This window comes from Lissotriton helveticus (assembly GCF_964261635.1).
Source record: "Lissotriton helveticus chromosome 3_1 unlocalized genomic scaffold, aLisHel1.1 SUPER_3_unloc_1, whole genome shotgun sequence".
Classification (NCBI taxonomy): Eukaryota; Metazoa; Chordata; class Amphibia; order Caudata; family Salamandridae; genus Lissotriton; species Lissotriton helveticus.
The window spans coordinates 69,309-141,397 of NW_027611740.1; the positions used below are offsets into that span (position 1 = coordinate 69,309).

The 72,089-nt window shown below is 43.2% G+C and overlaps 1 protein-coding gene across 1 annotated transcript; it reads left to right on the forward strand.

The window, feature by feature from the left end:
• The first annotated feature begins 11,970 nt into the window (after nt 1-11,970).
• LOC144806641 (homeobox protein PKNOX2-like) lies at nt 11,971-56,735 on the forward strand. Its single transcript, XM_078672960.1, has 2 exons — nt 11,971-12,118; nt 54,789-56,735. Exons 1-2 carry the CDS (start codon nt 11,974-11,976, stop codon nt 55,022-55,024), a joined length of 381 nt encoding a protein of 126 aa, XP_078529086.1. The 5' UTR covers nt 11,971-11,973; the 3' UTR covers nt 55,025-56,735.
• Nucleotides 56,736-72,089: the final 15,354 nt, after the last annotated feature.

The window sequence follows — 72,089 nt, forward strand, 5'->3', positions numbered from 1 at the left end:
TGATTTATGCGTAATGTGCAATGCCTTTATGCCTGTGATACCTCTAAATGTGTTTTCATGCTTAGGAGGTTGTTTTGCCTAGTATAGTTTATACTAGTGAGTTGATGTGTTGCTGCGTGATCTATGCCTATGGTGATTAGTATTGTATAGTGTGTACCTACCTTTTACCAGTGGTTACTGGTTGTGTTCTATAATTGTTATTTGGTGCTACAGTTACTCTAAGTGCTAATTCTACTAACTGCTGATCCTGACAGTGGGCCACGTGGCCCTGTCCTGTGTAAATAATCCCTTGTGAATATTGCCCGTGCCAGTTGGCACAATGTATATTTTGTGATTACTATCAGATGTGTTTTAACCGCATGCGTGCGGGCGGAATTCCGCCCGTACGCTGAGATTTTCTAAAGCGCATGTTACGTGACGAGCTGGGCTTACACCATTACTTACGACCCTCTCCTCCGGTCACCTATTGCAGAACCTGAGTTCCCATTTTCTTTAGAGCATGGGGATATACAAGAAGTGTGGGGGGTTCCGGCCTCCTTCATTACCATATTGAGTGGAGGGGCAAGGAGGTGGAGGAGGGTTGTTTCTTTTCTATACTTCCTATTGGATCAGCTTGATCACTTAAACCTGGGTAGAGGTTGGACAGAGTATCGGTAAGTAATTGTTGGACTTGGCCCTTTTGGCAGGTTCACCCCGAAACATTTTGCATTTGCCTAGCCTGTTTCTGTAACATGGTGTTGGTAATTCTAGGCCTCTGCGCACTTTTTCACTGGTGTCCAGTGTAAAGTGCGTGTGCTTTCTGTGTAGGTGTGGTGAGAGTGGCCTGCCCTCCCATAGGAATGCATGGGGAATATGTGTGACCATGATAGTTCCTGATGTGTCGGGATTGCAGGGTCGAGTTTGGTATGTGCGAACTCGTTAGATTAAATGCTGCGCGATTATGTGCACGGATTTATTGTGTCTAGTGTGGAAGTGCCTCTTATAGAAGTTGGCATGTCTTTGCAGTAAATGTGAATTGACGGTCTGGCTTGTGATTGGCTGGAGCTGGCTGGTGTGTCTGGCTCCAGGAGTCAGGATGGGTCTGCCCCGGTGGTGAATGGAGAGATCTGCATGTTGATGTAAGGGAGGAGTACACCTGGGACCTGAATAGGGCTGGGCCTTCCCTCCACAATGCTGGCTCCACCCCCTGTGGTATGTCTGATGTCCCTGACCCATCCTGTGAATAGGCAGAGGGGCTGAGCAAGAACCAGTTGCATCTTGTTCGCCCCTTGCCTGCACCTTTTACAACAAAGGATTTCAGTGTATAAAAGAGGGGCTGTGACCCCAAGTAAATGTTCTTGTTTTCCAAACTTGAAACTACCAGGGGCGTGCTGCTGCTGAGGCCCAGGGTAAGGCTTGCCTCCCTGGGCCCTGCCCAGCCCCATGATGCCTTGAGAACCTTGTGGCTGGGACCCTATTTTCTTCACCTTGTTGCTGGATCCTAACAGGTGGGGGCTGGCTGCTGGTGGGGCCCAGGAGGGACCGCCAGGGGGCTGTCTCCTTGCTGGAGTGCCCTGTGTGCTGGCTCCTGGGCCCTACATTGCCCCTCCTGATGTCCAGGACCTTGTTGGACCTTTTTATTCCTCCTTTGCCTTGGCCCCAGTGCTGTGGCTGCCTCTAGCACCTGGAAGCGCTATCTTTTACTTGCCCAACAGAGGAGGAGTGCGTGGGCCCCTGCAGCGCGGTGCTGTGTGTCCGGTGGGAAAGAATCCCGGAGTGAGGGATTCCCCCATGAGGCCTTCAATATTACAATGACGGCGGGTGCCCAGCCCGCTTATTGGAGTCCTAGCTGGTGCCCACCCCGCGCGCTAATTTTATTTTGGATTTCGAGGGAGCCTACCCCTTGTTATTGCCCCCGAGACTTGACCGCCGCAGCCTGAGCAGATGATGGCTGCCGACCCGGAAGCCAGGCAAAGTTCGCCTGCTTCTGGGCGGGGCCGGCGGCAGGGGCAGGAAGCATTGCAGGCAAAAGGGGAGGAGAGGAGCCTACCCCGCCTCCCCTAGCATGGCGGGGGAAGAAGGGAGAAGCGTCTTCTTCAGCAGGGCTCCCGTGTGCCGTTGTGAGCCCTGTGTGTGCCCGCGGTAACGGAGCCGCCTGGGAAGCCGCCCGGAAGTGAGGAGTGTGGCCATGATCCTCCAGGGCTCCCAGTGCGAGGAGGGAGCCCCGCGCGCCGATCCTATTAGCAGGCGAGGCTCTCGTAAGGAGGAGAGAGCCCCGCAGATCCCCCTCCCGATGAAGGAAGCAGCCGGAGCCTCGCCGGCTCCCCAGTGAAGTCCCGGTCCCAGAAGAGGGACCGGACGAAGAGGAGTCTCCCCAGGCACCACGCCAATGCCTTTGTCAGAGCAGCACCACTTAGCAGAGGGCTGCTCCATCGAAACCAGCCACATCAGAGCGGCCCCGGAAGGCAGCAGGCCATTCCAACATGGGGAGCATTTGTTGTATTTGGAGCCCACGAGGCTCCCAGGGGCATTGTTGCTTTTAGAGCCCCCAGAGGCTCCACCATGGGGGCATGTTTTCTTCCCGGAGCCAGTGTGCTCCATGGGGGCAAGTTGATTTTTATCCCCAGTGCTCGCCCTTGGGGCAGAATTGTTTTCCAGAGCCTGTGCGTGGCTCCAACGTTTGGGGCCATATTTGATTATTTAAGGAGCCAATGGGCTCCTGGGGCACAGTTGATTTTAGAGCCAGAAGGCTCCACCACTCCACAGTTTGGCCCTACAATTCCGGAGCCAGATGGCGCCACCGTGAGGCGCAATTCATGAGAGAGCCCTTGAGAGGGCCAGAGATGGCACAGAGGTGCCAGGCCTGCCACAGCTGCGCAGCACTTAGTGCCAGCTGCAGCGTTTAGGCCTGTGCCTGTTCTCAGCTGCCCAGCAAGTAGTGGGCAGCTGCAACGTTTAGGTTTGCACACATGGCGCACCCCTGACTGGCGCTGCATTGTCAGCACGCTCAGACATTCTGGACACAGGGCATTTGAGCCCCTTCTTGATGGCCAGTTGGCCAGGGGGACTGGTAGAGGTGTAGGGCGCAAAGCCCTAATGTGATTGATATGTGCTTTACATGTGGTGCCAGGAAATGTAATGCATCTAGTATGTTTACACACCCTGTGTTGATACCTCTAGAGATGGTTTTACCTATGGAGGTATGTGTTACTGAGATTTTATATCACTGTGATTTACGCCCCTAAATGTGAGTTATACTTAGGAGGTAGGGTCTAATGTGTTAAGATTAGTGAGGAGATTGCCTACTGTATTTATACTGGTTAGCCCTAATGTGATTTATGCGTAATGTGCAATGCCTTTATGCCTGTGATACCTCTAAATGTGTTTTCATGCTTAGGAGGTTGTTTTGCCTAGTATAGTTTATACTAGTGAGTTGATGTGTTGCTGCGTGATCTATGCCTATGGTGATTAGTATTGTATAGTGTGTACCTACCTTTTACCAGTGGTTACTGGTTGTGTTCTATAATTGTTATTTGGTGCTACAGTTACTCTAAGTGCTAATTCTACTAACTGCTGATCCTGACAGTGGGCCACGTGGCCCTGTCCTGTGTAAATAATCCCTTGTGAATATTGCCCGTGCCAGTTGGCACAATGTATATTTTGTGATTACTATCAGATGTGTTTTAACCGCATGCGTGCGGGCGGAATTCCGCCCGTACGCTGAGATTTTCTAAAGCGCATGTTACGTGACGAGCTGGGCTCGTCATCAGCGTGCGAGGAGGCTACGCCATGACGAGCCCAGCTCGTCATCAGCGTAGAAGGGGTTAAGAATGCAAAAGTTATTTTTATATAACCTTGTTTGGAGTTCCTTTTGTGGTGTGCCTGGGATGTTGTTGCTGTGTGCGTGCGCAAATGCTTTACACATTGCCTCCGGGATAAGCCTGTCTGCTCGTGCCAAGCTACCAAGGGGGTGAGCAGGGATTATCTTTGGCGTGTAACTCCCTTGCCCTGACTAGAGTGGTGGTTTCTGCCTGGCTTTGGCGCAAGCCTTAGCCAGCCAGAAATCCCAGTTCTAACAGTAATTGAATCATTCAATTGCTTTTATGTTTATAATGTTGTTTGTTAGATGAAAAGCCCATAAAAAATTGCCAATTTAGATGTTATTACCAACACAGTAAAAATCTTAAATAAAAAAATATGCACTATAACTAATAGACACATTGCAGAATTATAAGCAATCAGAAAGTGTTGCAAAGCAACAACAACCACATGGTTTGCCACCTTTAACAGCAGATTTAAACCATCTTGCCTGGTGCAAATTTAAAAGAGTAACCCTGGCCGCAAAAATGTAATTCTTTGGTCATGAAACAAACAAGTTAATACCATATTCCCCCCATTAAATTGAGCAATCAGCCAAAACATGCATTTACCACTAGTCCCCTTAACGGCTACCATTAACCCCTTCCACTTCCATCCATGTTATAATCTAGCAAAAATGCTTCAATATTTGAACGTTCCATTTCGAGTTAAGGAAGTAAACCACATTTTTGAAAGTAATGAACTTGCTCAACACATCTTTGTACATGTGGATGATCAGCTGTATGCCAATAAGCCATTTCTTATACAAACCATGAATTCGTAGGAAATGGTCTGGGAAGAATCATCCCCAAATATCTGTAGAAATATATTCCCCATGTTAGTATCAACTTAGAATTTACGTATTAAGCAGGTACCTCCGACAGGTGCGTCCAAGGCTCCTGCCTCGCCCCTTCTGCTTCGTCTTTGACTTGTACCTACGCCCTCTCTCTCTCTCACCCTTGTTCCATCTCTATTTCAGATGTGTTTCTTCTTTTTCTTACAGCTTTTCTTGTTTTATTTCAATTGCTCTCCAGTTTCAGCTTGCTCTTCTCTGCTTTGTTTTATTTTTGCCACTCTCACTCATTTCAGGGTATTTTTCTGTTTCACACTCGCCGATTCTGCTTGCTGCGTTCACTCATTTCTGCTACTTTCTCTTTGTCACTTTCATTCATTTCTGCATGCCACTCTCGCTCATTTTCTGCTTATCACTCTTGCTCGTTTGTGCTAGTTTTCTCTTTCCCACTCTCGCTCATTTATCCTTCTCTTCTCTTTGGCAGTTTTTCTTTTCACTGTTTTTTTATGTTTGTTGCCAGTTTTGCTCCTTTCTTGCTCATGTTCTGTTCACCCCTCTTCATTGCCCTTTTCCCACTCTTTTGGCTCCCTGCACACACCTTACCTGTTTTTCCCTCCCGCAGTCTCCCTCTTCCCACCTCCAGTGCCTCATCCCAACCATACTCACTTCCCTCTGCTCTCCTCCTCTCTCCCAGGACCTAATTAATGGCAGCCACAGAGCAAAGGCACAATGAGTTGCTGCTGGGACTCCAACAATCCAAAGCTCCAAAGACTTTCTGGACCTGATTTCACCACCTTCAACAACATCTCTGGTGATAAACCCACAACAATCACCTTGACCGCCTACATTCTCATAAAGCTCACCATTTCTATCTAACACCAACACAGAAAAAGTACCACCAGGTAAGCCGCCCAAACCTGGGACAACCTCTCAAAGGAACACTGAACAACAGTATTCACTGAACACCAGCCCGAGGACAGCAGCAGACTACCCAAATCCAACACAAACGTCAGCAACTGGATCACCTTCTGCTACAATGCCCTGGCTTTACCTTAAAACCAACAAAGTCACAAGATACAGACCATAAGCCAGTTGATGGATGGAGGAACTCAGGATGACAAAGATTGACTAAAACAACTTGAACAAAGATTGAGAATAAGCTAAGACCACACAGACATGAAAATCTTCATAACTGTCCATAGATGCTGCCATTAGAAGAACAGGAACACCAAAGGCTCCACGCTTGCAGACCGCATTGACACAAACACCCACAAAAGAAAAGAAATCTCTGCCATAGTGAAAGATTTCACCTCCTCAAAGGCCACCTCCAACAGCTTCACTGCTTCACATCACCTCTGCAAAATACTCCCACATTTCTTCTGCAGCAAGATAATCTCCATACACGACAAAACCGACCCTCACCCAGATCTGACAGTCATTAAATGACTCCCCATCTTGTCCAAAGAAACCACTACAACCATATGGCCCACCATCTCCATGGACAAAACCGAATCCACAATTTAAAGCTTCCACTCTGGGGCCCTATCTAACCTGTGCCCCCATCACACCTTTGCCAAAGGACTACAACTCCTCAGAACAGAGCTCAACCTGATACTAAACTACTTCATGTCTTCTGCCACCTTCCTAGACCCAAGGATGCATGCCCCAGTACTCCTCCTGCTCAAGAAGACTTCTGCAAATCCAGCAATGCTCACCAACTACACACTCATCTCCCTGCTACTGTTGCTGGCCAAAGTCCTAGAGAAATGTATCAACATACGCCTCACCAACCATCTCAACAACCCCCTACTCCTCGATGTCACACAATTTGACTTCAGACCCAACCCCAGCTTAGAAATAGCCTTCATTGCTGCTACAAACATCTATATGATCCTGCATAGGGGAGACACAGCAGCAATCATCCTTCTGGATCTCTCTGTAGCATTAGACACAGTGCTACACTCCATCATCATCTGAAGCCCCACTCTCTACTGGATATTCTACTTCCTGACCAGAAGGACAAAGCCAGTCAGCCTGGCACCCTTCTGTTTGAACTCCCACAACCTCATCTGTAGAGTTCCACAAGGATCCTCACTGATCCCGACCCTCTTCAAATCTTACATGATCCCACTAGCAAGCATTATCCGCACCCACAACATTGACATTCTATCCTATGCCTATGACACACAGCTGATACTATCCTTCTTGGACAAGACTCCCAACACATCTGAGTGTTGCCCCCTGCATGTCTGGATAAAGACCAACTGCCTCAAAAGCAACACTGACAAGACAGGAGTTGTGATCTTAGGGAAGAACCCATCTCTGTGGGATACCACTTGGTGACTGGCTGAACTCAGTGCTATATTGCCTTCACCACTCACGCCAAGAACCTCTGGCTTGTCATTGACAGCCAACTCAACATGAACACTTAAGGTAATGCTGTCGCAGCTTTCTGCTTCCACACCATGAAGATGTTGAGAAAACTTTTCACATGGCTCCCAACCTCCACTAGCAAAACCATCACAGACTCCCTCGACACAAGCGAGCTTCTACTAACTACGAGAACACCTCTATGCTGGGATCAGCAAGCAACTCAGCACACATCGTTAAACCATCCAGAAAGCAGGTTGCAGAATTACACTAAACCTACTACCCTGCATGTACATCACACACTCTTGAGAACACCCCACCGGCTTTCTATTCACAAAGGAGCCCATTTCATACTACTCACATACACCTTCAAATCCCTCCCCAATAAGTGTCCTGCCCACCTCAATAGCCAAATCTCATTTTGCAACTCAACCTGGATTCCTACTCACACACATCCCATGCGTACAAAAACATATATAGAACCTGAACCTGTGGTCGAGCCTGCTGCTACATGACCCCTAAAGCCTGGACTGTCCTGCTATTACACATCAGAGCAGCTTCTTCAATTCTTGAGTTCCACAAGAAGCTGAAGACCTGGTTCTTTGAATAGACCCACTTGCCAGCCCTAGGGCAGGGTAGTCCTGTACCGGCAGCAGTGCCAGGATACCTTCCTTTGTAATAGTGTGCTTTACAAATGCACATAACATAACCAAACTAAGAAGTTTATTTTGCTTTGGAAAACAAGTGAATGTGTGACCTAAAATTGCAAAATCATTATAAAAAAAGCAGCGTTTCATCGTAGTGGCCAATATAGTGGATTCCAACCTTAGGTTGAAAACATTTTGCTATAGTAAAGGTGGTGGGTGAACATTCAAATTTAAGCTGAAGCACACACTGCTTTATGTTATTTTTTTATGTCAGCAAGATTCGTGAGATGGTCCATTCAGCCAATTCTAAGAAACAAAAGCGATCCAACCTAGAATTGGTATTTAACCGTGTTTTCCCAGACTAAGTGTGTCTCATACAATGGTGAAAAGCACACAGCTTTGTTTAAATACCCCTCACACACCAAAAGGACCCATGGTGTCATGCTTCATCATAGGGGTCTTCCCGCCCCGCTGCGGGACGGGGTGTGCTGCAACCTACAACTGCGCGGGAAACTAATTTTGCGAAAAAAATAAAACTATGTGTAGTGGAGGAATGTGGGTGGAAGGGTCAGGAGTGAGTGAAGGAGTGAATATTAGTTAAAAAATACCTGGCTCTTTGGAAAACAAACTTTAATATTCCATTGAGCTGATATTATTAAAAGTGGGGAATGAGTTGGAGATACAATGCTATAATGAGCTGTTTCTCCTATGTAAACATGTTTCAAAGCCCTCCCTTGGCTTCTTCATCAGGACCGAAAGGATCCCTCCTACACTCAAATGTGTAATACAAAGAAAAGTTAAAAAAGGGTATATACATTAGGCCTGGTTGGTAACTTATTTACCCAAATTCCGCAAATTTCACGAGTGGAACGGAATTTATCGCCCAGGCCTAATGTATATACACTTTTTGTTCTTTTCTTTTTATTACAAATTGAGTGTAGTAGGGATCCTTTTGGTCCTGATGAAGAAGCCAGGGGAGGGCTTCGAAACATGTTGACATAGGAGAAACGGCTCATTATAGCATTGTATCTCCAACTCATTCCCCACTTTTAATAATACCAGCTCAATGGAATATTAAAGTTTTTTTTCCAAAGAGCAAGGAATTTTTTAACGTGTATACACTCTTTCACTCACGCCTGAACCTTCCACTCACATTCCTACACTACACATAGTTTTTTTTCTCTCCAAAATTAGTACTCCCGCGCAGTTGTAGGTTGCAGCAGGCTCGTCCTGCTGTGGGAAGACCCCTATGATAAAGCATGAAACCAAGGGCCCTTTTGGTGTGTGAGGGTTATTTAAACAAGGCTGTGTGCTTTCCACCATTTTGGGATACACACTTAGTCTGGGAGAACACTGTTATATATCAATTCTAGGATGGATCCCTTTTGTTTCTCATATATTGACTAGAGGGGGAGGTATCCACCTCTTTTGTTCTCAGAGCACTACCTCTTCACTCCCTATTTTGATTATTTACATTCAGCCAATTAGACTTGCATCATATTATTTTGATGCAGACATGTGAAAGGCAAACACTGAGTCTTGTTTCGCAGAATCCCCTAATTGACACAATCAAATAAAACACAAAAGTTCTCTAATTACAGCACAATCATGCGACCCTTTCAACCAGGCACCACAAGACAAAAGCATGATCACTGGTGCTGAAGTCTGTATTAACTATGTCTATTCTCACATAATTTGTTGATTTTCTGACTGGCATTTGTTAACATGTTCATGACAACCAAAGAAGACATTTTGGGGAAAATGCTCACTTTTGGAGTAATAGAGAAAGACCATTCTTTTTTTAACAAATTGGACTTCCCCAACTACCTCATCACAAACATTTAAACTATCTTTGATACAGTACTGTGATCCTAATATGTATACGTAATCACCTGCACTGACACATTTCTATTCATCAGCATCTGCACTGGTGTCACTTAACTTAGGAAATACTATTGTATTGCTGTGTGTGGGGTTCTCGCTGTCTCACCCCTAGTACCGTGAGTAAACCTCAATGTGTTAGAAAAGGGGGTCTCAAGTTGGCAGTGATATGCACCTTGTCCAAGTAGGGACCCTTCCTTCTAGTCAGGTTAAGGGAGTTACACACCCAAGATAACCCTGCTCACCTCCTTGGTAGTTTGTCATGAGCAGTCAGGCCTAACTCAGAGGCAATACGTAAAGTATTGTACATAAAACACAGAATACCACAGTGAAAACAGAACAAGTGGACACCACACCAGTTTAGAAAATCAGTGATGCTGCAGATAAAGTCTTTGATGGCCCTGAGACGTCTAACAGGAATCAAGCATACATAAGTCCTCTGAGAAACTTGGAAAAGCAGGATACAAGAAAGCAAAGTCCAGTTATCTCTCTGCCCTCAGACAGAAGCAACAACTGCAGGTCACCCAGCAAAGCATTACACAGCAAAGGGGGCAGTATTTACTCTGACAGCTCACCAACTCTTCTTCTTGACAGAGTCCTTAGTCCAGTATTCTAAAAATATGGGGTTAAAGGTCCAATACTTATACCACCTTCTGCCTTTGAATTAGGCATACTTCAAAGGATAGTCTTTGTAGTGCACAGATCCTGCCTTGCATTGACATGGCTCCAAACATATTACAGGGGTGGAGACAGCTTTGTGTTAGGACAGGCACAGCCCTGTTCAGGTGTCAGTGACAACTTCTACCACCTCTCTAAATCAGGAAGGCCCATCAGCCTGGAGATAGGCCATCGGGATATGCAAGGCACACCTCAGCTTCCTTTGTGTGACTGTCTAGAGTGAATGCACAAACAACCCAGCTGCCAATCTAAACCAGACATTGATTCCACAGGCAGGCAGAGGCACAGGATGGTAAATCAAGAAAATACACACTTTCTAAAAGTGACATTTTCAAGCATACAATTTAAAAGCCACCTTCACTAAAATATGTATTTTTAAATCCTGAGTTCATGGAGCCCAAATTCCAACGCTCTACCTCTTCCCAATTGAATGTTACACTTGTAAGATGTTACAAGGCAGCTCCAATGATAACCTATGGGAGAGATAGTACTTACAGTAGTGAAAAATGAAATTGGCAGTATTTCTCTATCAGGATATGTAAAAAACATCAGCACGTGTTCTACCTTTCACATACAGTGCACTCTGCCCATGGGGCTACCTTGGGTCTTCCTTATGGGTTTCTGATGTGCAAGAAAAGAAAGGGAAGGTTTGGACCAGGCAAGTAAGTGAACTTGCCAGTTTGGCATGGCAGTTTATAACTGCACTCATGGGCACTGCAGTGGCAGGCCTGAGATATGTTTGCAGGGTTACTCATGTGGGTGGCGCAATCAGTGCTGCAAGCCCACTAGTAGCATTTGATTTACAGTCGTCCTGGGCACACAGTGCACTTTACTAGGGATGTTTTGAAAAAATATATAAGATAAAATAAAGATATATTTTGGACAATAAACATGTGTGGTGCATATCAAAGCCAGTAATATTGTTGTGATACAATTGTAGCATAAAATTAACAGTAGCACCGCAACCCAGTGCTTGTTCTCCTTTTCCCACTTTAATTCAGGTATGCCAATCATGGATTACCAATTGCAATCACAATTTATGCAGGGAGCACTTGCACTTTAGCACAGATTAGCAGTGGCAAAGTGCCTAGAGTACACAAACCAGCAAAAACGAAGTCCAGCATAGTCAAAAATACAAGTGGTAGAGACAAAAAGACAGGAGAAACCATACTAAGGAGGTCCGGTCTAATTAAATGTTATGCTTTTTTGTCCCTTGCAAGCCATATTGTGTTGAACTTATTTTACCAGGTTTTCTAGGACATCAGTCTGAAGGGACAGTCACTGCAGTATGTGAGGATATATTGACACAGTTATCTAAGTCACATGCTTTTTTGGCCACGTCTACTTCCATTGAGGCATTTTTTGAATTCACTGCTTTTCACATGAGGCTCAATGGGGCTTGCTCTTTGCAAGTTTTGACCCTTAGCCTCCTTTATATGTGTGAAGTATTCTTGAGCCATATCATGGGCGCATGTAACAGCCAGAAATGTTTCTCTATCATAAGCAACATTACTACACAATAGCACATAACAATGTTGCCAAGTTGCAGGCACAAAGCTGTAACTTACCCGTTCAAAGATAGTGTTGAGAATTGGCCCCTACATGCTGCAGTAATATTGTGATCCCTAGGCTAACATCAAAGAGATGACGATTAGAGACTCTATGGAAAGGTTGGATTTGGAGACTTTACTTACTGTGTTTTTTTCTCTATTTATGTTTTCTTTTCTGGAAAGGTTTATCAATGCCAGACGACGCATCCTGCAGCCAATGCTAGATGCCAGCAACCCAGACCCTGCCCCAAAAGCTAAAAAGATCAAATCTCAGCACAGGCCCACTCAGAGGTTTTGGCCCAACTCCCTTGCCGCAGGAGTTTTACAGCAGCAAGGTGTCCTCTCTGGATCTAACCCAGATGGTAAGTGTCTGGTGAAGGCTGCAGCATCTAAGAGAATGCAGAGTTGTGTGTTCACAGTGCAATATTGAGGTTTTAATGCAAAGGAATGGAAAAGGGTTTAAACATAGGCGCATGCTTATTAGATTATCATAGACCAGTGTTCGCTGTTGGCACCATCAGAGGGATTTTGGGGTCTTAAATAGGCTAGACTAGGGTATCCTATGACCACAATTACATAAATTCGACACGTCTCTCGTTCAGGCAGAGGTTGCTTAATAACTGATGTCGTTGTGATATTTCTCTGTAAGAAAATGTTTTTGTGCATTTTCGATTAGTGTTTTTTAGATTGTTTAAATGTTATAGAACTGCTATTTTGTATCACAAACACTGCATAGAAACAGGAAGTTAAAAAATAAACCAAATGCACAACCTGGTCTCACGCCCAGAAAGATCTAATGCCAGACCAATGTGGCACCGAAGCTGAAATTAAAGCTCAAAGGCACTTTCTCAGTGTTGCTGGTCTAGTGTTATGGGGGTTTAGATTCTCGCAGAGCATTTACCTCTGTTTGACTGACAATGTATTTTGGGTTACTGTGTTACGGAGGTTGTGTTGTCTATCTGCAATGTACTGTGTACTATAAAGAGGCAGTGTCCTCACATCTGCCTAACAGATTTGCTGAAATAAGGTATATTCTAGTCTAGCAGTGCCTTTTAACCTGTGCACAACCTCACAGTTAAACTTGTGAACTATAAAACGAAGACTTGTTTCCAATCATAGTCTACGAAGAATGAACTGCGAACACACATGTAAGCGTTCCGTCAAAAACACACCTAGAGCTGATCTGATTCAGTTTAATATACACGTTACCATTTCATAGATACACATTTCAACAGTGATTCTCACATTAGCTGCAGACATCAAGATTCCAAATGACCTCCCCATAGGCTCGCCTACGTTGTTTCGTGAAAAGGTGACTTAGATTTTTTGAATGAGTTTGACACTGGCTCCATTCATAAAATCAAGATTTTAATTAATCTAGGCGTATGACAGTGTATAAAAAGTGGAAGAATGCAGTGGGGTAGGGTCCAAGAACGCTCAAGTTCAATAGTTATTAAAAGTAGAATAATTCAAAGCGCACCCAGTAGTGCAGTAGTTTTGGCGGAACACTGTCAATGAGGTTTTGGTTGAATTCTCCGTATGACATGCTGGAGTGTGCCTGCTCAGTCCCACTGTGGACATGGGAGAGAGATGCTCAAGCATTCACTTGAAGAACCCCCAAAAAGTCTCAAGAAGAAAGCCTACGAGCTCCAGCTGCCTCGTAGACAATCAGCTAAACCGGGGCTGAACAAGTTGCACTGGTTACCTGTACGAGAGAGAATAACCTTCAAGGCGATGTGCATCTCCCACCAGGCTTTTTGGTGCACAGGTCCAGCAATTGGTCGCCAACTTATATCTCAGTACCATCCCACCAGAAATCTTAGATCAAGTCACTCTTTTCTGGCCTTAGTGCCGAGAATAAAAAGAGCAAGAGCTGGTGGTAGGATGTTCTCCCTTAATGCTGCCAAACAATGGAACTCCCTTCCCCTCAAACTCAGGTCCAACCCCGATCTCCTTTCGTTCCGGAAACAGCTGAAAACTCTTCTGTTTAATGTCCACCATTAATCCTCCTGGTCAAACCTCTTTTGTTCAGCAAACATACCTTTTTACCAGCGCTTGGACGCCCTTGGGCAGCCACCGCGCTTTATAAATACTCATTTCATTTAATTTCATTTCATTTCACGAGCGATATGTGCTCTTATGAATCACCCACAGCTAATTATTCGTTGACATGAAAGGTGAGACAAAAAAATGCAGGAATCAGTTACAACTCTTGGGGCCCGAATCACAAAGAACATCCAAACTCATGGCCGAGGAGGCCCTTTGTGAAACAGGTCCTAGGTGTGCAATTGATTTTTGAGACAAAACAGACAGGTGTCTGTTGTACTTCGTGCAGTGGACACCCAAGTCCAAACAGTTGGCCAAAACCAGGAATATTGTCCTGTTCATGGTTACAGGAGGGAACACATGTTTTGTGAAGTAAGGAGTATGGTGCTTTGTAGAGCATGTCCGGTGCAATGTTAAAGCACAACATTATGGGCATTGCCCAACTGGAACCCTCCCAAAGAGAGCTTTGAGGTCTTTTCCCAAAGAAACACACATTATTGGTGGAGTTTTTGGGCAATTAGCATTTTATCTAATCTCTGGGAAAATGCAGAACACTGTATGCCAAATTCATTGCAAAATGTGAGACATTAACACCCTGTGAAAACCACTAGTCATTCATCTTAACGTCACTCACCAATGTCTGGACTTGCGGGGGCCACAGACAGGCCTTACTTGAGAAAATACCCTTTCATATGTGTTGATATTCTCAAAACCTCGTTCAGAGAGCCACAAGGCACGCTGGGATACAGGGCCCAACTGTGGTGGTTGAGGACTTTTACTCATGAAGTGTTGGGACAAAACCCACTATGGATTCTGAGCAACTGGGCACAGATCCCACCTCCGTACTTAGCTCTCAGTGGTAGATGTGGACAAGCTGTGACAGGCTCCCCCAGGGAAAAGTGTAGATATACTCATACACTTCTCTTAACTCTAAGTGCACACAGTGTTGTCAATAAATCAAGGCCCAGTCAAAACCTTGCTTTTATAAGAAAAAAGTACTTTCTTTATTAATCTACACATTTAAAGGAATAACAACATTAATTAGAAACAGCACAAATACCCTGAGGTTGAGGCTCTGTTTTTTTTCAGGGAAATCCCAATTCCACCCGCTTCCTTGTAACATAGTTGGGGTTATTCCTCATTTACTAGTGGCCACATCCAGGGAATATTTACTACTAGGCCATACTCAAGAGTTCGCTCCTGTTTGTCTTCTTATGAATTTAGTCAAAAGCATCTATGGTGCAGCAGCACTGTCAGCAGCAAGTCCTCCAGCGCCCAACAGGCCCAGTTCAAGCCTTACATGCTCCTGCATCATGGAAGCATTCAGCACTATGGTGAGGACTGGCACCCCCTGTTAGCATATGGGGTTGCAGAGATTGTTTACACCTCAAGCGCTGACTGTTTTGGTGCAATCGTCTCCACTTTGCTGGTTATGAGTCTTAGCACTTTAGCCGCAGTGTCTTCAGTGGTGGCCCCCTCAAGCATACCGGGTCACTTCAACATGGTGGTATGGGTTTGGCAAGTCCTGTACGACGTGTAGCACATGGATCAGTCCTCAGAGGCCCGCTTCTGACATATGGGGGGTGCTGAGTCAATACTGCACATGGGTAATGACCCTATTGGGGCACAGCTGTTCCCTTACATCTCTCTGGTAGCCCTCTTGGTAGGGTTCCACACTGGACCTTGCTCCCTCCAACGCTCTCCTCTTTCTCACAGAACATGCTGGTCTTGGAAAGCAGGCAGGTGCTGGTGCTCCAGGATCCAGGAGAAGTGATCTTGGGATTCCCTGGGCGATGTCTCTTCACCCAACAGAGAGACTAGCAGGACTTTGTCCCAAGTACTGGTCACAGGCTGAAGTCTTAAAGAGCTTCCCCTTCTCATACAGCTGGTCTGGCTTATGGCAGATGACACATTTTTGTGGTCTCCACTTCACCTTCTTATAGTCATTTTCCAGATGCCAAATGTGATTTAGGGTCTGAGTCTTTAAAATGTTATGGTGGGCTTCTGCTTCTTTTGAAGCGTACATTTTTCTTTTTCTTCGTTCCTGCCACAGCAGGCAAGACTCTGAAGCTGATTGTTCCACAACACAGTCCCTGTGAGTGTCCAGGGTTCACATCTGGATGTCAGCCACAGTGATATGTGCATTAAAAGGTTAACCCTGGGCTCCCAGCCCTACTTTTTATGATTACCTTTTCAGCTTCATCCCCTTCCTGAGATGTGTGCAGGCCCCTTCCTTGTGATCTATCACTGAAGCAAAGAGCAACCTATGGAAATATAAAGCGGGAGTATCTTCCTCTTTTCCCCAGTGTGTATCCTACCTAGCTCACAGGATTGCAGCAATACATACATCTGTAGAAGGGGATTCTTCTGATCCTCATGCCTTCACCAGGCAGGCGTGGGTTTCCCAAAATAACCAACCTAGGGTCCTCCATGCAGTGCACCATTGCAGACACACTTGCATCCAGTGTATATTCACATCACATTTATTGTCCAGCACTCTTACCTGCCATTAGAGATACACATACATTCAGCCCATAAATTCAGTATACGCACAGTAGTGAGTTCTTTAGCTTTTCTACATTGTACCTAGTGTGCTCTGCACAATCTGTCACCTTTCATGTATTGCACTTCACACATTCACCCATACAATCAGCACATGCTTGCATTGTGCACGTACTGTACACTACTACATCTCTCATGTAATGTATGTACAGGCACTCAGTACATTCACTAACGACACATATACTCACATGTCTTTCTCCATCCCTGTACTGTACCCTTCCCAGGCACATGGACATCAACCACAGAGCCACTACTCTTGCGATGCGCTGCCCAGCACTCCACACTACCTAATATAGGCCAAAGGTGAGTTAATCACACAGCAGATACACTTTTTAAAAAGGTGAGTGAGCCTGTAGGTCTCACTCCAGTGACATAAGGCAAAAATGACCTGTTCACTACTGCTTATCATTTCACAATATGCTGCCACTACTACACATGTGCTGATTAACTCTTGGCAAAGGCGGTTGCCTTCCACAGCTATAAGTGCGGTGCTTTTTGTGCCTCTCCTGGTCAGACACAACCAGAATTCATGAGGCAGGCCTACATCATAGTGCACACGCATGATCCTTGTACTGCTATGACAGAAAAACAGCATAAGGGATCCTGACAACAGTACAGTTGGGCACTCAGTTCAGGGATGCTAGTTTCTTGCAATGCAGAAGACTTTTCCTCCCAATTGATATATAGTATTTTGTTAACACATTGAAAGTTCTCAAAGTGCGCCTGTTTGTAATTATAAACACTCCTACAACAATTCCTCATATGCCATCAGCCTACTATCAATAAAGGTAGGCTGATGGACCATCAGAACTTTGTAGTGCTAACTCGACTTATTGTCAAATCTAAGGTGCTTGTTACCAGCACCAAAATGTCTAAATCCAAAAATTGCTGTATTTTAACAACGTACATTTTTTTACTATATTTTACTATTTTAGTGAGAAATGCTGATTTCTAGGTATTATAGATAAATCAGTACAGCGGCCACTGGACTTTAGACACACAAAAATGTGTATGTGTAACTTACACATGCAAATTGTACATTCACCATTGCAGAATACTCCTAAATAGGAGTTGACAAAATCTTCTCTTTGTTGAAGCTTTGGGATTTAAATCAAAGACTCCATGCTGCGACTCAATGGTTTCAATGGTTTGGTGGAAAATCCACCAAAAAGTTTTGAAATTTCTAAACATCTACTCTTTCTGTCCACCTCATTTATATGCAGGGAAAATTTATAGTTTCTAATGGCAGAGCATCAGCCAGCTACATCATTGGAACATCCTGTCTGCTGACCAACTACTATAGATCCATAAGGACAACTCAAGTTAGCACAGGCCTTCCAATGAATTTACAATTTTTATCTTGACTGTCATGAATGGCATGCAATGGGAAAATACACACTGCCATTTCCCACATTTGGAGTAAATTTGCAGCACGTTAGAACCTTATTTTTTCAGAAACAAATCCTTGCAGAGGTGGTTCACGTGACACTGCAATTTTACAAAAAGATCTCCCTGTCTCTTTGGTGTGGAAATGCAAATAGATTTGGCCAACCAAACGAGCAGAGGCTTAGGGTTTAGAAGATGGCCTTTCAAGGCCTAATAGCTCCTTTGTTGTCCACATATTAATTTAAGTAACATTTTCATCCATCTTTTCATTAGAATAAAAAGAACTAATCGACCTTTAGTACTCCCGAACTAAAACATGCAAATGATCACAAAGTCTGTGGTTCCATAGTAACTTCGTTCTGTGATTGTACTGAATACATATCCATTCAGTGATGTGACTGTAAAGGCTGAACTACATCAACTGTAGTAAAACGTTATGTTGCCAATACTAGCCAAATGCTGCAATAGAACTAAGGGCCTCATTTCGATGTCGGTTGTAAACCAAACCGACTGACTCCTTGTCGTAATCGGTTCGGACCGACTCGTGTTCAGTGAGGCCGACCGACCGATTACAATGCTTCTGAACACAGTTCGTAAAGTCTCCCGTTGACTTCAATAGGAGCCTGTGTTTCGTCTGAATACACAGGGTCCCATTGAAAAAAGGGGTGGTTGCGGAAAACCTTGCACCCTGTGACGGTCACCTCATGGTACCTGCCACACTGTGCATAGTTTAAAAAGGGGGTCCCTTGGTTACCCCCAAGGCCCCCAACCGGAGGCCTCAGGATGAAGGGGATTCTGCTAGGGGCCCCCAAAGCAGTTTCTGATGGCCCTGTTGTGTCAGACACACCGAGTCGGAAAGGCTGTCAGAATCCGACATTGTAATTTGCCGGTTAGAAACCCAGTCCCTAGAGTTGTACGATTCGGCTTGAATCAACTCGAAGTTCCAGAATGCCAGTCAGGACTGAATCGGAATGACTAAGCGGTTTGCTTTCCGACCAAGAACATCGTAATTGGTCGGTCAGAAATGTTTCTGACCGAGTCAGAAACATAGGTTCTGACACGGTTTAGGGGAATTCGACTGCCGTTCGGAGCCTTTCTGTCCGACGTCGTAATCAGCCCCTATATGTTGAATTTCACCTGCTGCAGTAGATAGTTTTAATTAATTTAAAGGACATAATGGCCAGTGATATTAGAATGCTGTTCTTGTGGTCCCTCAGTCAGTAAATATCCAATTTCTTAAAATAATTGGGTCAAAATCTTCCTTCCAAATATTCATGTGCTGGTAAAAATGTATCCTAATCAAAGAAATAATATTCACTGCCAAAAGAACCTGAATAAAGGTCCATACTGCATTGAGATGAAGGTATCATTGCAAGATATCAGAAGCCAGAAGTAAGTACATATAACATAAACTCAACCCTTTGAGGTCTGGGGTAATAATACAGTTATCCTGTGGGGTTTATTTATAAGGCTGCATCTATAGATTGTGCCTTTTGAGTCAATCTCTTGTATTGTGTATGCATGCTCACTTCCATCACAACAAATGAATCAATGAATTGTGTACAACAACTCTTTTTTCAATATATACTTTCTTGTATACAATGCATCACATTATTGGATCAACCAGTAAACAAATGTGCTGACGTGCTGTGCTGAAACAGATGGGTGTATTTACAAGCAGACTTTAAACACACATAATGTGACTGAGGACAGTAGTGCCAGTGGTGTAACGAAACTTGAGGGGGCCCCCCTGCAAAACACAGGGAGGGACTCCCCCCAGTGGCCCGGCCCGTCCCACCACCTACCACTTTGCCCCACCGCCCAAAATCTGGCATATTTTGATTTGAAACCTCCAACATTTAAATGAAATGCCTCTATATAGTATTTCTCAAAGTTCTAATTAGAAAGTGAGAAACTCTATTAACATATAAGGTATCCCATTTGTAACAATAATGTCAAAAGGAGATTATTTATTTGAGGCAGCAATCAGAACAATGCCAAGGAGCAATCCTATTGTCTCAGGAACGGAAGCAATCAAAACAATGCCAAAGAGCGGTCTTATTGTCTCAGGAACTGCCTATGCCTGAAGAATAACTATAAAGGGTCTAAATTAGAATTGACACAAGATTTAAGGCACACGTATTACAGACATGTGCGAGCAGCGCCATAAATAACACTGCATGTAGAATAAAAACAAACCATATCAGCAAGTACCTAATAACAATCTGTACAAACTGTAGTTGGTAAAGCAAAAGAACAGTGCAAATACTTTCAAAGTGCACAATAAAGCAATCACCAGTCCAGCAATAAATGAAAATCCAGCTTGTTTAGTAAAACAAGTAACTTTCTTTCTTGCATCAAAATGAAAATACATTCAAAGTGCATGATAAAAACTAGTCGAGCAGTATGCAAAAATGAAGCCGGGTTAGTCAAACAATTCCCCGTTTAGTGTGTGCATAAAAGCACATATATATCAAAGCAACTGGTAAACAATAACAACTACAGCACAATACAATAATCAAACCAGTTTAAACTAACAATTCCCTTTTTGAAGTGTCAAATATTTCAAAGTGACTAGCAAAACAGTAACAAGTACAGCAGGCAGCAACAAACAAAAATCAAACCACTTTAGTCAACCAATGACCTTTTGGTCTGTGCTTGTGCATGAAGGTGCAAATATTTCAAAGTGACTTATAAAACAATAACAAGTACAGCAAGCAGCAGCATACATAAATCAAACCTATCTAATCAAACAAATTCCCCTTTAGTTTGTTCACCACCACAGAAACACTTATGCAGAGTTTAAACATTCTGCACCTTTGCTACAATTAGTTTTTTTTTGCTGAATGTGGTAATTAGGGCCATCATATTCACAGATGGCACCAGGAACATCATAAGGATATTAGGGGCCAACCGCCAAACATATTTTGGGGACCCCTGTAAGAACAGTTTACTCACACTCAGTTCTGTGATCTGCATGGTACACGTTCTTTATAGAAGGCACATTAACCCTCTGTGCTGTGTGGGTGACAGGAGTGCCCATGTGAGTTCACAGTGAGCGATGTGACAGTGTGAGAGTAGGGTAAGAGGAGTGACGACAGGGTGAATGAGGTGACCATATGAATTTGGGTGCGGATGTAAGTGCAGAGTGGGATGAAAGAATGCATAGTTAGTGATGGGCTTTTTTAAATAAGATTGCAGATTGAGCAGTGAGGGGGACAAGTGAGCGAAGTGTGACATGAGTGCAAGGTGAGTAGTGTGCTCGTGAGACTGCAGGGTGAACAGAGCAAGTGCATTGTGAGGGCTGAGTTATCACTGTGAGTGCAGGGTGAGCGGGTGAAGGGTGTAAGTGCATGGTGATCAGTGTGAGTGCATTGTGATTGCTGTAAGTGCAGGGTGAGCGTAAAAGTGAAGGGCGAGAATTAGGAGTGAGTTGTCTGATGCAGGGTGCATTCCTAGACACTTTAAGTGACTCAGCATGTTATTGACGGAGGCGTAGGGTTTTCAGATATAAGTGAAACTATTGCTATTATGGCGTTAATCAGGGATCGAGGGTGGAGGAAATAAATCATGTGCTGATCGTGCAACAAACTTCCAGTCTTATGATTAGGGTTGCCAGCTCATTATTTTGATGTCCCAGATGGGGCAAAAAGAAGCAGTCACCTAAAGCTTTCAGCACTCATCTGTGCATACTTTGAACAACAAATATACATAGAAAGCACTTTTAATTGTGTTCTAGGGCTGCCTGAATGATACATCACTGATATTTAAGAGAACAAAGACAGAAAAGTCACAAATCAATACATACTTTATTTACAACCCTATTTAGTGTCAAGACAAGGTCTTTCCAGGCTCTTTAAACAACGTATTGCTGGCATTTTTCTTTTGGCAACCTTACTTTATATTCCTTTTTATGGGATGCATTCTCACACTACAGCAGTAAATGTAAATTTCAAATGGAAGGAATTGGCAGAGTGGGGGCCCAGGGGTACTGGAACCAGAAAACAAGCACTTGCAATGCAATAGGTCTCACATTTACGCGGGTTTAAGCTATTGGCATTGTAAATGACAAAGCCATTTATTTATATTTTAAAAACAAAAATAAAATGCTTTGTTATTTGCAATGTCAATAGCTCAAACTCGCTTAAATGCAAGACCTATTGCATTGCAAATGCTTGTTTACAATGTGCCCAAAAAGAAGGTTATCTCTCAGAATAAGGTAATCCAATGGCTTAAGTGGGCTGATCTTGTGCTCCATTGTTGTGTCTGCAGTGGGAAAAACAAAAATATGTATCGCAGAACAAAACAATGGATGGGCTGACTGAAAGCCCCTATATTTATGTATAATATATGTGCAGTATTACCAAAATCAAAAAGGACATGGCTAGCACCAGACCTACAAATAGTCCATTGGGCTTGTGCTTCTTGGAATTGTAAGTTCGGATCACCTTTATGGAGCTATCAACTATGACTCTTAAATATGTAATGCAGTGAACACTCTTTTTGGATGTCTCTTAATGCTCATGGACTATGATGTAATATTTCTTGCATCTAAAGCCATAACGTAGTACTGAGGCCCACGGTATCCATTAACGTCAAGGGATCCAGTCAGGACATATATCTATTCACTTCATCTTAGAGTTCAATTACAGTTCTTGATGACAGAACTGCATCATCTGCACAGAGAACAAACACTGGCAAAGCCAATAAATCTAGGCCTTAAACCGCTGAGCAACAGCATTTGGAAACATTTTTATAGGCATGCAAAAGCATGTGCCCACAAGCAACTGCATGCCTAGCTGCTAATTTTGCAAAGAATGGGTTTGTAATTAGAGGGAAATCTTTTCAAGATCGCCCTCATGCATCAGCACGACACAATGTATACATGTACACGTCATGACACGGCCATCGTTTATCATAATTACAAAATTAAAAGAAGGAAAGCTTGACGGGGGAACGGAGATGCACTTCCCTGGAGTGAGTTTATTCAAAGTCACCTCAAATATACAATGAATGAAAACAACTCACCCAGCAGGAACACTGAAAGGCCCCAACACACCTAGGGGACATAAACACACAAATAGGGAGTAACGCCTTTGAATAAAGTGGTGACAACTGACAAAGACAACAAATTCATCTAACCAGGAGCAAAAGGGGCTGACCCAAATCACCGCTGGATGTATGTCACAAACATAGCTCTGACCAATGGACAGCAACTAAAGCAATCTGTAGCTGAGACCTGAAAATTGAAAAAACAGCAGCCATACTCTATCTATGGTAGCTCTAAATACCTTCAGAGAGATTCTCTACCACACCACTTATATATTAACAAGGATGATGCATCACATATTCAGGCTAGCGAAAATGACGTCATGAAAAGACTACATCTGTTCCTCATAGCGCTTCGACGTCTGTCATCCGCACTGGGGAAATCCTGTTTGGAACGTAATCTGAGACTTTCCCCCTTAATGCTGAGGCTCTCTGCCTGGCCAAAGACAGAAACAAATCTTAACCGACTTGTGACTTCAGATTGTCTGCGATATGAATAAGTATGTAACAACCCCTGGCTGACATACACAAGTTCAAAACCAGAGAAGGCCGGTAGCACAGGGAGGGCATACACTGCTCACAGCACCACCAGCCTCCTTATCACCACCAGAAATAAGCGCAGCAAAAACAAACTGCGGTGTCATTCCTAACGGAAATTCAAACTACGTCAATGATAATTAGATTTGTTGTCTTTTAAATTCACCAGAAAGGCTCTTTGCTCAGTGGTGCGAGTATTACCAAAAATAAAATACAGCTATGCGACGTCAGCCTAATCAGATGCTGTTGCTGTGAAGGGCGCCTCATGTACAGGTTGTAAAGGTGGGGCACCGAGGCCCAAAGGGAGAGAAGTGAAAGCACCAGCGAGCAGGCAAACAGCATGCATGCGGCGTGCGTGCAGACAGGGAGGGAGAGGGCAACCGAGCCGTAATAAATCAAGCGTGCGGTGGTAGCGATGTGAAAGCTCCCATCGCTAAAAAGGAGATACCAGAGAGGAGACGCCATGCACGTGCACATCGGCTGTCCCTGCGCGCACATGTTTTGTCTCCCTTCGCGCACCAAAGCGATGACAATAGAGCTCGCCAAGTGAAGAAGCTGCGCTGTGTTCACTAGGTGAGACCTAAAAACTAAGCCTCTGTAACCAGTTTACAAAGGTATCTAAATCTGCAAATGGTCTCTGGCCTCCAGGCAGTTGCCTTCAACCCCCTTGCTCCTGGGCCTGGAAGCTCAGGTCACCTGCACCCACCGCACATGGCACGCACCACTTTAATTTATGAGGCAGGACCGTTTTGAGGCAACTCACTGGTGCAACCAATGCCAGTGAGAGAGTGTAGTGCTGCATGTGTGCGCTACAGCACTGATGGGGCCCCAGGGGTATAGACACTGGAGCTGCTGCGGGCATAGCTGCCAAGGTTTCACATTGCCATGTGTGACATTTTCATAATTTCAGTGTAATTATGAGTGACATTTAAACAACTATAAGTGACTCTTTCTTGTGAGCAAAGTTATGAAACGAAGACAATCAAAACATGAAATATCAGAAATTACACCCTTTTGAACAAGAAGAAACTTGAAGATCTTAAAACACCAGAAATAGTGCAAAGCACCAGAAATGGAAGGCCACTCAGTCATGGAATGGCACAGTATGGCCTCTCATTGTATAGTAGATGGTCATGTACTGTGCGTGTTGTCTTTCCCTTCCACACAGGCTAATGGGCCATTTCCAAGCCATGCCATCCTTGAAGAAGCACACCTGCAGGGCATAGAAACTGCACCGCAATACACAAGGCGCAGTGCTGGCAACGTAGAACCACCTTGATACAAACTAACTCCTGGGGCCAAGCATCATCAAAAAACACATACCTAAACCTCATGCCGGGAAACAGAAATCAAATGTTTTTGCCTACGTTCAGGTTAGAAGTGTGTTTTGTCAAAAGCTATTAGGAGTGTTTAATAACACAAGGCTGCTGGGAACACAGTTTAAGCACATTAACTGACTTGTGGTACACATCATGACCAGTATGAAAACCCCCATGTTGTATGTGGGGGTAAAAGGAATATTTAAAACACCTCCTGGTACTTAATCTGCACATTCCCATGTGCTTTTATGAAATACAAGTTTGCTACCTTCTGAAGAGGCGCCCCTAAAATTGCCAGCCTTTGCCCACACTGGGCCCCCTCCCTGCCAGCAATCAATCTGGAGAGGACCAGGACCCCAGGGCCTCTCCACTTGGGACCCAACCCAACAGGATGTGAGGCAGCCCCAACATGAATAGTTACAACACACAAATCCATGTTACCTGCCTAAGTGTGACACTAACTCACGCATGGACAGGCACCATACTGCAGTAACCTCAGGCTGAGGCAAGAGCTGTGCAGTAATCTCACAGTAAAACCAACAGCTGGTATGACTGTCAGAAGAGACCCACCTGTTTTAAATTATTACCCCAAGATACAAATGAAGCACGGCTGCCAGAAAGCCAGCTGCATTTGCCAACACGCGCTTGAAACAATGTGCCTACGTACATGCGGCATTGCAGCCAAGTTTTTAAGATTGCTGATGTGCGACATTTCAATTGCGATTACAATCGCAGAGCCCACCGAGGCACCAAGGCATGTATTAGGTACAAATGGTCTCAGAAGTGTAAGAAAGTGCACATAATATTTCCAACTTTTAAGGTTGTATGAGGCTTTGAACATATTCCAGTCCTACACGTTCTGTTTGTAAAAATGATTGAAAAAGGCCTTTTCCAGAAAAGTAAGGGAAGATGTAGAGCTACATCTTGTAAGCCTATCGCTTCGGTGCATTGGGTAAAACGTGAGAAATTGTCACAATGCACAGGCCCCTATCTATGTATGCTGTAATGTATGTTTCTTTGGTGACTACGCGCCCCCCCATTATTTCTAGACTGAAGGTCCATATTATGCTTTTACCTTTGATTATAGTTGCGGCATTGCACCGTTGTGTGGCTGCAACAAATCACATTTTTTAATCATGATGATTGTGACAATAATCAGTCCTGCCACGTACCACACATCAGGCATTAGAGTAACGCGTTTTAATGTGGTGGTCCGCATCACCGCATTGAAGTGCATTATTCACCATCTTTACTAATGGTCTGACCACCTGTGTGCTGAGGGTAAAGCAGGGATATGACTGAAAACATCAAAGCTGCCTTTACAACTGCTAACGAAGAGGGCTGGGGCAGCTGCAGCGGGACTTGCACAGCTAGTTCCTGCAGCAGGGCGACTCTGAACAGGACAGGCACATGACGGAATTTGTGGCCCTGTTGGCCCCCGGCTCACCACACCACCGCCTGCAGCACTGTGCCACAGTGTCAGTCACTTCCTGGGGAGCTATGCACTTGAACCCACTCACTGTCATCCTGGCGAAGTACCCAAGGATAGCTACCTCCAGCAGTTGCCAATGTTCCAGAGAGTGGCAGTGCTGGGGCGAATCGGGATAATTAAAGAGGTAAGGACGGCTTGCTTCTTTGCTAAGAATTTAAGGCATGCTTTACAGCCTACCACCAGCACTGCATTTCGCTGCACATGTTTGTCACAGTGGTCTAAGTTGACTGCATTAGCAGCTGAGACCTCACCTCGTCGGCTGCCTCAGTCTGTGACTGCTCTAGTGACGTGGCCTGCTGAACATCTGTACCGCTGCTTATCCGGGGATGGCACCTTCCCTGACTTGCTGCTTTCCAGCAAAAAACTGGCGCCAACCCCAGTGTCAGTGACCTTTTGGCGGGTTCACATTCTACTGCCGGAGAAACATGATGAACGAATGGCGGGTAGTGTCAATCACACAAATCTTTCTAGCTACTTCCATGCTCTAATGAAACCTCTGGCTCCTGGGCTCTCACAGGTCTGGTGTTATGTTGGCAGACTCTCACTGACTTCCGTGATGCTGCTTGAGAATGATCATGTCAGTGCAGGAGGTAGCAGGAAGTATTTAATTATTTAAAATTGATGCCCGTAGCCTGGCCCGGGAATTGCTGCTGCCTCCCGATGCTGTCTGAGTTTAAATACAGTAGGACTAACACCTGTGTTCGACCTCATGACATGGACACAAACGTGCAGGTTAGCGCCCTTGCATTTCTGGTGCTTTACAGCAGTTACACGATTATCTAGGAGTTTCTTTGTGTAATTTCTGATATTTATCTATTTCCCTTGTCTTCATTGCTTAATTTTGCACATAACAAAGTGTCACGCATAGTCGTTGAAATTTCGATCATATTTACAAAGAAATTATGAAAATGTCACACACAGCAATATGAAGCCTTGGCAGCTTTGAATCCTCATGAATAAAAACTCGCACTGGAGCAATCCTCGCGGTCTCCGTCTCCACTTTGCAGAACAGAACCGGGGTCTATTTGACGTTTCACTTTTAATCCCGGCCGCCCGCCCCCCCATGCATCCCATTCCACCCCACCCTCTGACATGGACTCCTTGCTCCTCGGACGAGGATGCATCGACAGACTCACCTACAGGCAGAAATAATTAAATTATGGCCTGTGGGCTGTGGCCGCATGGTCCCTTTCAGTCATCTCTGACCTCACCATTCACACTTGCGCGATGCGCATGATAAAGGTCACCAGACCAGCCCCACCCTAAGGGAGAAGACTGCGCAGCTGCAGACGCGGATACATCCGCGCACGCCGCGCACCAATATGAAGAGGCCACTGCAAAGACCAGGTACTGGTGCAATGAACGCCTGCTGCCATGCACGTAACCATTTAATTAGCAAATATGAGTCACAGGGTTTGTTAAGAATTTGGTGGTCTGTCTTATTCTCAGGCTGAAAGATATTTGCAGACTTGAGATAAATAATGTGAGAGTTTGTCAAGTTTAAATAACTGGTTAAAACATGCATATAATTCATTGCAAATGTGTCCACACACCATACCAGCGTCTAAAAAATGCAGTATATTCCTGACACCGCTACCAAAAGAAATCAAAAGCCTGTTGTTTAGTTTAAGTAGTAAATTAGCTAAGAAAAGCAAAGTGTTGAAGACCAGGTTTCCACCAGAGCCTTCAAAATGTGGCCAGTCTTACATTTTAGTGACAAAACAGGAAAAGGAGCCATCACGGATACCACCTGCTGGAAATATGGTGTACATTTTGACGGGCATTTTTTAATAGTTGTTTGCACTATACGTTCAGATTCATTGTAATGCTCATGTCGTTGCTTCTGTAAAACATTTCATATGCTGTGCATCCAATGTTTGTTGCTAGTTTCAACTCAGTACATTTTCCCGTATGCAACTTGGCTACACTTCGTTGTGAACATTTTGTTCTGCTTCTCTCTTTGTATGTTCTAATTGTAAAAACATTATGCAACGCGGCGTTGTCTTTGTCATAAAAGTGATTTTTGTGGCCCAAGACAAGTTTGATGATAGAACGGAAGTGTGTGGTTTTTTTTTCACAAGGGAATCCATGAAGAGGGCAAGGCTTCCTTGCTGGCTCCCGCTGAGGGGGCCCCTGGAGCTGCGGGGCCCCCCGCATCACGGGGGCTGCGGGGGCCTGTGTTATGCGTTAGTGCAGAAATGTATCTCCTCGTATTTAGGTCTATGGTTCTTTTTAAGCTGCATGAGAGATAAGGAATTTCTCAATTCAAGAGATCCAACACATACAAATTTTCAGGAACTCAGGTCCACAACTGGATTCTGGTTAGACAGTTTACCGTAAATACTAGAGCAAATTCAGGTGTATCAATCTTAACATGATAGTATAAAAAATGTTTTTTAAAATGAAGCCAAATCTCCAGAACCGATTCACCCTATATAACAAAAAGAAAACTACAAACTCCGTTATTGTCACATAGGTTATTTAAGGACAAAAATGTAAGTTAGATTGCATCGAAAGAAAAATTCCTAGTTTCCTAACTATCCCAACACTATGTAAAAGTGGAAACCTAGACTGTGCATGATTCAGAAGGAAAGCATAAAATGTGCCAGTCGTCAGAGTCTTCCTAAGAGGAAACTCTAAATGTGGTCATGTAGCCTAATTCCACAAAAGGTCTGTACCTCGAATCGTTTGCAATAGAAATGTCAGCTGTCCCTAACTTCATTAGAACAAAAGCAACCATCCAATACAGGCACCACCTACAACCTTTGGGTAACTTTCCACTATCCCAGCTGCCTTCGAAGACTCCTTTCTCCACCTCCTGCTTTACACAGTAAACTTCCCACACGTCCTTGGTGCCATCTCCGTCTCCTATGAGAATGTATCCCTTCTTCATTATCGTATTCTTTCCCAGGTCTAGCTATAGACTAAACAATAGGCCCTTCTCTAAACTAATAATGTCTTGTCCACCTGCAGTGAGCACACAAATACATGAAACATTTCATAGTACAAGCGAAAACAAAATTAATCGCTAGTCTGAAAGCGAGGCACACAGTATTCAGGCCTACCGTTAGGCTAACTTAACATCACACAAGTCACAAGAAAGCTTCTCATTGACTCGTAAAGCATGTTATACCATACTCCCCATTGTCATGAATACCAATTTTGTCATGGTGGGCCTCAGCCAGGCCTACCAGTGCTAAGGGTTCGCCCTTCTCTGCACAAGTCCTCAGACCAATAAGAAAGAAGTTGGCAGGGAAACTGCAATTTAAAACAGAGCGCTTTATTAACCTCAAGAGGTGGAACTACGTTCACACAACACCCTTCGGTAGTGTGTGAAGTAGCACACTGAACAGAAGGAACATGCTCCTTTTATACTCACACAGGGGCTAAAAAGAAGGTGGTACTAGTACAGAAGAGAAGGTTTACATACATAAAAGGTCATACAAAATGCACAGTCAACAAATGGGAGGAGCTAACAGTTTGCTGGTTCCAACAGAAATACCCTGACAGTTACAGACTATAGACAGGTGCATGGAAAGTCACAGTCTCCTCTGCGCATGTGCAGAGTAGCAGAGCCTAAATATAGTCTGTCTCTAGGCAGAATACAAGGGCAAATGACAGCAAGGTAGGACAGAGCACATGGTGAGCACATGGCAGACAAGTTGGCTGCCGAATCCAAGATGGCTTCAGCAAAATGCTAACCCCGATCGCTGCCAAATTACAACAGACGACCCTTTTAGCATTAGCTGAAGACATTTGTTCATTTGGGGTAATCTAGGTTCACATCTTGAATATAGATGTTCATCATTTCAGTGACCTCTTTATTCAACAAATGTTGTGCTTTCATTTCTGCAACATTTCGCTTGGCAGGTGTACAGGCAGAAATACAGACGGAGCAGAGCATTGGACCACATTGTATACATACACAGCATGTAAATAATATCACCAGTATTACACAAAGAGTGGTCAGCAGCTTCCAACCCCAAGTAGTAAAAAGTGTCCACATCCAGTCGGCAAAAGTCCAGGAGCCAGTCTCTGGATGAATCTCAGCAGTGATCTTATGCAGTTTCGAGATCGTATCAAATACTGAAGGTGAGTGGTCCGGAATGTAGACACAACAACTGCTACCAATGATGCGACATGCACCACCTCGATCAGCTAATATCACATCAAGAACAATACGATTTTGTAGTGCTACAATCCTTGCAATTTGCAGCTCTTCAGTAATGTTCCCAAGTGCCATAGCTGTCTGATTGGTCACAGCCTCTACAACACGAGTCAATCGTCTTATTATTCTACTGTTTAATGCAGCACCCACAAAGAAAAACTAACCCAAATTGAAGTCGACATATTGTTGCAGAGTGGTGTCAGTCTGATCAACCTCATCTGTACTTATTGTTCTTTTATATCTGTTCTTAGAGATATAATTATACAGTTTAAAATCTTGGTGATACGATGCAGGGGCTAGGAATACAGGGGGTAACAAGAATGATACGTAACATACCCCGGACCATCCAATTGGGAGTTGATAATATCCCTTATTACCCCATACCAAATATGTATTATGCGATGCTGTAAAACTAAGATTGGTGGCACCTTCAATAGTCAATGCCACTGTAGACTCACTTCTCCCCACAGTAATTCTCCCAACATTTCCTATACATAAGTCTGCTTTAGCTCTGGTCACAGAAATCATAAATAGTCAATTGTTCTTAATAGTTCTCATATTTGGGAAAACATGTGGCACAGAAGTTCGCAGGTCGGTATTCCTCCCATTCCCATTTAGTTCCTTCAGCTTGTGGATTACCATCTTCATCTGGATAACACACTTTATTAACATGATAATTAATCCGTCCTAGCGCCGTCTCTCCAGAAGCAGATATAAGCGCAAACCAAGCTTGACAAGAACCGTTGTGAGAAAAGGGAAGAGGAATAAAAGGTGTTCCTCCTTTCTTTTGGTGAGCAGGTATCATCCCACACACCCAACAGTTAGTAGTATTTGTGGCATTATGAGTATGATGCAACATCTGAATAAACGTATTGTTTAAGTAGGATTGTCGATGCTTTTGCTTATGGTAGGGAAGCGTAAAATAATGATGCTCAGCTGGTACTTTGTAGTGGCGATCTAAAGCTGTCGAGCAGGAGCCACTTTCTCAACAAACCAGGTTATTACTGCTATAGCCACCATAGCAACAACAACCCCTACAGCACAGATGATTTTAATAACAGTTGATCTTCTTGCAGACATGAATTCTCCTTTTTTGAAACAATCGTTGGAGCTCTAATCCCTGGGCAGCCGTTGATTTCTTCACCGAGGGTCAAGACGGGTGTCACTTCGCAGGACTGATCGCCCCCCCCTTGCCACATCAGCACTCCGTTTCACCAACCCAGGGCGGTTGCTCAACCAGTCTTTTTCAAAACTGCAGATTCTTTCCTCGGTCTCAGCTGGTACCGGGATACTCCAGGAATTGTGTGGTCCGGGAAGACTCCTTCAGATTCGTCAGGTGAGATAGCGTGGCCTTTCTCCATTTCCAGAATCTCTTGATGATCGGTCAGCACTGCAGGTTCCACCAAGGTAGGCGACACTTGCTTGCAGTGAGTGCTGTGGAACCAATTCTTCCTGTTTGTCACTTGAACCGCTGTCCTAGTCACTAGGAGCACTTGCTTTGGTCCTCGCCACCTCGGCTCCAAACTGCTTGACCTCTCGAAAGCTTTGATAATCACTTGGTCACCAGGCCGGAGTTCGTGGACTTCACCTGCAGAACTGTCAGGAAGTGCTTGTCGAACCAGTTGATGAATAGAAATCAAACTATCAGTTAACTGTGCTAAATAGTCGCTCATCAGAACACAAGGTACATCATGTAAAACTTCAAAGGTGCAGTTGGTGTAGCAAACCCTCCTGTAGGAGTCCGTGTCCCTTTTCCAGGATTGTACTGCCAACAAATCAAACAGGACTGTACTATCCTTTTAGCTGTACCAGCAATCTCTGGATGCTCCCAAACTTGCGCAAGCACTTTTCGTAATCGCTAGAGCTCCAACATGTGCTGGCCCTTGTGCCATTTGAACCATAGGCTTTGACGGTCCCTAGGATTCATCGGGCACGTATGGGTGGCCGACGTTTTTCCCTCCATGCTGCAAAATTATGGAACCGGCTTCCCGATCCTGTTCGCCTTGAACCGAACTATCTCCTCTTCAGGAAACTGCTGAAGACCTTTCCCTTTCCTTGAGTAGTGGAAATGTTCTAGCTGTCCTAAATGCGCTGGGATGCCTTAGGGTAGCCATGCGCTACAGAAATGCGTATCCATTCATTCATTCAGGCTGTAAATAAGCAGCAGGCAATTTCCACTTATTCATCTCTCTGTTGCGCCAACAACCCTCATCGTCTAACATTCCCTCTTCGGACCATTGCTCAAGTTCTTTCACAGAAGCAGATCTCTGTATGTCTAACACTTCTTGTCTAGCATCATGCCAACGCTCAGCTTGTGACTTCACAACACACATAGATATAGTACTTCATTGCATTGCAGTCTCACAAGCTACACGATCTGCAAAAGCATTTCCTTGCCCTGTCTTATCAGTCACTTTCTTGTGTGCACTACACTTCACAATAGCTATCTTCTTCAGGTATGTCAGTGCAATCAGGAGATCATGCACTAGTTCTCCGTGCATTATCTGCATGCCGTGTGATGTAAGAAAGCCTCTTTCCTTCCAAAGCAGGCCAAAATCATGGGCCACTCCAAAAGCATAGCGGCTATCTGTATAGATGTTCACACTCAAGCCAGTACTAAGTTCACACGCTCGTGTCAACGCTATTAGCTCAGCTGCTTGAACCGACTTCTGTGGTATGCGAGCTGTCTCCACTACTGTCTGAAGTGTCGTAATTGCATATGCAGTTGATGTCGTGCCATCTGGTGACTTCAAACAAGACCCATCAACCCACAATTCCCTATCTAACATCTGAAAGGGGAGTATCTTGCAAGTCGACGCAACCCTTTGTCTGTTCCTCATTAAGGAATATACAATCATGAGACTCCTGTAACTGAGTCTGAGTCGCTGGGTATGGTAACAAAGTAGCTGGGTTCAAAATCTCACATCTCTCCAGGGTAATGTGAGGGGCAAACAGTGTCAATTCATATCCTGTCAAACGAGCACTAGTTAAGTGCTGTGTTTTTGTCTGATTCAGAAGGGCATCAACTGCATGGGGTACTAGCACCAACAATTTATGTGACAAAACTATACCTTCAGTTTGATGTATGGACACAGCTGCTGCTGCAACTGCACGGAAGCACCCAGGCAATGCACGAGCCACAGGATCAAGGGCTGCTGAGAAAAACGCACAGGGACGCTGCTTGTCACCGTGTGGCTGCACTAAAACGGACAATGTTGAGAAATAAACAAGGACCCCCTGGGTATCGCAAATACACAGATTCCTAGGGCAGGGTAAAGACCAATGTGAGTATAAAATCCTAGGACATCCACAAAATAAGTGACCATACAAGCAGGACCAATAGAAAGAAAAAATTGTCGGGAGATAATGTGTGTATTTAAAAAAACACCGTATATGTTTAATCATACATAAAAAATAAAAATCATATAGAGACTGATTCAATAAGTCAAACTATATGATACAATAAGACATTGACATGTTAAAACAATTCTTTAACACAATAACTCGAATGAAAAACAATAAACTTCTTAATAAAAGCATAAATCCTAACTCATTAGACAATTATATACAAACAGAAAATGTAAATTAAAGCATCAGATACATCGATAACAATTTAATTCAAATGACTCGACGCGCGTTTCGGCAGTAGGAGAACTGCCTGCTTCAGGAGCCGTTGATTAAATTCTGTAAAGAAAATTTTTTTAAAAAAACAAAATTATATCTCAACATATACATGTCTTTTAACAGTTTTAGTCTCTTTATCTACTGAAAGGTCCAGTGGTTCCTCACACAATGCAAATTTTTTTAAAAACATTTCTATATCTCCTCTAAAGGTCCAGACATTTTAATTGGTCACTTAACGTCATATGTTAGACTGATATATACAGAAAGTAGTGCGCACTCAGCTTGACTTCAACGGAGCTCTTATTATAGGTACATTTAATGTTCATATGTATCAATCTTGAGTGATTACCTAATTGGAGACTCAAATATTCAATACACATACATAATACATTTTGGTCTCACTCCTGGATATACACATATTAAGTCACTTAGATAGCTCAAAAGAACGTTAATATTTTCCTCGATAAATTAGAAGGATTTGCCAAAATTCACGGATAACAAAGACATTTATTAAAATGATATCTAATTATAGACAAAATTTATAATGAGAACAGACTATATGATGGAACAAAATAGAAAACAGCTTAAACTCAATCGGGCATTACAAACACAATCTGTATACGATACCATTGGGATTAACAAGATATAGCTAATTAGTCCATATCTTTACATTTACACCAACAAAAGGGGGTGGGGGGGGAAAAAATTTTTTTGCTTTTATAGTTGAAAGATAAATGGATTCAAAGGGCCAGTTACCTATTATTGTTACTGCTAAGGTATATACTAAACTATTCACACTGAGAAATCTTCTAGAAGTTGTCTGTTAAAGGGGGAAAATTACCTTAATATTTTCAGTTGTTTATGTTCCAATATTGGTGGTCAAGACGAATCTTAAAATGCGCAGGGCATAAAAGAGGCTGAAACAATATAGATTAAGGCAATGGCAAGCATTAGGTGTTATCTTAAACCTTGGATCGTGTACATCAACTCATAATGCAACGTATCCTATAGTTCGAGACGCCATAGTGTTACGAGAATAGATGAACATTTACCTTTAAAACCAAGCAAAAATGCCAACAGCAAGATGGTGCTGTTTCATTTGAAGAACCGGGTTGGAATGCCGCTATTTTCAGGGTTTCTGCAAATAAATATCAAACGAACTCGAAGTAAATAAAAAGTCATATCTGTGAGGTGGGGTAGTTTTAATATCTTGAGTGTGGAGACAATTGTCACCTTAATTTAAGGGAGGTGGTGCAGACTTCAAGTGGGTACAGATCAAGGCGATAGATCAGTGAGACTGCTTCGCCGGAACAAGATGTAAATTCCACTACTGGCTGATCTTTAAAGAAAAATGTCATTTCGTAAGGGGCCACATTTTAAGATTCAGACAGTTGCCAATATTAAAGCGGACATAATTCTCACCTTGTAACAGTGTGAATATCGTGGACTGCAAAGTGGTGCAGTTCCAAGCGGCAGGATTACGGAACTGCCTCGCCGAAAGTGATAAGTATTCCGCTTCTAATCAATCCTTAAAGAAAGATATTTACGTAAAGGGCCACATCTGACAGAAGTACACGGTTCCTAATATTTTAGAGTGGGCTTACATCTCACCTTGTTAAGATACAAATTTCACGGGCTGCAGGATGGTGCAGTTCCAGACGGCGGGATTGCGGAACTACTTCGCCGAAAAATGATGAGTATTCTGTTGCTATCGAATCTTTAACAAAAAGGATAATTTACGTAAAGAGCCACATCCGCCAAAGTTGTACGGTTCCTAGCATATTAAAGTGGGCTTACATCTCACCTCGTTAGAATATAAATTTCTCGGGCTGCAAGATGGTGCAGTTCCAGGCGGCAGGGTAGCGGTACGGCTTCTCCGGGGTAGATCGGTGTACGCTCTGTTACTGGCAACACTTTTAAATAGTGATTTGGGCGCGAAAAGAGAAAAAACGCAATCAGGTCTGGATGTAGTTGAAAGAGTAAGCGGACTATCTCGAAACCTCCGTCAAGATCCCGATTGAAAGATACCTTCTCTAAGATGGCGCCCAAAGGGCGTAAGGATGTTGATCTATACTGTCTAGCTCTAAAGACACAAAACCAATGTGCTATAATGCAGAAACCAAGAGAGAGAATGTCTCAATGAGGTCACAAATACGAAAATGGCAAATAAATTGTACCAAAATAAGGAAATATATAATTAGATGTGATGTTTTAATACTAAAAAACGACATTTATTTACTACACCTATGGCATGATATTTGATACCTAAAGCGGCAGATATTTACACTTAGGGTAAGTCAGTGATGTGACTCAACCTTCACATATATCTGTAAAATATATTTATTGTATGGGCTAAAAACAAGGGGTGACTGAAGGCTATTATCTTATTTGAAGGGCCAGAAGACAATCTAGCTCTCTTAATATTTGTCTAATGGACTAAGTGTTAAACATATATGTTGACTAACAGTGGGGATCAGAGGAGATCAGTGGGGGGCAGTAACAAAATTCAGAACCATAACTTACATATTGTTACATGATGTTATATGATTGCGTTCTCCCACGGGATTTCAGCGTTTAATCCTGTTTTGAAGGTCCCCAAGGAAAAGATCCAGAACACCTCTCTTTTCTTCCTAATTTTTTCACCACCTTTGCTGTCTGGGAGCCTAATTTTCTCTAAGATGCACCATCTGAAATCCTCTGGGCCATGATTGTGCTCTCTAAAGTGTTTAACTAGAGGTGCTACAGTTTTGTTAGTACGAATGGCTGAGCGGTGTTCCGTGAGTCTAATTTGTATCTGTCTCGAGGTCTCCCCAACATATCCCAGTTGGCAGGGACAAAGGATCAAATATATACAATTGGCTGTTTTACAATTCCATAAGCCTGTAGCTTTAAAATGGCAGCCATTGTGTACAAAAGATTCTCCGGAGATGATATTTTTACATGATTTACATGAGGAGCATCTAACAGTTCCTTTCATTGGGGAGTTATTATCAATTGATCTTTGGGAAAATTCAGAATTGACCTCTTTGGAGGAGAAACGAGAATGTACGATCAGATCCTTGAGGTTTTTATTCCTTTTATGTGCATACAATGGTTTTTCCATTTTGACGTTGGTAGGGTTGGAGTTAAGTATATGCCAGTTAGAGTTTATAATTTGGCGAACAGTATTGTCTAAGGTGGAATGTTTAGTTATGCAAACCAGTCTTTTGTTCTCTGGGGGTGGCTTAGGTCTAAGTAATGAATCCCGATCGTAGTATCGGGCTCGTTTGTATGAGTTCCTGACTAGTCTATGAGGATAGCCTCTATTCAGGAACTTCTGTCGCATGATGTTTGCTTGAATGTCAAAGTCTGCTAAATTAGAACAGTTCCTTCTCACCCGGAGGAACTGGGAAAAAGGGATGCTTTCTCTCTGACAACGGGGATGAAAACTTTTAAAATGTAAGAGAGTATTCCTCGCTGTGGGCTTGACATAGAGATCAACTGCCAATTTGTTATTTTGGTGCTTAATAATGATATCTAAGAATTCAACTTGGTTACTATCGAAATGAGCCGTAAATTTCAAATTTGTGTCCACCAAGTTGATCCATTCCAAAAACTCACCGAGTGAGTCTTTCCCATTGGTCCAGATAAAAAAGATGTCGTCAATGTATCTGGACCAATGGGAAATGGATTCAAAAAATGGGGCTATCTCATTGTGGATAGCTTTAGTTTCGAAAGCCGCCATATAGATATTGGCAATAGACGGAGCAACTGAAGCCCCCATGCTGACGCCTCTCGTTTGACGATAAATTGTATCACCAAATTCTACAATGTTTTCCGACAGTACAATATGGAGAAGCTCCAACAGAAATTCTTTGGGGCCAGGGATATCGAAATGGTCAATAAACCAACTAGTGGCTGACAGAGCTTCCCGTTGGGGAATGCTACTGTACAACGCTTCCACGTCCATCGTTACTAGGAGGTCTGTGCATGGGTTGAAAGATAGAGTTTCTATCTTCGATATCATGGAGCCTGTATCCTTAATGTAGGAGATGATTTTCGGTATGTGTGGACGCAGAAATGAATCTACAAATTTGGATAAAGGTTCCGTATTGGTCCCTATTGTGGATACGATCGGCCTATAAGGAGGGTCTGTGATGTCTTTGTGGATTTTAGGCATCCCGTAGATGCATGCTGTTTTGTATTGATGGAAATTCAAGAAGTCAAATTCTTTTTGATTAATGTCACCTGCAGATAGTGCCTCGGTGGTCAGATTACGGATTTTTTTAGAGGTTGATATCAAGGGGTTACTTCTAATAGGGGTGTACGTGGTGGTATCTGCAAGCATATTTTTCATTTTACGTTCATAGTCTTTGGTATCTATTAGAACGATTCCACCACCTTTATCGCAACTCTTGATGACCACAGTATTATCCTGACGTAAAGTTTTGAGGGAGTCTGATTCCTCTCTATTAAGGTTGTAGGTCGGTTTTGGGATAAAGCGAAGAGCTTTCTCAAGTTGTTGGAGGACCACTAGTTCGAACGTGGCAACCTCGGGGCCTAGTTGATCTAAAGAAGGATTAAAAGTCGATGGAAGAGATAATTGCTTTGTTTCTTGAAACTGTTCCGTATTATCTAACTGAGAGGCAAAAAATTTCTTGAGTCTAATTCTGCGAAAGAAGGAGATAATGTCTTTCTGGAATTCAAAGATGTCTAAATGGGAATGTGGGACAAAGGAGAGTCCTTTAGATAGGAGAGATTCTGTATAGGGATCGATATTTTTGGAAGATAAATTGAAAATTGGGATCATATCCCTTGTCCCCAATATTGGCGGTTGCGTGTCTCGCGAATAAATTGGGGTTCCTGAGGCTGATGTTGTTGGTAAGACTGTTGGTGTTGGTGTGGGTGCTGTTGTTGGTGATGGGCCTGTTGGAAATTGCCTCTTGTCTGGTTCTGAAAATGAACTCTTTGTCGACCTCGTCGTGGGCCCCTGTTGGATAAAAAAGGCTGTTTAGGGCGAGGGCCATTATATTGGTTGAAGTTATTTTCCTGGTCATAATAGTTTGACGGACCTTCATTCTCTGAGTCAGAGGAGTCAGTAAAGTTATTCACTCTCTGAGGTGTAGATCTCAACTCGTCAACATAGTGATTCTGTTTATAAAAGTCTGCCTTAAGGTAAGGATAAGTGCTTTCTAAGGTATAGAAGCGTTTGTCTTTAGTTAATTTATCGTTCTTCCGTTTGTTTAAATAAGCACTAAAAGACTCTAGCTCTTTGTTGGCTTCCTCGATTTTCTTCATTGCCTCCTCTATGTTACCTGCATTTTTAAGTTTAGTTTCTAGGGCGTCAATTTCTTTCCTGATGTCGACAGCTAGTTCTTTGGCTGTCTCGATGATAAGGATCATCAAGTCCCTTGAGCACCTATTTGCAATGAGACTCCATTTTTCTAAAAAAGGCCTATGGTGAACAAAAAGTCCTGGTATATTACGTACTCTTAGACCCATGGGGATAATGCCATTTTTAAGATACGCAAGCATGAATTCCCCATGTGCTTCCATGCGGGTCAGTTTCTTTTTAAGTTCAATAAGATTGCGACTATCTTCATTGTTTGATATATTGGAAGCTCCCCCATTCGTGGTGGTGATACTAGTTCCAACTAGAGAGGCGAACACCTCGTCTGAAAAACCAAAAGTTGGTAGTTGAGCCATGATGTGCGGCTGATAGGTTTATTAAAGGAATTACTGTTGGTGAAGGCTGAGGGCACGAGGCACTGGCACTACTAGGTAACACTTGTGATATAACAAAAGACAGGCCCTACACAGACAGGCTGTGGGTAAACATTGAGAAATAAACAAGGACCCCCTGGGTATCGCAAATACACAGATTCCTAGGGCAGGGTAAAGACCAATGTGAGTATAAAATCCTAGGACATCCACAAAATAAGTGACCATACAAGCAGGACCAATAGAAAGAAAAAATTGTCGGGAGATAATGTGTGTATTTAAAAAAACACCGTATATGTTTAATCATACATAAAAAATAAAAATCATATAGAGACTGATTCAATAAGTCAAACTATATGATACAATAAGACATTGACATGTTAAAACAATTCTTTAACACAATAACTCGAATGAAAAACAATAAACTTCTTAATAAAAGCATAAATCCTAACTCATTAGACAATTATATACAAACAGAAAATGTAAATTAAAACATCAGATACATCTATAACAATTTAATTCAAATGACTCGACGCGCGTTTCGGCAGTAGGAGAACTGCCTTCTTCAGGAGCCGTTGATTAAATTCTGTAAAGAAATTTTTTTAAAAAAAACAAAATTATATCTCAACATATACATGTCTTTTAACAGTTTTAGTCTCTTTATCTACTGAAAGGTCCAGTGGTTCCTCACACAATGCAAATTTTTTTTAAAACATTTCTATATCTCCTCTAAAGGTCCAGACATTTTAATTGGTCACTTAACGTCATATGTTAGACTGATATATACAGAAAGTAGTGCGCACTCAGCTTGACTTCAACGGAGCTCTTATTATAGGTACATTTAATGTTCATATGTATCAATCTTGAGTGATTACCTAATTGGAGACTCAAATATTCAATACACACACATAATACATTTTGGTCTCACTCCTGGATATACACATATTAAGTCACTTAGATAGCTCAAAAGAACGTTAATATTTTCCTCGATAAATTAGAAGGATTTGCCAAAATTCACGGATAACAAAGACATTTATTAAAATGATATCTAATTATAGACAAAATTTATAATGAGAACAGACTATATGATGGAACAAAATAGAAAACAGCTTAAACTCAATCGGGCATTACAAACACAATCTGTATACGATACCATTGGGATTAACAAGATATAGCTAATTAGTCCATATCTTTACATTTACACCAACAAAAGGGGGTGGGGGGGGAAAAATTTTTTTTTGCTTTTATAGTTGAAAGATAAATGGATTCAAAGGGCCAGTTACCTATTATTGTTACTGCTAAGGTATATACTAAACTATTCACACTGAGAAATCTTCTAGAAGTTGTCTGTTAAAGGGGGAAAATTACCTTAATATTTTCAGTTGTTTATGTTCCAATATTGATGGTCAAGACGAATCTTAAAATGCGCAGGGCATAAAAGAGGCTGAAACAATATAGATTAAGGCAATGGCAAGCATTAGGTGTTATCTTAAACCTTGGATCGTGTACATCAACTCATAATGCAACGTATCCTATAGTTCGAGACGCCATAGTGTTACGAGAATAGATGAACATTTACCTTTAAAACCAAGCAAAAATGCCAACAGCAAGATGGTGCTGTTTCATTTGAAGAACCGGGTTGGAATGCCGCTATTTTCAGGGTTTCTGCAAATAAATATCAAACGAACTCGAAGTAAATAAAAAGTCATATCTGTGAGGTGGGGTAGTTTTAATATCTTGAGTGTGGAGACAATTGTCACCTTAATTTAAGGGAGGTGGTGCAGACTTCAAGTGGGTACAGATCAAGGCGATAGATCAGTGAGACTGCTTCGCCGGAACAAGATGTAAATTCCACTACTGGCTGATCTTTAAAGAAAAATGTCATTTCGTAAGGGGCCACATTTTAAGATTCAGACAGTTGCCAATATTAAAGCGGACATAATTCTCACCTTGTAACAGTGTGAATATCGTGGACTGCAAAGTGGTGCAGTTCCAAGCGGCGGGATTACGGAACTGCCTCGCCGAAAGTGATAAGTATTCCGCTTCTAATCAATCCTTAAAGAAAGATATTTACGTAAAGGGCCACATCTGACAGAAGTACACGGTTCCTAATATTTTAGAGTGGGCTTACATCTCACCTTGTTAAGATACAAATTTCACGGGCTGCAGGATGGTGCAGTTCCAGACGGCGGGATTGCGGAACTACTTCGCCGAAAAATGATGAGTATTCTGTTGCTATCGAATCTTTAACAAAAAGGATAATTTACGTAAAGAGCCACATCCGCCAAAGTTGTACGGTTCCTAGCATATTAAAGTGGGCTTACATCTCACCTCGTTAGAATATAAATTTCTCGGGCTGCAAGATGGTGCAGTTCCAGGCGGCAGGGTAGCGGTACGGCTTCTCCGGGGTAGATCGGTGTACGCTCTGTTACTGGCAACACTTTTAAATAGTGATTTGGGCGCGAAAAGAGAAAAAACGCAATCAGGTCTGGATGTAGTTGAAAGAGTAAGCGGACTATCTCGAAACCTCCGTCAAGATCCCGATTGAAAGATACCTTCTCTAAGATGGCGCCCAAAGGGCGTAAGGATGTTGATCTATACTGTCTAGCTCTAAAGACACAAAACCAATGTGCTATAATGCAGAAACCAAGAGAGAGAATGTCTCAATGAGGTCACAAATACGAAAATGGCAAATAAATTGTACCAAAATAAGGAAATATATAATTAGATGTGATGTTTTAATACTAAAAAACGACATTTATTTACTACACCTATGGCATGATATTTGATACCTAAAGCGGCAGATATTTACACTTAGGGTAAGTCAGTGATGTGACTCAACCTTCACATATATCTGTAAAATATATTTATTGTATGGGCTAAAAACAAGGGGTGACTGAAGGCTATTATCTTATTTGAAGGGCCAGAAGACAATCTAGCTCTCTTAATATTTGTCTAATGGACTAAGTGTTAAACATATATGTTGACTAACAGTGGGGATCAGAGGAGATCAGTGGGGGGCAGTAACAAAATTCAGAACCATAACTTACATATTGTTACATGATGTTATATGATTGCGTTCTCCCACGGGATTTCAGCGTTTAATCCTGTTTTGAAGGTCCCCAAGGAAAAGATCCAGAACACCTCTCTTTTCTTCCTAATTTTTTCACCACCTTTGCTGTCTGGGAGCCTAATTTTCTCTAAGATGCACCATCTGAAATCCTCTGGGCCATGATTGTGCTCTCTAAAGTGTTTAACTAGAGGTGCTACAGTTTTGTTAGTACGAATGGCTGAGCGGTGTTCCGTGAGTCTAATTTGTATCTGTCTCGAGGTCTCCCCAACATATCCCAGTTGGCAGGGACAAAGGATCAAATATATACAATTGGCTGTTTTACAATTCCATAAGCCTGTAGCTTTAAAATGGCAGCCATTGTGTACAAAAGATTCTCCGGAGATGATATTTTTACATGATTTACATGAGGAGCATCTAACAGTTCCTTTCATTGGGGAGTTATTATCAATTGATCTTTGGGAAAATTCAGAATTGACCTCTTTGGAGGAGAAACGAGAATGTACGATCAGATCCTTGAGGTTTTTATTCCTTTTATGTGCATACAATGGTTTTTCCATTTTGACGTTGGTAGGGTTGGAGTTAAGTATATGCCAGTTAGAGTTTATAATTTGGCGAACAGTATTGTCTAAGGTGGAATGTTTAGTTATGCAAACCAGTCTTTTGTTCTCTGGGGGTGGCTTAGGTCTAAGTAATGAATCCCGATCGTAGTATCGGGCTCGTTTGTATGAGTTCCTGACTAGTCTATGAGGATAGCCTCTATTCAGGAACTTCTGTCGCATGATGTTTGCTTGAATGTCAAAGTCTGCTAAATTAGAACAGTTCCTTCTCACCCGGAGGAACTGGGAAAAAGGGATGCTTTCTCTCTGACAACGGGGATGAAAACTTTTAAAATGTAAGAGAGTATTCCTCGCTGTGGGCTTGACATAGAGATCAACTGCCAATTTGTTATTTTGGTGCTTAATAATGATATCTAAGAATTCAACTTGGTTACTATCGAAATGAGCCGTAAATTTCAAATTTGTGTCCACCAAGTTGATCCATTCCAAAAACTCACCGAGTGAGTCTTTCCCATTGGTCCAGATAAAAAAGATGTCGTCAATGTATCTGGACCAATGGGAAATGGATTCAAAAAATGGGGCTATCTCATTGTGGATAGCTTTAGTTTCGAAAGCCGCCATATAGATATTGGCAATAGACGGAGCAACTGAAGCCCCCATGCTGACGCCTCTCGTTTGACGATAAATTGTATCACCAAATTCTACAATGTTTTCCGACAGTACAATATGGAGAAGCTCCAACAGAAATTCTTTGGGGCCAGGGATATCGAAATGGTCAATAAACCAACTAGTGGCTGACAGAGCTTCCCGTTGGGGAATGCTACTGTACAACGCTTCCACGTCCATCGTTACTAGGAGGTCTGTGCATGGGTTGAAAGATAGAGTTTCTATCTTCGATATCATGGAGCCTGTATCCTTAATGTAGGAGATGATTTTCGGTATGTGTGGACGCAGAAATGAATCTACAAATTTGGATAAAGGTTCCGTATTGGTCCCTATTGTGGATACGATCGGCCTATAAGGAGGGTCTGTGATGTCTTTGTGGATTTTAGGCATCCCGTAGATGCATGCTGTTTTGTATTGATGGAAATTCAAGAAGTCAAATTCTTTTTGATTAATGTCACCTGCAGATAGTGCCTCGGTGGTCAGATTACGGATTTTTTTAGAGGTTGATATCAAGGGGTTACTTCTAATAGGGGTGTACGTGGTGGTATCTGCAAGCATATTTTTCATTTTACGTTCATAGTCTTTGGTATCTATTAGAACGATTCCACCACCTTTATCGCAACTCTTGATGACCACAGTATTATCCTGACGTAAAGTTTTGAGGGAGTCTGATTCCTCTCTATTAAGGTTGTAGGTCGGTTTTGGGATAAAGCGAAGAGCTTTCTCAAGTTGTTGGAGGACCACTAGTTCGAACGTGGCAACCTCGGGGCCTAGTTGATCTAAAGAAGGATTAAAAGTCGATGGAAGAGAAACGGACAATGCACACCCATCTTTCTCATGTACATAGAGTGTAAAATCCTTCGTATAATCTGGAGTGCCTAACACTGGTTGTTGGACCTGTGCCTTTTTGCAAGGTTCACCCCTCAACTTTTTGCCTTTAGCCTCTGGCATGGTGGTAGTGATTTTAGGCCTCTGCGCATTTTGGCACTGTGGCCCAGTGTAAAGTGCGTGCACACTCTGAGTGTATGTGCTGAGATGGCCTGCCCTCCCATAGGAATGCATGGGGAATATGTGTGTCCATGGAATTTCCTGATGTGTGGGGAGTGCAGGGTCGAGTTTGGTATTTGCAAACTCGTGAGATTAAATGCTGCGTAATGATTTGTGCGGATTTATTGTATCTAGTGTAGAAGGGCCACTTCTAGAAGTTGGCATGTCTGTGCAGCGAATGTGATTTGACTGTCTGGCTTGTGATTGGCTGGAGCTGGCTGGTGTGCCTGGCTCCAGGAGTTAGGATGGGTCTGCCCCGGTGGTGAATGGAGAGTTCTGCATGTTGATGGCAGGGAGGAGTGCACCTGGGTCCTGAAAAGGGCTGGACTTTCCCTCCACAATGCTGGCTCCACCCCCTGTGGTGTGTCTGATGTCCCTGGCCTGTCCTGAGAATAGGGAGAGGGGCTGAGCAAAACAAAGTGCTCCAGAACCAGTTGCATCAGGTTCTCCCCTTGCCTACACTGCTACAACAAAGGATTTCTGTGTATAAAAGAGGGGCTGTGACCCCAAGTAAATGTTCTTGTTTGCAGACTTGAAACTACCAGGGGCGCGCTGCTGCTGGAGCTCAGGGGAAGGCTTCCCTCCCTGGGCTCTGCCCAGCCCCTGGATGCCTGGAGGACTTCTCTTTGGGACCCCTCTGCCTTGCCTGGGGACTGGAGGACTTTTTCTTTGCTGAGGAGCTGGTTGCTACATTTCTTTGCCCCAGGACCTTGCTGCATTTTTTAGCACCTGGGAGTGCTTTACTTAAGATTCCCCTGCAGAGCGCCTGTCTATGTGGCACTAAGGCGCCTTGTTTTGCTCTGGGGGAAAGAGCTCCTAGTTGTACCTTGCAGCACTGAGCTGCGATCAATTGTGAGGGGGATCCGGATGTAGGGATTACCCCGCTGTGGCTGACTTCCTCGCGGGTGCCCACCCCGCGTCATGGCCACATTTTATTTTTGATTAATTAGTGCTAGCGGGTGCCCACCCCGCGTCATGGCTGCACTCTTGATTTATGTCCTTAGCGGGTGCCCACCCCGCTTCAATAGAGCTCACGGCCGCAGCCCGGAAGTAAGGCACCGTGCCGCCTGACTAGGGGCGGGGCCTCGAGAAGGAAGAGGAAGTCCGGGAGCGTCGTGGGCTCCCATTGCGACGTCCTGGGTCCCAGGAGGGGGCCCAAGGGAAGTGAGGAGAGGCCGGCACGAAGGCTCGCTGACTGGGCTCTAGTGAAATGCAGAGAGCCCCGTGTGCCGCTCCCCGACCACCGCCACCCAGGTAGAAGTGCCGCCTTTAGAGTGGAGGATGCCGCAGAGACGCCTCTGAGAGCAGCCCGGTGAGTGGGAGCTTCACTGGTGTGGTTGGTGCCTCAGAGGCACATTGCCGGGGCTTGGGGACATCCTGAGCGGACCCGCCGTTGCGGGCCGCTCCATCATGATTGCCACAACATTTCTTTAAAGGGCCCGTGTGCGCCACCATGGGGCACAGTGATTGCTAGAGCCTAGAGGGCTCCACCGCTTGGGACATATTTACTTTGGGGGCATATTGCATTTTAAAGCGCCAGCGCTCTACAGTAATTGGGGGACAGGACTATTCCCAGAACCCATGTGGCTCCCACCTTTGGCAAACCCTTATTTTTAGCGCCAGTGTGCTCCCCCAGGACTTGGGGGGACAGTCTTTCCTTATTGGCACATATTTATTTCAGGAGCCCATGCGCTCCATGGGGACATGGTTATTTTTAGAGCATAGAGTTCTCCAACCTTTTGCACATTATATCCTAGAGGGCCAGTGAGGGCCCATGCCACAATTCTACCTTCACAGCTGCCCAGCAAGTAGTGGGCAGCTGCACCGTTTAGGTTATTCTTTATTTTAGGGGGACATGTACTTTGAATCCAGGAGTGAGACCCACTCCTTTGCCCCATCTCTACCTGCACAGCTGCGCAGCACTTAGTGCCAGCTGCAATGTTTAGACCTTCATTCAGTCTCCCAGCTGCCCAGCAAGTAGTGGGCAGCTGCCACGTTTGGGATTGCGCCAAGTGCGCCCCGTGACTGTCGCTGCTTTGGCAGTGTGCCCTGACTTTTGGACAGAGGGCATTTGAGCCCCTTAGAGATGGCCAGTTGGCCCAGGGGACTTTTAGGTTTTGTAGGGCGCAAGGCCCTAATGTAATGTTTATATGTACTAGGAAATGTAATGTTTTTAGTATGATTTCTGCACCCTGATTTATGCTATAGATGTGCTTTTATGATTCTTAGGTTTTACCTACTGTTTTATTTCTCTACTGTGGTCTAGGTTTGATTTATTACCTACTGCAGGTTATGTTATTAAGTGTATTTCCTGATGTTTATGAGATTATGGTTTATCCTATTCTAGCTTATGAGGTTGGCGCAGGATACAGTTCTCACCTTATGTGATACTGTACCTGGTCTGATTTAGGTTACAGGTTGACGCTTAGTATAGTGTCTGCCAGTGATTACTGGCTGTGTTCTATGTTCATATTTATTCTTACTTTTTACTATTCTTTACCCTGTCCTGTGTAAATAATCCCTTGTAAATATTGCCTGTGCCAGTTGGCACAGTGTATATTGTATGATTACTATCTGATGTGTTTTTATTATAATACAAAGGCTATTTTTATATAACCTTGTGTGGAGTTCCTTTTGTGGTGTGCCTAGTGTGTTGTTACTGTGTGTGTTGTGCAAATGCTTTACACATCACCACCGAGATAAGCCTAGCTGCTCGTGCCAAGCTACCAACGGGGTGAGCAGGGGTTATCTTTGGCGTGTAACTTCCTTTCCCTGACTAGAGTGGTGGTCTCTGCCTGGCTTTGGCACAAGCCTTAGCCAACCAGAGATCCCCATTTCTAACACTGGTGCAGAGCAAAGAGCTTGTGGTAACTGACGAAAAGCATTCTGGCATTCAGTCGTCCATGGAAGGGGCATTGGAGTGTCTTTGGCCAGAAGCGCTAACAAGGGTTTAACAATGTGTGAAAATCCTAATATCCATTGCCTACAAAATGAAGTCAGACCAATGAATGCACGGACATCTTTCTGAGTAGAAGGTACTGGTGTGTCTAAAATTGCTTGAATACGATCTGATGTAAGTGCACAACCCTCCTTAGACAGAAGATGACCTAAATAGTTTACATTCGGTCTACAATATTGTAATTTCTTCCGTGACACTTTATGGTGATGTGAAGCAAGAAAGGAAAGTAAAGACAGAGTACATTTCTCACACTGTTCAGGCGTATCGGCTGCCAACAAGATATCATCGACATATTGTATGAGAGCCACCCCTACAGGCAAAGTGAAAGAATCAAGTTGTGTTTTCAATGCTTGACTGTAAATGCTAGGACTCTCGGTGTACCCTTGAGCAATTCTACAAAATTCTCGCAAATCAATGATAAATCTGTAAATCTAGTGGCAGTGTCTTTTTTTCAAACTGGGGAGAATAGGACTGTTACAAATGTTATAGGGAACTTCTTCTACAACCCCTACTTCAATCAAATCTTGGACAATGTGTATAAGTGCTTCTTCACCTTCTTGCGAAATTCTGTATTGAGGCAAGCGTGGCAATGAAGCACCTTCCTTGACACTAATATGTACTGGCAGAATAACCATTTGCCCTACATCGATGTCTGAAGTCGCCCACAAAGTACTAGGGAGTGAAGCCAATGCAATATCCTCTTGAACAAGACAGGATCTCTCAATCATGGGGTAAATATCATTCAAAATAACACGTACTCCTTCCGGAGAACATCGTATCGTAGCTTTGAAATATTTGAGAATATCGAGACCCACAATATTGTCCGGTATGTTCGGAGAAAGGAAAAATGGACATGGAGCAGTAAATTTGTCAACATGGAATGCAAGTGGTTGTGACAGTGGGCTAAGGGAAGGTGTTCCATCGAAACCTATCAATGTAATGCTTAAGCCAGACAGGGGAGCCCTTGGAACCAATTGTTTAGACAAGGCGCTACGAGTAGCTCCTGTATCAACCAGAAACCGATCAGTAGAACCGAAAACATGAGCTGTAACGTAGGGACCCTGCTGATCTACTGGAACTTCAACTGATTCCATACCCCATCCTAGGCAATCCTATGCATAAGCAGAATCTTTCAAGTCAGACAGCAAATAATCTGACATCTGATACTGGTTCCGTTGATCAAAAGTGTTATACCCATCCTGTCCACGTGTATTAGCATCAAACCTAGCACGATCATCCGTGCCTCCTCTATGCCCTGAATATCCTGAACGATTTCTCATTTGTCCCCGTCCACGTGGATGCTGCTGAGCTCGCAATGTCGGACAGTCAGAAACCCAATGTCCAAATTTCCTGCAGTACGCACACTGGTCAACAAACAAATTCGAACGAGTGTAAGAAGAAAAAGATGAACCATAAGATCCACGTCCACCACTATCACTACCCCTAGAAGGCGGACCATAAGCCTGAGCCAACATAACCTTCGTTTTTAACTCTTTAGTCTTCTTATCCTCATTACCCTTTGCTTCCAATTCCTGTCGTTCGTAATACTGAGCCATAGTTAGAAGAGAAACCGTAGAAGAGGTAGTCCATGAACTCTCACTAGCCTTTAGGCGACTAGCTATTCCTGGCAACAGGTTTGCGACATATTTATCGACAAACTGATGCTTGCCCGTGTCATCTGTCAATGACTGGCCACTAAAATCGTGTAATGCCTCCTGAAAGCGTGTAAAGAAGTCAGAAACCGATTCATCTACTTTTTGCTTGCAAGATGCTAACACAGTCCAGTCTATCTTTTTAGGGGGAATAATCGTCTTCAGCTTAACTAATATAGCTGCGGGGAGATCTAAAATTAATAGACATGGCTTCTGTGCGGGTTCCCTTTCTGCATCCTCTAATTCTATATCCTTCCATAATGCACCAAAAGTCGCGCGATCATCAACTTTACGAATAGTCCTCCACATATCAGGGGGTAATATCAATCAAAAAAATATGTCTATATTGGGCAGAGTCATAGTACAAGAGCTAATGGCACCCTCAACTTCCTCATAAAACGCCTGGATTTTTCCGCGGATCAGGCAATGCTGCTTTAAGAGCCATGACATCCGCTCTATTCCAAGGAGTATAAACCCAATTTTAAATAAAATAACCCTTTGCATCAGCAGAATTCTTATCATCATTTGTTCCCTCGCCTCTAGGAGGAATATACAAAGGTGCGGCTTCCAGCATGGGTTCTGTATGAACTATCATAATCTTATCTGTTCCAGAAGCAGAAGCCTGTGTCACGCTTGTCTGAGATGTCTGTGCAGCTGCCTCTGCTGCCTTTTTCTCCTCTTGCAAACGGACTGCTTCAGTACGCAGTTTAACCAAATGTCTGAATGAGTCAGCCACCTGAGAAAAGGCAAAAAGACCATCACGCATCAACAGGCTCTTATTCCTCAGAATGCTTTCTAAACCGCTCAAGAACCTCTGCAGCAAATACCTCAGTAAAATATATTTGCTCTTTTTCCTGCCAGCCTTTCATCTCATCTAAAAGTTCGGAAGCTGGGGTAACACTACGGACAGCTTTGCGAGCAGCGTGTCTAAGCTGAGACGCACGCTCAACAGACAACATAGAATGAGTTTCCCGTATTTTATCTTGCTCTGAAGCAGAGTCTTCATCTGACTCATGATGCAAAGGAACAGAAGGAGGAATATACGGAGGGGGAGAACGATCTAATAAGAAGAAATCATCTTGCGGTCTATGAAGGACAGGATAAAGGGGTTGCCGAACAGCGTATTGGCCAATTACCTGCAAATGGCGATCCCTATCCTCTCTCTCTTTTATTTCTTTCATTTCCTTATTTTTCAATTTCAATGCTTTCGCATGAATATTTTTCCGTTGTTCTTTTTCAATTTAGGCTTGCTCACGCTTCATTCGTTCACGCACTTCTTTCTCCCACATTCGTACACAGTCAAACATTTCTTACCTAGTCTTTCGCTTGAACATACATTGCTCCACATACTGAATCTTTCATAAATCAAATGACCCATGCATAGGCAAACGCAACTCAGGATCCTTACAAGTGTACCTATTCCATAACGTGCTGTACATTATAGAAGAAATACCATACTTAATATATATTTCCCTATTGGGCGTCCCCTCCGGGGGGGGCGGTTGTGCTTCGTCGAGTCTCAATTTGGTACCACTACAAAAGCAACACATCCTTCGAAGTGTGCTAGACACAGGCATGCCAAAAATAGTGCAAAATATGCAGTATTGAATGCAAAGTAGCGCTTAAAGTACTCTTGTACGGTGCGCCGTTCAAATCAATTCCAACAGAGAAAATTCTCCTCATTACCTGCCTATATAAATTGCAACACATATATCGATTACTTATAATTCCAAAATTGGCCAATACAATTCAATTCCAAAGCCACAGCAAGCGCCGCAAAAACGACCTTACCTATCCTAGGCAACAAAACCAACAGCAAGTGTTGTAGCATGACACCGCTTACCAATCCCTTGGTGTCCAAATTCCAACTGCCAAGTTCTTAAATCGACCAAACGGTCACTGCACGGTGAATCAACAGAAGAGATCTCAGTCGAGGACCGGCACCACCTGGATGGTCAGATCAGAAAGAGAGGAAAAACGCCGTGTTTTGCCAAGACGTGGGTCTCCTTGGGCAATGATCATCCGTAGCGAGATTCCAATCTTTCGTTTCGACCAATCCTTCGGGCACCTGAATCGCCGATGAGCCCCACTGGTTGGGTGCCAATTTGTCATGGTGTGCCTCAGCCAGGCCTACCAGTGCTAAGGGTTCGCCCTTCTCTGCACAAGTCCTCAGACCAATAGGAAAGAAGTTGGCATGGAAACTGCAATATAAAACAGAGCGCTTTATTAACCTCAAGAGGTGGAATTACATTCACACAACACCCTTCGGTAGTGTATGAAGTAGCACACTGAACAGAAGGAACATGCTCCTTTTATACCCACACAGGGGCTAAAAAGAAGGTGGTACAAGTACAGAAGAGAAGGTCTACATACATAAAAGGTCATACAGAAATGCACAGTCAACAAGTGGGAGGAGCTAACAGTTTGCTGGTTCCAACAGAAATACCCTGACCGTTACAGACTATAGACAGGTGCATGGAAAGTCACAGTCTCCTCTGCGCATGTACAGAGTTGCAGAGCCTAAATATAGTCTGTCTCTAGGAAAAAAGAGCAAAGGACAGCAAGGTAGGACAGAGCACATGGTGAGCAAATTACAGACAAGATGGCTGCCGAAACCAAGATGCTTCAGATAAATGCTAACCCTGATCGCTGCCAAATTACAACAATTTCTACTAGGTTATTATTACAATGATAATGTAAAACTATTTCACAAACCATGCTTAGGGGATAGGTTGTATTTGGGTGTCAATAGGTCAACAGAGAAATACTTTCCATCTTGATCATAAACTCATTCAGTCCTATATTAGTCACATACAATACATGTGAGGGTGGAATACTCACGATTATAATGCACTCCTACGAAAACTGTTAAAAGAAATATGGATACTATCATAAAGCGTAAAATTACACTTCTCCAGTAGTTTTCATGTGAATAATAGCATAGGGCTCGTGAATGCATTAATTGGAAGACTTCCTCACTTCTCCAGATAAAACAAACAACCCATGATGTTTTCGTGGATTTTTAATGCTACTTGTAAATGCACCTACCTTTTGTTTGCACAGCTCTGTCTGCACATTTGTTTACTTGCCAATTCAGATATGTGATAACAGATATCAGAAGCCAACATTGTTTTCCTTTATCATATCTGAGAAATACTGGGTACTTTGAAATGCTAACGTCTTTAAAGCCAAGTTCCTATTTTAGATATCAAATAATTAAAATATGAAAGGTAAACAATTCGCGTATGTGCTCTGGGTGACTTCAATAGACATTATGAGTAATGTAAAATTGTTCCAGTACTAGTAGTACCCCACCTTATGACATCCACAGACAAGGTCTAAATATCAAATTGTGGATTTCTGTTAACATTTCAGGAAGTTGGCATGCCTTGTGAACTGTATGCGCATGCCTAAAAGAACACTTTGTGAAAGTTCACTTGAAACTTTTATCTAGAGTATGTAAGAGATCTTAAAGTGTTCACCACATTTTTGAACTTTTTGAAGAATAAGCCCAGTTTCATCTATAGTCTGATTGTTAGGTTAACGTATCTGTAGTTTTACTACATATAAAATAAAAAGACCATTCCAAACCGAACAGCTACAAATCAATGGGATTTATATCTTTTCAAAACAATATTGTGGATTCCACTAATAATGGGCATTTGTTTTATGTCTCAACATCTTGCAAAAAGAGGAGAATGCAGCAATTTCCCTATTGAATGAGAAATCTCTAGACACCCTAAGGTCCAAAATATACGCAAATCTCGCAATTTAAAAAAAAAATGTAGTTTCAAGTGCAAAACCTGGTTTGTGCTGGAAAGTTCCCTCAAAGTAATGCAAATCAGCACTTAGTGCTACTTTGTGTTATTCTTCGTCAATTCCATGGGTGGTACACGGGCATTTCAATGCAATGGCCCATGGTTTTTGATGCAAACCCCTATGTATTAACATTAGTAGACAGGGCTTTGCAGCAAAAAAAAAATAAAACACCACTTTGAAGCAGGCTTTTAATAGGAGAAATGCTTTTATTTCTCCAAACTTTTTCCACTTCACTTGTGTGATGCACAGTAAAGCACACATCCGACATGGGAAATGCTTTCACAGCTAGTCTAAAGGTAGTATTTTTTACTGGAAGGCTATCAGTCCAGTACAAAACCTATGCAAGACTCACACAATTACCTTTATACTGTGGTACAAAGGTGTGTGCATGGCGCTCGGCTACCTAATTGTGCGCCGGCATCAGGGAGAGAGCTAGATTGTGCCACTTTGTTCTCACCTTGTGATGCAACTCAGTCATTGTTGTGTTGTGTTGAGTGACACTTGATGATCTGGGGCAACAAGTATATCAGAATTGACCGCACATGTTGGAGGATTTTCACTAATTTTAAGGACTGGCATTAAAGTTAAATACTTTTCTTGAGCAATGACCATATATATGAACGTATTCAAAAGATGGATCTTATTAATGAAACATTGGTCTATGGTTTTTCCTTCAGCGGAAGACTGGAGAGATATGACTTGCTGCCATAAGTGCTTAAGGCAAACATGACCTTGGTATACATTTCCAGAATCTGTATTAAATATCTTATGACCAGTTTGATATTGTGGTATGCCACTCCCATACAGAGCTCTAGTTTGCATACAGCATTGGTACGCTAAGGTCAGTGTTGACTGCAATTAAGCAATTAAGGCTGTTTAGAGAACAACTATTGGGAAGAGAGGGAGGCTAGAAAGTTTTCTAAAGAGGGGTACATTGTCATGTGCTAATCATCTCTGTAGCACCTCAACAGTCCTTCTGCAACTTCTCTCATTCCATGGCTGTTATTGCAGACCCTAATCCTCTTCAAGATCTTGGAGTTTCTACAAAAACACATTTTGTGATGTGATTGAGTGGAGTCTCTATATGCCAACTACTGAGGTTTGACTGAGTGATCTTAATGGAGCACCATAAGAAACCTATTGTGTACAAAGACCTTGTTTATGTGGAATTTGAAGTATCTTTATCACATCAAATGGTTGTTTGTTATGAAAGTGTTTCAAGGAAACTTTGAATGTAACAGTATTTGTGAGTTCAGAAAATCAATTTATGTAGCTTTCTTATATGTTAGGAGACTGTTTGAGCCTCTCTGTGCAACCTATTTACTTTTGGTTACATTACACCAATTCTAACTTTGACATCTTTGTCATCTTTTTAGGCTCCATTAATATGGACAATCTCCATTCCCTGTCCTCTGACAGTGCCACAATGGCCATGCAGCAGGCAATGTTAGCTGCCCATGAGGACTCCCTGGATGGAACAGAAGAAGAAGAAGAAGAAGACGAGGACGAAGATGAAGAGATGGAGGAAGACGAAGTGGAGGAAGATGGTGAGGGGCTCCAACCCACGAATGTCAGCGATCTTGGCTTGAAACACAATGATTCGCTGGAGTAGCAAAGTATAAGAATGGTGTTGATTTGTAGTGAAGCCGTTCGCCCCACCTCCATCTGATTTACAGCAGGTTACACAATCAATCGTCTCATCTTAGTCAGTTCTCTCCAGCGCTACGTTTCTCAAGATGGACTTATTCTGAAAAGACAAAATTATAACAAATGGTATGGAAGCTCAATGGCATGAGGGTTTTCAGGGACTTGACCACGTGTCATTTCAGGTTGAGAAAATAACCTTTGTAATTTCTGTTGAAAACAATCGGCTCTATCATTTTTATTTTTTATTTTTAGCGCAAACTCGACTCAAAGGTATTGGAGCGCTTTACATGAGCACCGGTTACTTACACATTCAGGCACGGGGAGATTATCTGATTTGCCCAGAATCACAGGATGTGGACATGACTCCGAGGCTCGAACCCTGGTTTCCTGCACCAAGGTCGGCAGTCTAGCCGACGGACCACATCCTCTCCCCTATCAGCCCTATCATTTTAACTAAGACATATTGATTAACAATGCAATTTTGTCAGCAACAACGCATCAATGCAATTTTGAATTAAGTCAACATCCAACGACTTGAGACGGAAAATAACTCCCTTTGCATTTCAGAAAACCTAACACCCGGATAGTTCCAAGTCAAGGAGACACACTCCATTCACTCCTAAAAAGACGTCTTTAAAAATGCATTTCCACTCTGCTCAACAAAAAGATTTTTACCTCTTAGACCACAAACTCTCAGAAGCTCAGAAGAATACTGGGGGATTTCAGATTGGCTCTGAGATTTGAGCCTGCCCATGCTGTGATTCTTACATGGAAGTGTAAAAATACATTCATACGAAAAACACATAAAAACAAAAAAAACAGCTAATGCTCCTTCTGATTGCAGCCTGCTAGATCACGCTGAGGGACCGCTGTGGCCACACACCCTGCGTGCCCAGCAAAGGTTAACTGGCCATGGGGGTCTTCTTATTTATGTGAAGGACACGTTTATAAAGTCACATATTGTGGCCTTTTCGCTTTTGTTTTTGATAAGAACAAAATGGTGTTTAGGTTTAGATGTTTTCTGTATGACCGATTATGATTTGAATGTTAGTTATTATTTACCTTTTTATATATTATCCAAATAATGATAAGGTTTAAAAGGTTGTAGTGGACATTCTGTGCTCCTGAGGGCCACAGAAATGATCGCTTACATCCCTGTGTTAGCCGCAGATTGGGGCAGCTAATCCACTTTCATTTATCCTAAGCACTCACATTTATGAGTAATTAAGGTGAAGTTTCCGATTGTATTGAGAATATGTTGTCTTAAATTAGTCTCAATAATGCCCTCTCTAATCTCTACGCATCTACATATGAAGCCTGTGGGAGGCAATTGCCCTGAGGGTGAGACCGGGCATTGTTAGGTTCACCTGGCTAAGATTTTATTCATCACGGTATATAAAGAATGCCACATTGTAACAATATATGCCTTTTCTGGAGTTTGTGTGGCTCCTGTTTGTAATGAAAAATATGTGATTTTTCAAGGTACACTTTCCAGGCTTTTTCCCTGGAGGGCCCACGAGTGACCGAGTGTGAAAATGTGCTTACCACACATTGCAGACTGAACTCCTTCTTTACATGGCATTTTATATCACATTGTAATGGATGATGTAGCGCTTGTTGCATCTGATACAATACAGAGATAGCATAGGGCCACCTTATGGCTTTAAGCATCTGGCAAGTAACATAAGTGCACCAGAGTGCTGTTATTGAAATATGTTAGTCTTCTTACTCTAAGGGTGGTAGTCTCATACCTTACTTGGTGCATCTTTCCACTGTCCTCTCTTTTGGAAAGCAAACTTGTGATATTGAGTGGGGACTAAGACCATCACGTGACAAGCTACAGGATGTGCTGTTCGCACCTCCTATCTGGGTGTGACAGTGGCGCTGTCAAGGAATCACTCATTCCCGATACCAGAGGTCTTTGACACCACTAGTCGACTACACCAGTAAATTACAGGTGGAGTGACACATTTTGCTTGTTACAAGTGTGTTCTGACATCATAAACTGCATGTAATAACATTATTGTTAGCATTTTTAAGATGAATATAATGCAGATTTTCCACAGTTTTAATGCCAAGAAAATCATGATTTTATTAAAGGCACGGAGGCTAATATTATGCAGTAATACTTTATTGCTCCTCACACAGCAGCAACAAGAAATAACTAGAATTAGAACATCTACCAAAGTCTAGAACATTGAACATACATAAGAACTCAACACTGGCAGCCATCTTCCTTCTTTTATCCGCAGAGAACAAAATTGAGTCCCATTAAATAATCTTGAGACATCCAACAAAATTCAAACTCCATCGCTCCAGAAGTCCACATCTTTGACCCCTTCCCAGCTCTGACCTACATAGGAAAAATAACAATACGTCAATGGGGAAGGGCAAACTAAGTGAGGGATAATATTAGCCTCCGTGCCTTTAATAAAATCATGATTTTCTTCCCATTAAAACTGTGGGAAATCTGCATTTTATGGCAAGGCCCGGAGGCCAATATTATGCATGTCCAAAGTTCATCCAATACTCTCTGCAAAACATTTTCCACAGGTTTAAAGTAAAATCTCTTAAACGTAGTGTCAGTAGACCAATCAGCCGCTTTCACTACTTAAGCTTGAGCCCCTCATAAAAGCTTTACTTACAATTGCTCCCTTAACTGAATGCTCCCGAATACACTCACATCAATCCCTGACTTCCTCATCACCTCCTTGGCCCACCTTACTAAAGTAGGAGCTGATACCGCACTACACGAATTCCTAAAAGAAATCAGAAGTTGAGAACAACCACACTCTCTCAAACCCAGCGTTCTTCTCTCATATTCCTTGAAACAAATAACCACACACAAGCTACTATGCACCTCTAACCTTGTATAAAATATCGTCCTTGACATAGTCTTAGTTCTCCTCCTCAGGTGGAAACATACTCCTTCCAGCTGGTAACTCCGTGACATCACCTCTAATGCCCTAATGTCTGACACTCTTCTAAAAGAAACCAAACACAAAATCATAGCCAACTTCCAAGACAGCATCCTTAAACTCAAACCAGAATTGGGCCCCCAACTCTCCATTTCCTTCAAGACGACCGACACATCCCAAAGTAAAGTGTACTTAGCTCTAGGAGGCAGCTCCAAATGAATACTCTTTACAACTCTTTTAACCAAAGCATGTTGTCCCACCGGCAATCCTCCAATCAGCACATGACCAGCTGAAATTGCCGACCTGCTCAAATTAACTCAGCTGGACGCAAATCCTCTTCTAAACAAGCTAGACAAATAATTCACAATCCCCACTACAACAGCTGAAACGGGATCCAAGTTCCTCTCAACACACCAATCACACCACCTTCGTCATGCCGAACTATAGGCCTTGGTTGTTCCCGGAGCCCATGATCCACAGATGAGCTCTGAAACTTCTACAGATAATCCTGATACTTCCAAACTCTCCTGAAATCAGACACCTTAAAAGTCTCAACTGCCCTGATATCACTAGATTGTGAACTTTCTCCTGGGCATCCATCAATACCTCCGGGAAACTCTGGCTCCACACCGGATCCTCCACCTTTAGATTCATAACGTCTGGAAACGAAACCTGTGTCTACCAAAAGAGGACAGTCAACACCATAATCACCTTCTCTCTTCTCACCTTCATCAACACTCTGTATCATCAAGAACGGAGGGAAAGCGTACATCCTTCCCATTCCCCACTCTTGCAAGAAGGCCTCTATCCCTTTTGCCTCCAGGTCCAGCCTCCAACGGTAAAACTCTCTCAATTGCTTGTTCAACCTGTCCGCAAACAAGTCAACTCCAATAGACCCCACCTCTCCTGAAGACTCAGAAACACTTCCCTGTCCAATCTCCAATTGCTCACATCCCTCAAATACCTCAAAATCCAGTCTGCTTCCACATTGCACTTCCCTGGAATGTACTGTGCCTGGACCATAATTTCTCTGTCCATGCAAAACTTCCAAAACTCCTTCGCTAACTCCGCAAGACCCCGTGAACCTGGGCCACCCAACTTGTTCACATACCAAACCACCGAAATGCTATCCATCTTCAACAATACGCAATATTTTGCTTGCCCCTTCAGAAAACTCATTATTGTAAAGGGCCCTGCTAGACGCTCCAATTTATATGTATTTTCTTTTCGTCCAGGGACCAAAGACCTCCTGTCGTTATTGCTCCACAACTCGCTCCCCAACCATGCAAACTCGCATCCAAATCTATCACCATCTCTGGTTTCCCCGCAAAAAGGCTCTCCCATTCCAAGCCTCCAAACTCATCAAACCACCACTCTAATTCCTCCTGTTTCTCCTTATTCATTCTCACTTTCTGAGAATACTTTGCTTCCTGTCTCAAATGATACCCCTTTAATCTCTGTAGCGATCTGTAATGAAGAGGCGCTGGAAAAATCGATTGAATTAACGCTGACAACAAACCCAGCAACCTTGCCAACTGAAGCAATGTTATCCATTCCGCCTCTTTCACTCTCTTCACCTCTCTGTGAATCTTCTTCACTTTGTCCATTGGTAACTTCAATACACATTCCAAGGTCTCAATCTTGAAACCTAAAACTTGTTTTTCCTGAGCTGGAACCATACATGATTTCTCCCTGTTTACCACGAAACCCAAGTCCTCCAAAACTTTTATCGCAAACTCTGTCTGCTCCAAAGATGAACACTTCTTCTCTGCCATTATCAAAATAACATCCGGGTTTACAATCATCTGAATACCTCTTGACCACAACCAACCCACAACTGGTCTCATCACCTTCGTGAAAAACCACGGAGCCAACGTCAGACCATCTCTTTCCGTTCCACCTGAACTGGAGATAATCCCTCTGCTCGACACACAATGGAACCGTCAGATAAGAATCCTTCAAATCCAACCTCATCATCCAATCTCCCACTCCTAATAAGTCTCTTAACATGTGTATGCCCTCCATTTTGAAATGGTTGTAACACACCCAGTCATTCAGCTCTCTTAAATTTATAACCGGCCTCATATGTTTGTCCTTTTTTTCTACCAGAAATATGTTGCTCACAAAGCACCCTGGAACTTTCTCTGCTAGTTCTATTGCACCTTTTTCTTCCAAAGCTCTTACTTCCTGTGACACTAACTCCTCCTGGTCTTTTGCAAACCTCAATAAGTTTGGTTACCTTACCTGAACCAGAACAGCTATGAAATATATCTGATATCCGTGTACTGCCTGCAAAACCCATGGATCTTGTGTTATTTCCTTCCACCTTATAGCAACAGGGGTAGAAATAGGGTATTTGCCTTGTCTTACCTGAGGAAGCTCTTCCTTTCCTTTCTGAACGTGTACCACAGCCTCTCGATCTCTGTTTTTGCAGGTAGAACCCGCCTTGCTCAAACCTTGAGCCAACTCCATAACCATAGCCATAATTGTAGGGTCTGAATCCTCTCGTAAATAAACCTTGAGTGGCTCCTTGCCCGGGGCTGGGGAATCGGCCCGCATCCTTCTGTGGCTTCTTTTTCTTGCCTTTCTAGCGACCCCTTTGGCCTTTATAGCCCTCCTCATCTCCATGAACTTTACGTTCATGACCTTTCTTCTCCATTATCTTTTCCTTATTATTTTTCTTCTCTTTTCTCTTAACGTTCGCTTGATTAGTGCCACCTGCCACAACCTCCTCGGTAGACCAGAATACTTCCTCTTCAACAGGCTTCCTCTTGGTACTCTTCTTGCTTAACTTGCTCTCCACAGTACTCTCTATTTTCTTGTCCAAAGAAACAGACAATTCACCAAACATTCTATCCATGTAAACTTTAAACCTCTCCTCAAAGTCAGATCCCTCACTTTGCTCCATCTTCTAATAATTTCTTAATTTTATTAGCCCAAAGTACCTAATCTCCTTTAATAATACTCCTAAAACAGTACAACCAATATAACTCTTTGAATAAAACCAATCCTCAAATTCTCTCCTTACTTCCCTATTACTCTATATAAAAACCTCCTTCCGATGCTCCTGTCAAACTGTATTGACGCCCCCAGTGAACCCGTTATTCAGTTTCACACACTTCTATCCCAAAATATGGTGTTCTATAAAATATATTGCTTACATATGAATGAGCCCAACTTTTCAAAATGGCCACTGTATGCTATGTTAAGCATACGGCGGCCTGATCCGTCCAAACAATTACCTCAGCCGTAAGTGAGACGAAGGTCCACTCCCGCTGTGAAAAAACCACAGCGCACGCTTGCTCTTCCCTTGCGCGCTCCATCATCATGATGCCTCAATCTCTCCGTTCTGCCCCGCGATCTGCATGATCCCTGTTTGTCTCTACATGTGCAGCTTCAACCGACAAACGGTACGATCTCCAAAATAAATACATTTTACGTTGTTAAACCAAAACCACGGAAAAACCTCAAAATAAGTCTTACACCCAACGCGTGCAAATGCCATCTAACTCCTAGTTTTAGTTAATACTACTTTTTGAATTTACTTAAACTATTTTCATTCTTTAATATACTACTTCCCGCACTGCAAATGTATATATAACATCAACATTGCATAAGACACACAACCCACTCTATTATAACCTAAAATAATTTATTTAAATAAGAGTCCCAGTAAATTACTAAGGACATTAAAAAGAATGTACTTATCTCTCCTTGAGAAGCAAAAAAAGAAGGTAGATGGCTGCCAGTGTTGGGTTGTTATGCATGTTCAACGTTCTAGACTTTGGTAGATGTTCTAATTCTAGCTATTCCTTGTTGCTGCTGTGTGAGGAGCAACAAAGGATTACTGCATAATATTGGCCTCCGGGCCTTGCCATAAAATCTACCAATTATTACATATGTCCATGACGCAAACCCTGAAAAAATCCTTTATTTCATGAATTATGAGTGATAAAAAAGTATGTGCCATTCATGCCGGGTCACATTTGGCAGATAAGCAAATACCACCATTCCTTGTTAAGCCCTCGTACAATTGGGTTGTTTGTGCTTTCAATACAAATAAACAGATTATTTCGCTGAATATGAGGAAATGAAGGATACAGATCATCTACTTACTTCGAACCTAAACTCTGCCGTGGCAAAATTAACTTCTATACAACAAATCTACATATAGCTAGTATGTTACATCAGGGGTCAAATTTCCTTTAAATGCAATATGATGGTCTGTCAAAGGCATATACTCAGTGTCAGAACCCAATGAAATTGAAAGGCAGACACTCAATGTCAGAACTCAATGAAATTGAAATTTGTTATAAAGTCATTCTTTTATTTTAGAGAAATTGCATGGAAATATTCCTGTACCAAACAAGGAAATGTCTGTATATCCAAGGAAGAATTGTCTCAAAAAGACGAACAGATGAACTCGCTGAAGAACACAAATATATTTCCAGTTCAACGTTTCAACTTTTTGAGTGCCTCAGGTTGTACAACAGTGCTTTTTTAGTCAACTGCTAGCTGACTGTACTGGATTGTCAAAAACATGAGTGAATGCCATTGAAAATGTTTGTAGTGCAATAAAAATGTTATTTGTAACATGTGTAATAATAAATGTACATTCAAACATTTATCACCACTGTGCAAAGCGTCAAAGTCCACATTATTACCATAGTATAGACAAACCGACCAAATAAATCAATGCTTACTGCATCATAATCAATATTATACAATCACTTTACAGTAGAATACATGCAGACCCTTACTCGTTCTGCGGCTTATTCTGAGGGGACAACCACTCATGAAAATAACAAAGAAAAATAAATTTACAGTACAGACCCAGAAAGACTATATATATCTATACCTCTTTGAAGAGCTCTAACTAGAGCAAGACACTGTGTCGGGGTTGCTTTTACTCATTTCAGGTTAGCTTGGTTGGTATTTTACCAATTTAAAGCTGTAATATTGTGCCCAGAGTGGTAAGTGGCTTTTGTCATTTTACAGCTCGGTTTGGCCACACTGTCCTAGTCCTATGCTTAAAGACTTTGCTGTAGAAATGGCAAAATACTTTGTTCTTTTCTATCTCGGCATGGATGGCACTGTGCTAATCCTATGCTTAAAGACTTTGATAGAAAAGCAGACATTTGAGGTGAGCAGATCTAGAATTTTGCTGGTGTTGAGAGTGCTCTAAACAGGAGCCGCTTTCCACCTAAACTTGAGAACTACCCAGAGTCCTCTGCTTCATATATATATATATTTATATGTAATTATATATATATATATATATATAATCACTTCTCTCCCCCACCGGGAAGCATGGAGTCGCACACGAAACTTGCAATTTGCCGAATTATTAAGGGATTTGAACAGCTTGTGGGAGGGTCCGACGCGTTTCGTTCGCCATGGAACATTTTCACAGGTACGCCTTACACCTCGACAAACTTTAATGCTCCCAGGTCCAGTATTTTCAAAGTTCTCATTCCTCTGAAGGTTTTTTTATTCGGAATTCACTTCCTGTGATGACCAACAGCATTCTGGGACCTGTGGTGCAGGTAGTTGTCTTAATTATTTCCCTCCAGTGGGCGGTGTAATTTGCAAGCTGTTTAAGATTTTAAAACATGATCCCAGGCAAAAAGTTTCCCCGAGTCAGTACAGTTTCGGAGCTGTCTCGGGTCCAATACCGAGGATGGTCCTCGGCGGCACCACATTCTCCTTGTTCGTTTTACCGATTCCAACAGGATGGTTCAAGTCGGGGAATGTTTGGCGCTCTATTGGTGGTACGTTTCTCCTCGGTAGAACCACACCGAAATTATAAAATCACTTCTCTCCCCCACCGGGAAGCATGGAGTTGCACACGAAACTTGCAATTTGCCGATTTATTAAGGGATTTGAACAGCTTGTGGCAGGGTCCGACGCGTTTCGTTCGCCATGGAACTTTTTCACAGGTACGCCTTACACCTCGACAAACTTTAATGCTCCCAGGTCCAGTATTTTCAAAGTTCTCCTTCCTTTGGTGGTTTTTTATTCGGAAGTCACTTCCTGTGATGACCAACATCATTCTGGGACCTGTGGTGCAGGTAGTTGTCTTAATTATTTCCCTCCAGTGGGCGGTGTAATTTGCAAGCTGTTTAAGATTTTAAAACATGATCCCAGGCAAAAAGTTCCCCCGAGTCAGTACACTTTTGGAGCTGTCTCGGGTCCAATACCGAGGATGGTCCTCGGCGGCACCATATTCTCCTTGTTCGTTTTACCGATTCCAACAGGATGGTTCAAGTCGGGGAATGTTTGGCGCTCTATTGGTGGTACGTTTCTCCTCGGTAGAACCACACCGAAATTATAAAATCACTTCTCTCCCCCACCGGGAAGCATGGAGTTGCACACGAACCTTTCAATTTGCCGATTTATTAAGGGATTTGAACAGCTTGTGGCAGGGTCCGATGCGTTTCGTTCGCCATGGAACTTTTTCACAGGTACGCCTTACACCTCGACAAACTTTAATGCTCCCAGGTCCAGTATTTTCAAAGTTCTCCTTCCTTTGGTGGTGTTTTATTCGGAAGTCACTTCCTGTGATGACCAACATCATTCTGGGACCTGTGGTGCAGGTAGTTGTCTTAATTATTTCCCTCCAGTGGGCGGTGTAATTTGCAAGCTGTTTAAGATTTTAAAACATGATCCCAGGCAAAAAGTTCCCCCGAGTCAGTACACTTTTGGAGCTGTCTCGGGTCCAATACCGAGGATGGTCCTCGGCGGCACCATATTCTCCTTGTTCGTTTTACCGATTCCAACAGGATGGTTCAAGTCGGGGAATGTTTGGCGCTCTTTTGGTGGTACGTTTCTCCTCGGTAGAACCACACCGAAATTATAAAATCACTTCTCTCCCCCACCGGGAAGCATGGAGTCGCACACAAAACTTGCAATTTGCCGATTTATTAAGGGATTTGAACAGCTTGTGGCAGGGTTCGACGCGTTTTGTTCGCCATGGAACTTTTTCACAGGTATGCCTTACACCTCGACAAACTTTAATGCTCCCAGGTCCAGTATTTTCAAAGTTCTCATTCCTTTGGTGGTTTTTTATTTGGAATTCACTTCCTGTGATGACCAACAGCATTCTGGGACCTGTGGTGCAGGTAGTTGTCTTAATTATTTCCCTCCAGTGGGCGGTATAATTTGCAAGCTGTTTAAGATTTTAAAACATGATCCCAGGCAAAAAGTTCCCCCGAGTCAGTACACTTTTGGAGCTGTCTCGGGTCCAATACCGAGGATGGTCCTCGGCGGCACCATATTCTCCTTGTTCGTTTTACCGATTCCAACAGGATGGTTCAAGTCGGGGAATGTTTGCGCTCTTTTGGTGGTACGTTTCTCCTCGTTAGAACCACACCGAAATTATAAAATCACTTCTCTCCCCCACCGGGAAGCATGGAGTCGCACACAAAACTTGCAATTTGCCGATTTATTAAGGGATTTGAACAGCTTGTGGCAGGGTCCGACGCGTTTCGTTCGCCATGGAACTTTTTCACAGGTACGCCTTACACCTCGACAAACTTTAATGCTCCCAGGTCCAGTATTTTCAAAGTTCTCATTCCTTTGGTGGTTTTTTATTCGGAAGTCACTTCCTGTGATGACCAACAGCATTCTGGGACCTGTGGTGCAGGTAGTTGTCTTAATTATTTCCCTCCAGTGGGCGGTGTAATTTGCAAGCTGTTTAAGATTTTAAAACATGATCCCAGGCAAAAAGTTCCCCCGAGTCAGTACACTTTTGGAGCTGTCTCGGGTCCAATACCGAGGATGGTCCTCGGCGGCACCATATTCTCCTTGTTCGTTTTACCGATTCCAACAGGATGGTTCAAGTCGGGGAATGTTTGGCGCTCTTTTGGTGGTACGTTTCTCCTCGGTAGAACCACACCGAAATTATAAAATCACTTCTCTCCCCCACCGGGAAGCATGGAGTCGCACACAAAACTTGCAATTTGCCGATTTATTAAGGGATTTGAACAGCTTGTGGCAGGGTTCGACGCGTTTCGTTCGCCATGGAACTTTTTCACAGGTATGCCTTACACCTCGACAAACTTTAATGCTCCCAGGTCCAGTATTTTCAAAGTTCTCATTCCTTTGGTGGTTTTTTATTTGGAATTCACTTCCTGTGATGACCAACAGCATTCTGGGACCTGTGGTGCAGGTAGTTGTCTTAATTATTTCCCTCCAGTGGGCGGTATAATTTGCAAGCTGTTTAAGATTTTAAAACATGATCCCAGGCAAAAAGTTCCCCCTAGTCAGTACACTTTTGGAGCTGTCTCGGGTCCAATACCGAGGATGGTCCTCGGCGGCACCATATTCTCCTTGTTCGTTTTACCGATTCCAACAGGATGGTTCAAGTCGGGGAATGTTTGGCGCTCTTTTGGTGGTACGTTTCTCCTCAGTAGAACCACACCGAAATGATAAAATCACTTCTCTCCCCCACCGGGAAGCATGGAGTCGCGCACGAAACTTGCAATTTGCCGATTTATTAAGGGATTTGAACAGCTTGTGGCAGGGTTCGACGCGTTTCGTTCGCCATGGAACTTTTTCACAGGTATGCCTTACACCTCGACAAACTTTAATGCTCCCAGGTCCAGTATTTTCAAAGTTCTCATTCCTTTGGTGGTTTTTTATTTGGAATTCACTTCCTGTGATGACCAACAGCATTCTGGGACCTGTGGTGCAGGTAGTTGTCTTAATTATTTCCCTCCAGTGGGCGGTGTAATTTGCAAGCTGATTAAGATTTTAAAACATGATCCCAGGCAAAAAGTTCCCCCGAGTCAAAACACTTTCGGAGCTGTCTCGGGTCCAATACCGAGGATGGTCCTCGGCGGCACCATATTCTCCTTGTTCGTTTTACAGATTCCAACAGGATGGTTCAAGTCGGGGAATATTTGCGCTCTTTTGGTGGTACGTTTCTCCTCGTTAGAACCACACCGAAATTATAAAATCACTTCTCTCCCCCACCGAGAAGCATGGAGTCGCACACAAAACTTGCAATTTGCCGATTTATTAAGGGATTTGAACAGCTTGTGGCAGGGTCCGACGCGTTTCGTTCGCCATGGAACTTTTTCACAGGTACGCCTTACACCTCGACAAACTTTAATGCTCCCAGGTCCAGTATTTTCAAAGTTCTCATTCCTCTGGTGGTTTTTTATTCGGAAGTCACTTCCTGTGATGACCAACATCATTCTGGGACCTGTGGTGCAGGTAGTTGTCTTAATTATTTCCCTCCAGTGGGCGGTGTAATTTGCAAGCTGTTTAAGATTTTAAAACATGATCCCAGGCAAAAAGTTCCCCCGAGTCAGTACACTTTTGGAGCTGTCTCGGGTCCAATACCGAGGATGGTCCTCGGCGGCACCATATTCTCCTTGTTCGTTTTACCGATTCCAACAGGATGGTTCAAGTCGGGGAATGTTTGGCGCTCTATTGGTGGTACGTTTCTCCTCGGTAGAACCACACCGAAATTATAAAATCACTTCTCTCCCCCACCGGGAAGCATGGAGTTGCACACGAACCTTTCAATTTGCCGATTTATTAAGGGATTTGAACAGCTTGTGGCAGGGTCCGATGCGTTTCGTTCGCCATGGAACTTTTTCACAGGTACGCCTTACACCTCGACAAACTTTAATGCTCCCAGGTCCAGTATTTTCAAAGTTCTCCTTCCTTTGGTGGTGTTTTATTCGGAAGTCACTTCCTGTGATGACCAACATCATTCTGGGACCTGTGGTGCAGGTAGTTGTCTTAATTATTTCCCTCCAGTGGGCGGTGTAATTTGCAAGCTGTTTAAGATTTTAAAACATGATCCCAGGCAAAAAGTTCCCCCGAGTCAGTACACTTTTGGAGCTGTCTCGGGTCCAATACCGAGGATGGTCCTCGGCGGCACCATATTCTCCTTGTTCGTTTTACCGATTCCAACAGGATGGTTCAAGTCGGGGAATGTTTGGCGCTCTTTTGGTGGTACGTTTCTCCTCGGTAGAACCACACCGAAATTATAAAATCACTTCTCTCCCCCACCGGGAAGCATGGAGTCGCACACAAAACTTGCAATTTGCCGATTTATTAAGGGATTTGAACAGCTTGTGGCAGGGTTCGACGCGTTTTGTTCGCCATGGAACTTTTTCACAGGTATGCCTTACACCTCGACAAACTTTAATGCTCCCAGGTCCAGTATTTTCAAAGTTCTCATTCCTTTGGTGGTTTTTTATTTGGAATTCACTTCCTGTGATGACCAACAGCATTCTGGGACCTGTGGTGCAGGTAGTTGTCTTAATTATTTCCCTCCAGTGGGCGGTATAATTTGCAAGCTGTTTAAGATTTTAAAACATGATCCCAGGCAAAAAGTTCCCCCGAGTCAGTACACTTTTGGAGCTGTCTCGGGTCCAATACCGAGGATGGTCCTCGGCGGCACCATATTCTCCTTGTTCGTTTTACCGATTCCAACAGGATGGTTCAAGTCGGGGAATGTTTGCGCTCTTTTGGTGGTACGTTTCTCCTCGTTAGAACCACACCGAAATTATAAAATCACTTCTCTCCCCCACCGGGAAGCATGGAGTCGCACACAAAACTTGCAATTTGCCGATTTATTAAGGGATTTGAACAGCTTGTGGCAGGGTCCGACGCGTTTCGTTCGCCATGGAACTTTTTCACAGGTACGCCTTACACCTCGACAAACTTTAATGCTCCCAGGTCCAGTATTTTCAAAGTTCTCATTCCTTTGGTGGTTTTTTATTCGGAAGTCACTTCCTGTGATGACCAACAGCATTCTGGGACCTGTGGTGCAGGTAGTTGTCTTAATTATTTCCCTCCAGTGGGCGGTGTAATTTGCAAGCTGTTTAAGATTTTAAAACATGATCCCAGGCAAAAAGTTCCCCCGAGTCAGTACACTTTTGGAGCTGTCTCGGGTCCAATACCGAGGATGGTCCTCGGCGGCACCATATTCTCCTTGTTCGTTTTACCGATTCCAACAGGATGGTTCAAGTCGGGGAATGTTTGGCGCTCTTTTGGTGGTACGTTTCTCCTCGGTAGAACCACACCGAAATTATAAAATCACTTCTCTCCCCCACCGGGAAGCATGGAGTCGCACACAAAACTTGCAATTTGCCGATTTATTAAGGGATTTGAACAGCTTGTGGCAGGGTTCGACGCGTTTCGTTCGCCATGGAACTTTTTCACAGGTATGCCTTACACCTCGACAAACTTTAATGCTCCCAGGTCCAGTATTTTCAAAGTTCTCATTCCTTTGGTGGTTTTTTATTTGGAATTCACTTCCTGTGATGACCAACAGCATTCTGGGACCTGTGGTGCAGGTAGTTGTCTTAATTATTTCCCTCCAGTGGGCGGTATAATTTGCAAGCTGTTTAAGATTTTAAAACATGATCCCAGGCAAAAAGTTCCCCCTAGTCAGTACACTTTTGGAGCTGTCTCGGGTCCAATACCGAGGATGGTCCTCGGCGGCACCATATTCTCCTTGTTCGTTTTACCGATTCCAACAGGATGGTTCAAGTCGGGGAATGTTTGGCGCTCTTTTGGTGGTACGTTTCTCCTCAGTAGAACCACACCGAAATGATAAAATCACTTCTCTCCCCCACCGGGAAGCATGGAGTCGCGCACGAAACTTGCAATTTGCCGATTTATTAAGGGATTTGAACAGCTTGTGGCAGGGTTCGACGCGTTTCGTTCGCCATGGAACTTTTTCACAGGTATGCCTTACACCTCGACAAACTTTAATGCTCCCAGGTCCAGTATTTTCAAAGTTCTCATTCCTTTGGTGGTTTTTTATTTGGAATTCACTTCCTGTGATGACCAACAGCATTCTGGGACCTGTGGTGCAGGTAGTTGTCTTAATTATTTCCCTCCAGTGGGCGGTGTAATTTGCAAGCTGATTAAGATTTTAAAACATGATCCCAGGCAAAAAGTTCCCCCGAGTCAAAACACTTTCGGAGCTGTCTCGGGTCCAATACCGAGGATGGTCCTCGGCGGCACCATATTCTCCTTGTTCGTTTTACAGATTCCAACAGGATGGTTCAAGTCGGGGAATATTTGCGCTCTTTTGGTGGTACGTTTCTCCTCGTTAGAACCACACCGAAATTATAAAATCACTTCTCTCCCCCACCGAGAAGCATGGAGTCGCACACAAAACTTGCAATTTGCCGATTTATTAAGGGATTTGAACAGCTTGTGGCAGGGTCCGACGCGTTTCGTTCGCCATGGAACTTTTTCACAGGTACGCCTTACACCTCGACAAACTTTAATGCTCCCAGGTCCAGTATTTTCAAAATTCTCATTCCTCTGGTGGTTTTTATTCGGAATTCACTTCCTGTGATGACCAACAGCATTCTGGGACCTGTGGTGCAGGTAGTTGTCTTAATTATTTCCCTCCAGTGGGCGGTGTAATTTGCAAGCTGTTTAAGATTTTAAAACATGATCCCAGGCAAAAAGTTCCCCCGAGTCAGTACACTTTCGGAGCTGTCTCGTGTCCATATTTATATATTACCTACTGGCGGTCGCCAGTAGGTAGTTATAGTTAGGACCTAGTTTCCATAGGAAATCCGCAACATTCTATTGGGAATAACTTTGGCACCGGTTGTTGAATCTTCGTGAATTTCTCAAAGAAGATGGCCCGCTCCGCTTCTTCCCTGAAAGTCTCGGGAAGATTTGTCAAGCGGGGGCCGAGAAAAAAGAGGGGTCCCAAAACGTGTTTTCCCCATGTTAAATTCCATAGGACGATTAGACACGGCTACAGCCCGAACCGCTGAATGGAATTACACCAAATTTGGCAAAATGGTAGAGTCTGATTCGCAGATCGCCCTTTTGTTTAAATGGTGTAAATCCCTTCAGTAGTTGTTGAGAAAATCAAATGTGAAAAAAATGTATATATCTATAAGCGCGCACCGGGCGTGCGCGAGCTGAATTCTAATTTGCTTTTGGACGTCTGTGAACATTCGATTCGGTGGTAAACAAGAAGTGTTGGCCGCCATTTCGTCAGTGTGAGGCTGAAAAGAGGATAAAATAAAAGTGAAGAACTTGAAAAGGGGGCAGGGTAGAGAGTCCCTGACCCCCTAGGCTTTCTCAGGGGGTCCTTGAAGGACCCCGAAGGCCAAAAGAAATGATCTTTTTTTTTTTAAATCGCGAGGTGCGCGCACGGTGCACGCACCCTCGAGGCTCACGAGAGTGAAAAACAAAAGTGGAGAACATGAAAAGGGGTTATGGTAGAGACTCTCTGACCCCCTAGGCCTTCTCAGGGGGTCCCTGAAGGACCCTAAAATCCCCCCAAAACTTTTTTTTTTGAAAAAAATGTTGCGAGGTGCGCGCACCCTTCAGCCGCCATTTTGTGTAGTTTCAGAAGAGAGTGAAAAACGAAAGTGGAAAACATGAAAAGGGGGCAGGGTATAGTCTCCCTGACCCCCTAGGCCTTCTCAAGGGGTCCCTGAAGGACCCTAAAGGGCAAAAAAATCTATTTTTGTTGTTGAAAAAATCAGGTGCGCGCACGGTGGAAAAAAAACAACAACAAAAAGACAGTTAAATAATAAAAAGAGCCGTTGTGTTAATTGAGTGTTTTTGTACCGATACAGAGTCCAAAGTTTAAAAGGAAGACTCTGTTCCCCTCATCTGTGAAATGTACACCATCTCTCCTATAGATGCCTTGCATGTTGTAACACAAGTTGTTGTGGTATATAGAACCCATACCATAGTCTCTGAGGAAAGCAGAAACAGACTTATTCACATGTTTCCTTGCTTTCTCAATCTGCGGACAATATTGGTTGGACCAGTTCCATTTTTGCCTTTGGCATATATTAGAATATACAAAGGCAGTTTGTGGAAAAAGTGACATCAATTACCCAAAGGTGTCCTTTAAAAGCATTTCCAGACCTACCCCAGTCAAAGTGCACAGGCCATTTCCACCACAGTGCACAATAATGAGGTCAGGGTGTGGGAGATGCAAAAAGGATTTTACCAATGGCATCAATTGGTGACATCTTAATCCTCTCTGGCCAATCCACATTTGGTAAATCTTGGTTGAGAAAACATCTATTTGCTGCATAACTTTCACTCCAGAATATAAAACTGTGCCCTACAATCCACACTATAAGCATCTTGAAG

Bases quoted from the DNA above. Each gene is read 5' to 3' on its own strand.
- LOC144806641 (XM_078672960.1), top strand. From the start codon at position 11,974: ATGCTAGATGCCAGCAACCCAGACCCTGCCCCAAAAGCTAAAAAGATC. The intron at 12,119-54,788 runs GTAAGTGTCTGG...TCATCTTTTTAG, and splicing joins CTCTGGATCTAACCCAGATG to GCTCCATTAATATGGACAAT.